This window comes from Henckelia pumila, unplaced genomic scaffold (genome assembly GCF_033568475.1).
Source record: "Henckelia pumila isolate YLH828 unplaced genomic scaffold, ASM3356847v2 CTG_525:::fragment_3, whole genome shotgun sequence".
NCBI classification, from domain to species: domain Eukaryota; kingdom Viridiplantae; phylum Streptophyta; class Magnoliopsida; order Lamiales; family Gesneriaceae; genus Henckelia; species Henckelia pumila.
In genome coordinates, this window is record NW_027331857.1 from 4440838 (window position 1) to 4511417 (window position 70580).

The window sequence follows — 70580 nt, forward strand, 5'->3', positions numbered from 1 at the left end:
TCCCATCATTAATTATGACTTTGACCATATTTGTCCCGTCATTAATTATGACTTTGACCCAATGTGTTGTCCGTGGTTACTCCTCACTAGTGCTAAATGCTAATTGCTAATTGAAGATGGGCTTATCGGGTCGAAATTGCCAATCTGGGCTCCAATTTTGCGACTGGCTAATTAAAAATTATTTTCAATTGGGCCTCAGTCCAGCCTCTATCTAATTATTATTACTAGTACTGACATATATAAATTTGTCGCATCGATTGAAAATAACTGACAAAACGTAAATGTAAATTATTAAAATTTGTGCATTATAATCCAATATTATAAAATTTAATTTAAAATGTTGAGAAAACTTAAATGTATTATGAATATAGGCAAATTAATTAAATTGAAAATTGTGAGGTTACATGTATTTGAAGCTTAGAGATTTTATATTCATGATAACGTATTCTTGACATTTCATATACTTTTTTTAAATCAAGATATCTCAATTCGAGACCGGGCTTGTAGTACTACTGGTCTCACTCGTCTTTCAATTGACGGAAATTGAGAGCCCGTTTGGGAACATTAGACATTTTGGAAAAATCACTTATTTTTTTAAAAAAATGTTTTTCTTAAAAAGTTATGTGTTTGGTTACAATAGACGTTTTAAAAAAAACACTTATTTAAGCCCAAATAAGTGCTTTTTTAAAAGCAAAAAATTTTGGTTTTTTGGCTTCTGCTTATGTTTTAAATTTAAAAAGCATTTTTTTAACATTTATCCAAACACTAAAACTACTTATGTTTTTTTTTAATAAAAGCACTTTAAAAAGCTGAATTTATTTAAGTGTTTTTTTAAGCCAATAACTTTTGTTTCCAAACGGCCTCTCAATTTCAAGTCCTCACCTCTCCAAATAAAAAAATTAAAAGAAAACTATGGGATCTTCTAGTTTAACAATCAACCCCTGGGGTTATTTTGGAAAAGTAAAAAAGATTTCACTGGCAGATCATCGGGAGGCTCTTGGCTTTATCAGTAGCCCAAGTTATGTCTTATCTTAATTTGAAGAAAGTCCAATTTACGATTGGATTGTCTACACATTTCAAAGTCGAGTATTTTTAATAATAATAATACAATATTTCATTTATTATTATTTCAAAATTTTCTACTAATTTCATTAATTTTATTTAACTCGCCTTTCAGAATACAACCACTAATTTTTCTATTTATGTTTTTTTATCAACCGATATCATAGCCGGAAATTCATCAAGAATTATAAAACTATGGACAAAATAATATTTTAATTTATCATGGAGATCCACGATATTACTTTTTTCATCATAAATCAACTTGAATATTATAAGGAAAACCACCCCCTAACCGTTTTGTACATGATGCCCACACGGTAGTGCTATGTGGGCAACGTGTACCCTCATGATAGGTTCAAATAAGTGGGTCTCACGTGAGGCCCACTGATTTGGACCAATCAGAATTTGTCACGCTACATTTTAGGAATTTTCGTTCTAAAAAATACTATTCAATTAAAAAATTTGTATCTTCCACGAAAAATAACGAATCAATTTCTTATTAGGGCATCCGCAATGCTATGTGTTAATAACACCCAATAACACCCTCCATATCATCAAAAAGTATGGTCTCACTATTAATAATGCATACATCTTTCACCCATAATCCTTTTAACATTAACATTCATTATTTATTGGTCTCACATTCAACTCAATAATTTAAAATTATTTTATATTAAATAAATACATTTTAAATATATTTTAAAATATTTAAATTATCATTTATTTTTGAAATAATATAAAAATATTAATTTTTTAGTTTGAATTTTATTAATTTAAAAAATAATAATAAAATTATTTTAAAAATGATTATTTAATTCAAATATAAAAAAATTTAAATTGCAATTAAATATGATCGAATTTTAATATATAAATTAAATATGTTTAAATCAATTTTTAAGAATCTACTTTTAAGATTGTCGACGCTTCCTCATTCGATTCAATTTTTTCAACGTGTAAATAAAAAACAAGAGTCGTTCATCTAACAAACGCGAAAATGATCCTATTTGTCATGTCAATCCGTGATTGGTTAAAATTATTGGGGTGACGTGGCAATCCGTGATTGGTTAAAATTAATGGGTCCCAAGTGGGATCCACTGATTTTAACCAATCATACTCTGTCATGTCACTCCAAGGGCAATGCCGTTGAGGTAGCATAGAATTTTCTTTTTTTTATAGCAAGTACTGCCAAGGACGTATCTATATTGGGGCTATGGTGGGCTATAGCCCACCCCAACTTTTTTTAAAAAAAAATATATATATATTATTTATAATGTTATAAAATTTTTACATTTATAATATAAACATTGTTTCTTTGAAATTTTTGGGTAAAAAACTTACTCTCATGATTTTAATTTGGTCTCTCAAGTCTTGAGTACACACAAAATCTATTTGTTTTAGATTAATTTTAAATATTGTAAGCTTGTGTGATACAAATGTATACAAAAAAAATAAAAATTTTCATGATTGAGCTAGAACTAAAAATCGTAATTCTTAAATAATGAAAATTTAAATTTTTTTTTTTAGTTTTGATCAATTATTCAATGCTTGATCAAAATAAATTATGTGGATTGAGAAAAAAAATTAAATCGTATTTATTGTCATTTGCCATATTACACTAAAGACTAAATTCATAAAATTATCAAATGAGTTTAAAAAATATTGTATATAAATTTTTTTATTTTATGGTTAACTCTAATTCTTGAATTCGTGCCTGAGTACTGCTATCTGGGTTCACGAGACGCACACGACACACCACCACCCAGTGGGTGACATGAGGGAGGGGTGCAGCATGTCAACAAATGTACCGACAACTCAGTAAAACCTAGTTTAGTACCTACTTGTGCTTGTGCCCTCAAAGGATACAACCCCGTCCTTATCCTCCTATGACATAGGAATACGAGAACCTAGGCTCTGTAATTTTGTTCACTCACCCATAAAATAAAATTCTATTCGTCCATTTAATCTAAAAAATAATATTGTTGATTATAGATTCATTGTAATTCTTAAAGACAAACGCAAATGTAAATCTTAAAGACAAACGCTGATAACTTGACTAAAATCAATATCCAAAATACAGATATGCCAGCATGATCATTAATTAATTAATTGTTGTTATGGCATAGAGCAACTATAATTTTATAATAATTTAACATAAACTCTTGGTTTCTTGGAGAAAGATATAAACAACAAACTAATGGTAACAAGCTGCATAATATTCTACTCCATGCCAAAAAAACAAAGTAACACGAAGGTTCAGAAAAAAGAAAAACTAGAATGGCTACACAAGATCATGATTTAACTGTGAATATTTTGTTCTTTACTTTCATCTCTCTTGAACAAAGGTCTTTGGTTCAAGATTTGTCATTCTCTTCTCAGTCAAATCTTTGCAGATGTGATCTGCATGCATGTTGGGTTAAAGGGTTGGTTCTGTGTTGATTGTCGATTTGGTTCGACTCCTGCAGCTTCACTGATTTGGCTTTAAAGTCCCAACAAGATGTAGTAAACTAGAGTGATTGGTAGAGCTATTAGCATCCCGAATATGACACTGCAAAAATTTCATTCAAAAACCACTAGCTATAAGTTGCCGATTCTTGGTTCTTCTTGTATGATATCTGCTAGAAACAAGTGTTTTTTTTGTCACTAACCCTGTGCTCAGTATATCAGGATGGACATTGTATTCCTTTGCGAAAACAAAAGGGACGATTCCCTGTGGAAGCGCCGCCTGAAAATCATCAAAATTAATCACAGAATTCATCAGCCAAGAATATTGGAACATATCACGATTTTGGAACTATATATGTCAAAGCCTCATTATAATTTGCCCCTCTGAAATTATGAAACCTGAACTATTGCGACGTGTAACAGCACTCCTCGTAGTCCAACAACGATTGAAGCAGCAGCCATTACTGCAGGTCCCATGAGGAATCGAATGAACATGGAAAAAGCAGCGACTGATTTCCCACAAGCAATCATTCTGGGCTGGAGAGCCATGAATAGTCCTGTAATCCCACGGCGAAATGAGCCTAATTGGTCATCAAACCCAACTTTTTATCAAGTGTTGGTTACAATACTATACCAAGGCTAAACATTGCCATTCCAAGACCAGCATCAGATAGAATTGATATCGACTTGGCTATTATAGCAGGCATCTCAACATGCCACCTGCAAGGATCACAATTTTTTTTATGAGATCCACAACTTCAAGAACCAGGCAAAAACGATGTGATATACGAGTAAATCGATCTTAGTACTTACTTGAATGAAACCAAAGACCATGTAAGTCCGAAGAGACTGGAGTAAGTATTCGGATTCCTAATTAGCTTTCGCCACACCATAATCAGTATGAGCCTGGTCATTACACTGGTTGGTGGCATAGTGACTTTCTTGTCTTCAACACTAGTTTTCGGGTAAAGCACCGAAGTGGAGCCAGAACCGAGCTTGGACGGAACCGGTCCTCTTTGGTCCATCCCACTCGGACCCTTCTCATTTCGGAACCTAAAATTTTCTCCTTCGTAGTCTACAACATCAAATACATGAAACCATAGATCATGCAAGACTATATAAGAGTTAGAACTGTTTCAAGGATGTTTTATGGGAATACGATGCAACAAACAATACACACTTAAAATGAGAAGGAAATAAAAGTATCCAAAATTCAGGAAATGGTCACATAAATGACAAACAAACAGTTACATCAACAGAGGATGATTTGACGAAACATGAGTCAGATATTCACATGAAATGAAACTAATCAATGAATCAGGATCCACAAGTTCTTCAATAAAGGCGTGAAATCTCATTTCTGGTCATATGTCATATGCTGAAAGAAAATATTCAATCACGAAAAAAGTGCCAAAAAATACCTTTGGAGTTAGCTCCAAGGTGAGGAGGCTCATTCCCACAGTCACCTCCTCTAAACACATGAATGCCACCTTCAGAAACTGGTGAAGCACTAGAACTCCACACAAACATGTGAAGGTCTCTACCACCGTCGCCGCCACTGATCTTCTTCTTCACCACTGGCCCTACAACAGGAGAGAATAATCCAGCACTTGCAGGTGCAGGGTAACCCGCATTAGTCCTGGATAAATTCCCATGCCCATTCTCTTCATCATATCCCAAATGCCCATAGTTTGACTGCCGTGGACTAACATTGCCAAAATTCTTCCCATTAACTACTGAATAAACATCACTATTGTTAAAGTTTGAGCCCCTGGGAGTTGGATTTCTTGATGACTGCACGGAATAAATCTCTGCATTGGTTAAGTTTGACGGTCTAGGAGTCAAAGAAGCACCAGAAATGTTGAACCCATTTGATTTTCTGGAAAAGATTTCGGACATAGAACTGATAGATTTTCTCACAGTCACGTGAAGCCTCCCATTCTCACCAACCTCAGCTTCAGTTTCTAAGGGCTCTTTCCCATCCAAAGAAAGCACATCAGAATCAACTCTAAACGAAACAATGGAGCCTGCAGTGTCTGGAAACTGCTCACTGATGAGTGTTCTTGCTCCTCTATACTCAAACAAGAAAAGCATCAAAGTGTACCAAATGATACACTGAAGCACCACAATCTGAACCATTAAACTACCCGAAAAATCACCATACATTCCTTTCAAGAGAGGGATCCCCATCACTAGAGTGTTTGGCAGTGTGGATATTGAGAAAAGAGTTATTGACCATTCAAGGGATCCCCTGGAGCTAATCCTGGACCAAAGGGCAAGAACAAAAAGTACAATGATTTTTTGAAGAGTGTCAGCAAAAATGAACCTGTAGTTCATGGCATAAGGATTGTTGGAGGAGATGAAGTGAAAAGAGAGGAGAGGCACTGCAAATAGCGCCACGAATCTGTTGATGCCTGAACATTGATCTGGGCTGAAGATTTTCCACCATTTCACTGAGCCATAGGCCAAGATCATGGCCACATAGAGTGGAACCACGGCTGTGAGAACATGGTATAAATCTGTGATTGTGATCATCTTTTTTCTTCGTACTCAAGAGGGTTTTTCTTGGGGGTTTTCAAGAACTACAAAGATGTGATTTTTTTTGCTCCAAAAAACAAGTTCCTTCACAAGAAAAATGTTGCTCGAAGCTACTTGAAACAGCTACAGTTTAAGCTGATTTTTCAGTTCATTTTAAAGGTTTTATGAATCATGATACCAGACAAAGCTAGAAGGAAAAATAAAGTAGTATTGGCCTGATTTCCTGGCTTACTTTGGGAGAGAGGGACAAACTTGGATTGATTTCGAAATATTGTTATCATGGGGATATTAAATGGCAGACAGAGAAATAAAAGTAGAGATCTTTTTGTATGTGTGTGTGTGTGTGTGTGTGTTTTGATGTGAAATGAAGGGGAGCAAGGGAAAAGAGAGAGACGATGCAGACAGTTATGCATGCTGGCTATGGCTATGGACTACGGGAGTACTTTTATTCATACTAATTAAGTTATTTATTAAAAGTAAAAAACAAAACATTTTTATTTGGGCCTAAAAAAAACCTTATTATATAGCTTCAAAAAAAAACAAGAAGGAAAATTATTATATTACTCTTTAAGTAAATTAATTTCAAGTGCAATATTGTTATTAAATTTATGTAGATAAAAAATGTATTTATGAATATAAATTTATATGATAATAAATATATCTATATGATAATAAATATATCATACTCACGGTGTAAATTAAATAATTTATAAATATAAATTTATATTATAATAAATATATATCATATTCACGGTATAAACGTATTACAGATTTCAATTAATACACAATATTTATTAAAAATAAGCTCATAAATATAAAGTAAAATGATGATTTTTCTCTTCTATCAATATTATCATATTTTATTTCACAAAAAAAAAATATTATAATATTAAATAATATATTAATAAAAATTATCGTTCATATATAAATAAATCAAAAATAAGTATTTATATGTAACTAAAAGTGCAAATAAAATATCATGAAATTATTTAAGTATTTAATCAGATATAAAAAATTTCGGTACTAAAAAAATCGTCTAAATTGAGATAATAAGCGAAATTCATGTGTTGTCGTGTCGGTTTTCGGCTTCCATATGCTATTAATTATTTTCCAAGCTGATTTTTTTTTTTTCATTCATGATATAAAGCTTTCATTTTGGACAAATTTTCCAGACGCATGATATGCAGCTTCTTTATTATTCATTAAAATATAATAAAAATGAATTTATCTTTAAAAATAAAATATGTATCTAGTATTCTAGTTGAATTTAATAAACAAACTGAAGTTAAATATTTTAATTAAAAGATAAAATTAATTTTCTAAATTGATAATATATCATTTTCAATAGGGATGTAATCGAAACTAACTCTTGAATGTTTGAGTTTGACTTGTTTATCATTGAGTCGAGTTCGAACTTTATTTAACGAATATAATTAAGATTCACGATCTTTTTTGAATTTTTATCGAGCCTAAATAAACTGGATAAATATAAGTTATAAAATTAAATATTCATTGAATTCATTTTGTTTTTAGAGAAAAATATATCACTATTATTAAATTTGGTAATGTTATTATAATAAATAAATTCAATCATTTTTTTTTGTCATGATTAAAAGTATAAAAACTACAAATTAAATATCAAAATTATATTTTTTTCCCTTTCAAAGTTGGCTCATAGCTGAACCTACTAACGATCTGCTCACGAGCTAATGCGTAGAATATCGTAAAAAATTGTTTGTTTATCCTAACGAGCCTTAGTGAGCTCAAATAAATTATTATTGAATCGAGTTTCGAATAGCTCACGAGCACTTAGTTCATTTTTATATCACTGATTTTCAATAATTATGTACTCATTTGACTAGGTTTTCTAATATATATTTGCTTGGTGGATACATGCTTTTTATATCTTTTGTGAAGTGTAACTAGAAACTAGGTTTCACGCAATGGAACTTAATTTGAGGAATTGGAAGTAGAAAATGGGGGAAAATGAGAGAGAATCAGCAGCTTTAATTTCATCACCATCCACGAAAAAGGAAGATAAATGCCAAACAGCATATCTGAGATATGAGAGGGCCAGCAAACAAACATTGACTCGCAAAGATTCTTTCCCACTCTCTCCCTTATTTCATCGTTTTAGGCCAACCTTAATAACCAATTTTCATTTCAAATATTTCCTTTTCTCTCGGACACAAGATTTTCTCTATTTTTTATGGTCCCCATTTTTTTGTTTGTCGCATTCGCTTTCCTAAATTCACGTGTCTCATGATGAATATACAGTTTGATTTGAGATATGATATAAGTAATATATCGATAAATAATATAACATAATAAAAAATAAATAAGAAATGATACTTAATATAGTATTGGATTTGATTGATAGATTATGGTTTATTTGATTTGATTGATTAAATTTTATATAAAAATGTTAAATGACTATTTTGTACTTTTAATAATAAATAAAATAAAAATTATATTATTTATAAAGGGTAATATAGTAATTTGAGTTCAATGATTTGATTGATGTGAGATAAATAATTAATTATTTGATTGATGTAAAATAAATAGTTAATATATGGATAAATAATATGATGAGAAGAACGTGAGATGAGATATGAAGATTTATACGTATATTATTAATATGGTGAACATAACGGTGCCTTAATTAATTAATTTATTTTATATCCATCACTCTATTTTTTTTAACAAAAACTTTGCTTTTATGTGTGAATTTATATAACACAGGACATGTACGTGAATTACTTTTGTGACATTTTCACTATTTTTGCTGTTACTTTAGGTGACAAAGAAAAGATATGAGAAGTCCACTGTCCATGAATGCAAAAATTAAATAAAACATTTTTTTAGACTAACTTGTCGCACGGAGTTTGCCCAGTATGGTTTATCTGACTAGCGTAGTTTGCAGGCTATTGCGTTAGTTCGGGGGTTTACCCAGAGCGCACCGAAAGGTAGCGTCTGCGGATTCTCACGTCACAACAAAAAAACTAATATTTCTTCATGTACTTTGTAAAAGTTTTTATACAAATATTTTTAAAAAAAATTATAAAATATTTTAAAAGTATTTTTTAATAATAAATATGTGTTTGAACAACTGTTCTATAAAAATATTTTAACATTGCAAAAGTGATGTTGTCATTTCTAACTTCCATAGTTTCATTCTAAAAACATCTCTCAATTGTTATTTAAAAACTACACTTAGATAACACTTTTTAAAAAATATTTTTCAAATATATTTTACAAAAATTGTATCCAAACACATATTTTAAGTTTTTTTCACTTATAAAACACAAAAAAAAATTTAAAGTATATGACCCAACAAAACCTAAAATACTTGAAAAGAGCAGCGGGTTTCGGTTTTGTATCGAGTTCGAAACACCAATTGTAATCCACGGTAACATACATATAAATTATAATCACATCAAGATTATTAATTTTAATATGCGTTTATATTGTATTTGGGCTTGTTTTACTGTTGTTACTGACCAAGATAAATTAATGAACACATTCAGCTGGTGAGAGCTTTCAATGCCACGAACCAAGGGGTGTTAATTCGAATGGGTCGGGTTGAAGAAAAAATATTGAAAAATTCCTCAACCCGAACCCGAACAAACCCGAAAATGTTCAACCCGAACACGAACCCGTATAACCTGAACCAACACGCTCAACCCAAACAACCCGATTTTTTATTTTTATTTTTTATTTGTTTAGCAAAATAATTAAATAATAATTCAAAACACAAAATAATAATAATAATATTATATTTAATTATATGATAACAAAATCTAAGCTTATATAATTTAAATTTGAAAGTTTAGTTGTAGAAAATTTAAAGTTTATTTACTACAAAAAATAAAATATATATTTTAAAAAATCAAAATTGTACATTATAAACATTAAATCAAGAAAATATATTCTATCAATATAAAATAAATGTTTTTCAAATAAAAAATAAATGAAATTATAACAAATCTTTCTTAATTATATATATAAAAAAGAAATAATAAAAATATTTGGGTCAACTCGGGTTGACCCGAACCCAATCCGACCCAACCCGAACCCGAATAATTTTTTCGGGTTGGCTTTCAGGTCAACCCGATTCAACCCGAACCCAAAAACTCCCAATCTGAACCTGATATTTTTCGGGTTGAATCGTGTCGGGTTGGCGGATTGGGTTGGTTTTTGACACTCCTACACGTACCCCGTGTTTAATTTGTAGATCTGGAAAAATATGGCTTCGTTGGGTTTATCCTTGGCCCAGTTTAAAATGAGAGGGGGTGATTTTCTGATTAAGGCCTAGGAATCTGGCGGAACTAAATTGGGCCAAGTCTACTGCTTTATCAAAATTCAGACCAACACTTTTGGGTTAGAGTTTGGACTATAGTTTGGGCTGGAGTCAGAGCTGTGTCCATTTTGTTTTAGTCTATAAAAATTGCTTATTTGACGAACGTGGATTCCAGAGGTATTCAAACTTTGGTTAAAAGTTAAAACCCAAAAAGAATAAACCAAAGAAGAAGAAATCAAAAAACATCAAACCGAATCGAAATGATAAATATAAATAAATTCAAGTTACGAGACTAAAAATATAAATTAATCGTTGAAATGATAAAATATGAAAAACAAATACAAATCATGAGATTAAAAATACAAATACATCGTTATTAAGCCGAAAAAAGAAAAAAAAAACATGTATCTTTAGGAAATAAAAATACAAAATTATTTTTACAAGGTCAAAAATAAAAATAAAAAAATCGCGTAAATTACATGCCAAAAAATATAATTATCCCATTTATATATACCAAACAACGATTGGTAGTTTGGTATTGATTCCAAAAAAAAATAATAATAATAAACAACGATTGGTACATTTCTCTTTCCAAAAACGATTTGTTTGATAGATTATTTTGTTTTGCAATTATATATATATTCACTGCTTTCCAAATTGGAATCTTTGTTTGTTCGTTTCTGCTGTCAGTCCCACAATCCCACAACTGTTCCCACAATACTGTTTCACATACACAAATGCAGAGCAATTGCGGAGACACGAGCACCTTGGAGCCATGGCTTCGGCTGGATAACAAGGTGGTGATGGTGACCGGGGCGTCGTCCGGGATAGGCCGCGAATTCTGCCTTGATTTGGGCAAAGCCGGCTGCAGAATCATTGCCGCGGCTCGGCGTGTCGATCGGCTACGATCACTGTGTACTGAGATCAACAACGGGCTCGGCTCCTCCGCCTCAGACGAGCCGGGCCGAGATCAACCCAGAGCCGTGGCGGTGGAGCTTGATATCAGCGCTACTGGGCCCGCGATTGAGGCGTCAGTGCAGAAGGCGTGGGATGCGTTTGGAAAAATCGACGTTTTGATCAACAATGCTGGAGTGAGAGGTAACATGAGCAACTATTGAAATTTGTTTTTTTTATTTTTTATTTTTATCGTTAATGAATCTAAATTCTCGGTTCCTTATTCCTTTCCTTTGAATCAACTTTGTGAATAATTAGATAGTTGGGGGTTAGTTTTGATTCCGTGGAAAAGTTTTGTTGTTGGGGAAGTCCATGCACCTTGAGGAGTTTTGAGCCAAATTTAGACAAAAATAGAAACAAAAAAAGGGAAAATTATAGCTTTTAAAAAAACACTTTTTAAGCCCGTCTTGATCTTACATTATATATATATGTTTTTTCGAGAGAAGCAATTTTTTTAAAGTTGGCTTCTCCAACCAGATGACTAGTAAGTTGCCTAGATGTTCAAATAAATTGAACTCAAACTCAATATTAAGTGCTAATTAGGTTTGGTATGTAATCTAACCTGCCGGCTGCGTTTAGGTTTGGTATGTTGAAAAGTTTGGTGTTCATTAAGTATCTGCCTAATTCTTGAAGTGGATGTTGTAGGTCGCCTCCACACCCCACTAGATTTGGCAGAGGAAGAATGGGACGATATAATTAAGACAAACTTAACTGGAACATGGTTGGTATCAAAGCATGTCTGTTCGCATATGCGTGATGCCAAGTGTGGTGGATCTGTGATTAATATATCTTCGATTGGTGGTCTGGATCGTGGCCATTTACCTGGTGGCATTGCATATTCTTGTTCCAAGACTGCCATCAACTCAATGACAAAGGTAATGTGAAACATTGTCAAAAGTTTATAGGATCATATATATATCTCCGATATCCGTTTGCGTTTTGCTGCACCGGGAACATTGAAACTGTAAAACATGGAATCTTATAGAAATTTCAAAATCGTTTTATGTATGAAGCTCATTATCACATTTATGAATCCAAGCTCGCAAAACAAGCTCTCGAGTCTTGATGGCAAGCATGTGAAATTTCACAATTAGCTCAACTTGAGAGTACGGGTGTAGCTAGCGGTGTTTCTTTTCAAAGGTAGGATCAGATTTTATCTGGGATTGTGGATCACCTTCTTCGTGTTTTCCGACAACTCATTTTCAGGTCATGGCCCTGGAACTTGGAGCATACAAAATAAGAGTGAACTCCATATCTCCTGGACTTTTCAAATCAGAGATAACGCAAGGTCTTGTTCAAAAGGAATGGCTCAAAAGAGTGGAATGGAGGATAATCCCGCTTAGAACTTCTGGGACGACGGATCCGGCGTTGACATCGCTGCTACGGTATTTAATCCATGATTCTTCCGAGTATGTCACTGGCAATCTGTTTATTGTTGACTCGGGTGTCACTCTACCGGGAGTCCCCATATTTTCATCACTTTGACTTCCCAAAATTTAATGTCTTCTTTCCGTTATACTACTTATAGCTTATTAGTTATTACCGTGTGAGAAATAAGAATCATAATGCCAGGCTGGTCCCAAAGCTAACTTGGCGTTTTGTTTTGTTGTTCTAAATAAAAACATTGTTTTTGTTTCATCCAAGATTTGGATCAAGTTCTGTAATTAACTAGAGTCGTGCGTTTTTTGATATTAATGTATATTGATGTATCATTCTTATCTGCACACTTCATCATCTCGTTGTATGAACCAAATTATGTCATTTAGTCTTAGAGCAAGTGTGTTTATTTTCTACTGTAAGTACTTGGTTCTTGAAATGAATTCTTCAGACTCCATTGGCAATGTCGGCTTTTCAAATCGTCTTGAGACTAATTTGTTGATTTGCGCTTCAGAGTTTTGTCTATGCTACCCCATGCCTGAATGGGGATCCAACGACGCAAATTTTTTTGCATTTGAGATATTTACGCGAACATCTCAAATGCAAGCACTTCATATGATTAATTTAACCTTTTTTTTGCATTAAAAAAACAAAAAAAAAGTTGACATTTTGGGTTAAATTCAGTAAGACTAAAATTATTTCAAAGAATTATTTTTAACAATTTTATTTGAGGTTGGTCATAAATCAGCGTAGCTACCTCAAGTGATGGTAATAGAGGTGGTGGGTCCATAAAATTAATAGCATGCATGTGTGCTTCTGCTGATCCATTATCAGTGTAGCAAAACACTAGGCCACATATATATGCCACCACGCAAGCGCAACGAATAAATACTATGTAAAATTTCAAATAATTATTTCAACAATTTTATTTGAATCTTATAAACAAAATCAATTTACTCATAAATTTGTTTTGAAGTTTCAAAATTAAGTATAATTATTATGAGGCGTTGTGTAATAAACACTACTAGGGTACGTCCCTCGACTCATGAATTATGTGTAACTTCTAATAAATAATTAAATGTTAATTATGTGTTGGATTGTATTGTTATATTTTTTAAAAATAATAATTACCAAATTTTCATATATATCTTGAGTCCAATGCTGAAATTGGACAATGGAATTTGGCTAAATGGGAGCATGACTTGAAAAGGCCTTTTCGCAAGACATTCCTTCTTTATGCTTTAAGAGGAAATGCAGACCAGAATATTAAACAACTACCAAAACTTTTAGAGGCAGATATGCATCATTCATTACACCACCAACCACATTAAATGGCATTGGTACCATCAAATTTTGGACTTCAAAATTTTCAAATGATTTCTTCATATACAAACCTAAATTAATCAATCAAGTTCAGAAAAAAGAATAAATGGTGAAAGGAAATGCAACAAAACCCTCATGCAGAAGCATTAATATATTACATTTGGTAGGGAATTAGTTAAGGATCATATTGAAAATTTAAGCTAAAACTCTATGAGATTAATAATATATATAATATTGAGAATTAATTAATAGTTCTTCAATAAGAAAATCCATCAAGGATCAAGATTAATCTTGGTTTTTTAATTAATCTCACAAACTCACTAGCTACTTACTTATCTGTTGTGTAGAGGATTTGGACCTGTGCGAACTCTCCTCCTCTCGGCGCCGAAAACTGCGTCTCCGTTCTCTTTCGGTGCATTATCTCCTAATCTGTCCGAGCCATTAATTCTATGTATTTGAACAGAATTCATGGAAGAAACAGAACCATTTTTATCTCTGGATAATTTGCTATTTCCATGTGCAAAACAAGGGTTCTCCAACATGAGCAGAAGAAGAATTGTGCACAAGCCAGCCACTTCTTTCCCCATTAAACCTATGAATTTTTCTCTGGCCAAGAAGCTCAATATATATATATTAAGATATGGAATTGGATCCAAAAATACAGCTTCTTTCTCTCACCTTGTACTCTATCTTGAAGCAGCAGAATTATTTAAGATTAATGCTTTATATATATAGATTTGAAGTGGGAGTTTTACAGGGATTTTAATGTAGACAGTACTAGAGCTTTTTGTTTGGTTTTCTTTGCTACTTTCGAGGGACTATATATATTGCATGGATTTTGTTGCTTTTTTTTTTTCAAAAAAAAAAAAATATCGACTCATGTAAAATCCAGGAAAGATAATTATTAACATTTCAACTTGATATACGCCATTAATTAAGAAAACCCATATTTTTATATGGCTCGAAAAATATATAAATGATTTTTAATCATATATCAATTGTGTCACAAAAATCTCGGGTCCTAATTGCCTTCAAATTTCAGAGTCAATTTGCAACACCCACGCGCACACGCACACACACACGTACGCTCGTTTGGGCAGAAAAGGGTGTGTGCCGACCTAATTATCACATATTATATACGTAACTTCATACATTTGTTTAACTTGACAGAAGTATTTTAGAGGATCATTTTTCTTATAAATTTCATTAAAAGATTTAGTACAACTCACGAACATATATAAATGAGAATTTACAATATAGTCTTTTTTTAAAAAAAACATTTAAGTTGAGCATAATGCACCCGATTAAATAAACATTAATGAGATCTCTTATAATATAAATACTCGAGCTTTGTGGTGCCAAAATTTCTTAATGGTCGTATTCATCATTTGACAAAAGACTATGACCAATAATGGAACACTAATATTTTCTTTGGTACAAATTAATGATGTTGTCTTTACTTATTTTTTTCCTTTGGAAATGACTCGAGAATTCTGACTCTTTAAGATAGATGATTAAAATCAGTATAAACCATGAAAATTTAGAAGCAAATTAAATATTGCAAAATAGAAAAATGGTTTCTTTGTCGGCCATCCTTAATTAATTTACATGTACGAATATAAAAATGTAAAATTGATGCGTGTGACCCACCATGCATATATCTGAAAAAGTGTAGGTGTTGAGGTGCAAACATCAATGGATAGCAACTAGGAAGCTTATGACTTTTATTTTTAATGGGAAAACAACATCATTCTCCTCGAGACAATTCAATAAAACCATTAACTTGTTCCTTTTCCTAAAACTTTTTGTTTTTTCACATTTTAGTCATACTAATACTACCATGGGGCAGCCAATTCTATTCTATATTTCACTTTTATTTAATTTTAACCTATATTTGCTGAAAACAAAAAGGAAAAGACCATTCATAGAACTATGGAGTGGGATGTATATTAAAATTAATTACGCTTGGATAAACAAGTTGATTTAATTTTGATTAGTTTTATTGTTTAGTACTATATATCAAATTTTAAATATAATCTTATTTATTTACCCTTTTGTTATATAAAGTAAAATAAATTTCAAATAAAATTATTATTTGGTAAACTTGAAATTCATTTTACTTACCTAATCAAAAAATCTATACGATCATATAAAGGTTGTGTGCCTTATAGTTACTTTTTTTTTGTGTGTATAATGTGACACACCAAAAATCATCTTCCAATTTTATTTTATTTTTTGTCCACCTTTTTTCTCAACTTCTTTTTTCCACTAACATCTTTCACATTTTCTTCAACCAATCTGTATCATGTTTGCTTCTATGATTAATTTCACACGTATATATCTAAAATATCAATTTGATTATATATATTAGAATATTAAATTTATATTATCTTCTCAATAACTAATTTTCAACTCTACTAAATAATAGATTATTTCAAAAAAAAAAACTCATAAAATATTCATATATTATATCACATACGCAACTGTGTGTGCTTCTGTCGCTAGTATATATTAAAAATTAATGGATTTAAAATATTTTGATATAAATATAAAATAAACAAAATTAATTATTATTTTTTTGAAAAAAGGACCCCCCTGTTTAAAGCTTTAAAGGGCCGGGTTTTGAAATCCCACCACGGTAGGAAGCGGGTTTCTTAATTGGATATTTTAATCGAAGCAAATGGCCTTTTGGTAATTTCGCGAAATAGTTCCAGAAATTTCTTCTCCAAAACCCAAAACCCTAGGGCTGTGTTTTTCCTCACCATTTGTTTCGATTCCTGTTCCTCGAGTAAAAACAATGGCGAAGCGCCTGTTACCACTCCTGAACCGTGTTCTAGTTGAAAAAATTACCCCACCTTCCAAAACCAGTTCGGGCATTCTTCTTCCTGAGAGGACAGCTAAGGTAATTTCTTTCTTCTTTTTTTTTTTTTTCCTTTGATCATAGCTAAGGTGATTTCTTTGGTTTCTGAGTTTTTTCTGAATTAGATAAATGGGTTATAAATGTTTATAAAATCAGATCAAAATGTTTGGTAATGACCAATGTAGACCAGAGTGATTGAGGAAATGGTAAGACAACCAAGGAGACGGGAGAAAAAAACAGAATAAGAGGCTACTTTTGCTTGTTTGGCTCTTAAAAAATTTGTTTGATGCTTTGGTGTAGCGCTTTTTTCCTCTTTTCCCCAAAGGAACCGAAACGAATCTTTTTGTAGATATCGATAACTATAAAATTATTGTATTTGCTGATATGATCTGTTTGATGATTCAGCTGAACTCTGGTAAAGTTGTGGCTGTTGGGCCTGGATGCCGTGATGTGGAAGGAAAGCTGATTCCTGTGAGTGTCAAGGAAGGAGATACTGTTTTGCTGCCGGAATATGGAGGAACTGAGGTGAAGCTCAGTGAAAAAGAGTAAGTCTTTCGTCTTGGTTTGTTCTTGTTTAATGTGGATTCCGCATTGTATTTTCTTGTCTTGTGTTGTTATTCTTGTTTTTGAACCGAGTGATTTGCTTGTTTGTGCCATGGCTATTCGGCAAATGAAACTAACTTGCTTGGGATACACTTGTTAACATTTAACTGGAAAAACAGGCTAAGCATTATGTTTTGAACTGTCATACAACATGAAATATGCACAATTTTTTATCCCTCGATGGTGTCTATCTCAATTGTTGCACCAACTCATTATTTGTAGGAATCAAAACGCCACATTTGTTTTTTGTTTTTTCATCCTTTTCACCAACTCATCATTTGTAGGACTCAACATGTGACATTGGTTTTTATCCTAACTGTAAGATGGGGATCGTAAGCTTGCCATTTACATAATGCCAGCTTTGTCAAATTGGACAGATTAGTTTTTATGTTTCCTGGAACGGAAGAACTTTTGGCACAGATATCAGCATTTTTTTTTTCTCGGAAGCAATAGTCATGTTCTTTGCCTGTTTTGATTGGTATTATAGATCCCATTCGAACTTGTTATCCATTGTGCTAGGCTGGTTGTGTGGAATGATTTTGGTCTTTTTTGTCAGGTATCATCTGTATCGAGATGATGACATTCTGGGAACTCTGCACGAGTGATTCAGTGCCACCCTTACCATGTTAAAGGTTTCAGTGCATTAGTTACCATTTTGTCTAATGCTGATTTTGATGGAGATTGGTGGATTTTTTTGTCGGACAATTTTCCATGAATTATATACTATAGAACTGAGTCTCAAGATTTCGTGTCTATGTTTTTGAGCGCTGTATGAATTATTGAATTGATCTTCGCAACAAAATTGTAAGGTAATGATTGGTAAATTTAGTTTGTAACACATGGAAATTTGAATGTAAGCTGAAATCCGGAAAACCATTCATTCAAATGCATTTCCTCTCCCGAACAAAGCCAATTATTGTCAAATTCTTCGGCTGCCAAGTAGATATCTCTATGGGCCATTGTTAGCAATATTATTAACTTGAGGAAGCGGCTGGCCTCGAACAAAGGAACCGAACAGAACCAGCGATCTCTTGGGTTGGGAAAATGGGGCTTCATGAGAAGCTCCTCTTATGGTAGCAAATGATAAGAAGTCTCCATATACTTGCGACCAACCACCTACCTGCAAAATAACCCATAGTTCCCATTAAGTTTTACATGTGAGATATCTATGTTCTTGATGTGTCATTTAAGGTTTTAAATATCTGTGTTGTGTATTCAAGAATTGTAGAGAAGTGGGAGGGAATGGACGAACATGGATAAAGATTTAGGGGAAAATTCGCAGTTTTGAGACAAATAACACAAGCTGAACTCGCATGTGGTTGTATCCATATTCTTTATTTGATGTAATGTCATGCGTAAATTGAATCAACCTGTCTTCCCTCAAACCAGGGGCTGTACGAGACCGTTGTATTCAATCCCATTTCTTTTGCCAACTTGTTAACCAGAGTCCGAGTTCCGATTAGTGGGAGAACCGAGTCTTGGTCGCCGCTGAGAAATTTCAGACAAAATTAATCATTAGACAACTGAAAGAATGAGGTTGGAGCGATTGTAACTAACATTCAAAGTTCACCTGTAAACTAATACACGAATCTTGGACTTGACAAGAGAACCCAGAATACCGATAGTTGGCGTCTCGAGATTCTTGAAATCATAATGCAGCACACTGCAATCAAGATATTGCATTGAAACCCAAATATTGAACAAAAATCGTGGTTCTTTAGTCAATTCCGAAATGTAATTAGGGTTTAGTATCTGGGTTTTGTGCAATTTGAGAGAAGATGGGATTTACTCGCTACAAATGCTCCACTTGTTGACTCCAATGAGGTTCGCATGGAAAGCTTTCTGCACATCTTTTCTGTTCAAGTACACGTCTGTTTCATCCTCTACACACACATCAATCTTGGGTTCATCTTGCTGCTAACAACAATCCCAAATAAATATACCTTTTTTTCCCCAAAAAATTTGATTTTCTATGCGAAGTACTTGTCTCACAACAATTTGTCCAAGAACACACTTTCAAAAGTAAGCGATAGATAAAAGAATACAAGGAGCAACTTAACAGCAGCACTCACCAGTTGATTTAGAACCTTGGATTGCCCAAGAACCGACGACAAACAAACGTCGAGTGTGATATCATAAGAATCGATGAATTTTCCGATCTCTGCAGTAACCAGTTTTATAACCCGAGAGCAAACCGGTGTAACTTCGCCGTTCTGATACTGCCTTCTGATTTGTGAATAGTTGCAAACAAATGTGAATTCATGATATGCAGCATCAGATATCAGTCCATGTGACCACAGGTATTCGGCCCTCGAGTTGAAATCCGTATTGAATTCAAGAAGTGGATTTCCTATCTGAGAGTAATACAGCAAGAAGATCATCAAGAAGTCAGCTTAAATACAATAGTTCACCATTAAAATTTTTCATGATGACAATGAATTATTTGATGTATTTATTGCTATTACTCACGGCGATTCCCTTAAGATTGATCTTTGCTTTGGATTGTACAATGAGTTCCGCTAGTTGTGGAACATAATGCCCTGGAGAGAAACAACTTCATTATTTCAACGTACACTCACAAAAAGCAGCTTCGTTTTCCATAATTATCCCTATCAAGAGAAATAACACATACCACCATAACTTTCCCCGGAGATGTAAAAATCTCTGTGCTTGTATTCCGGGAATTTATCGAACCAGTTTTCGAGGAAAACAAGGTTGTCTTTGGCTACACAAGAGTAAACATCTATCTTAGAAGGCTCGTATACACACATTGCAAAATAAATGTCATCTGTTTTCTAGCAAACTGAACCTGTCATTTCGTCGTCCACGGATTCATAGTACGATTTATTTGCAGAATAAGAGAAGCCAACTCCGGCAGGCGATTCCAAGTATATCATGTTTGCCTCTGTAAGTATACACAAAAGAAATTTCATTACAATGGCTAAGGGGTGTCAAAAATTTTGTTAACGAATCTGCAAAACACATTTTTACATGAAAAGAATTGAAGAAAAAGTGTCACCCTTATTCCAGCTATAGTCATTTTTCACTAAAATGTTGCCACTTGGCTTAAAGGGTCCATGCTCACTGAAAGCCCCCGCTCCTACAGATGAGCAACCAGGCCCTGAAATGTCAAAAAAATCGCATCTTGTCAAATCCAAGAATGCCAATTAACGGCTTCTGTAATTTGGTTTAATCATTTTCGTTAACAGTGACATGTACCAAATTTTCAATTTTTCTGGCAACATATGATATCCATAAATAACTAAAATAGCAGTAACCAACCAAATCAATGACACATCGAATCTGTGAACTGGGAAACATTCATACCATGTAATTCACCTCATTTAACCAAAGAACAAGAGGCTTTGATTCTGTTTTTCAAGAAACAAACAAAATGAACATATCAAAACACACACAGAGAGTGTAATTTACCTCCATTTAACCAAAGAACAAGAGGCTTCGAATCTGGCTCAGTTTCAGCCTCCACAAAGTAGTAAAAGAATGACCTTTTCTGCGATTCATCGATGGTAATATAACCTGAATATTGCTGAAAACTAACCTTTGGTTGACCGGGTAGACTTACTATTTTATCAGATTTAACTGCTGACATATACATCTGCATTACACAGATTATTACCAAGATTGGCCATGGCAGCTGAGACAGTACCATAGCTGTCACTGTGTGTGTTAGTGTGTGAACAGAAAGATGAGAGAAACAGGAAAAGGGAAACTAAATCTGTAGTCTTACATATACTGTGCAGTAGTATTTAAATAGTTTTAATCGATAATCAATTGTTTAAGTTTACACTTTTTGTACTGTTGCAGATGGTGATATTGTATTGAAGATAGATACTATGATCCACTGACCAGTGACCACTGTCATCGCCATTGAAGTTTTGTGATATTTGAAAAACAAAAAGTTTTAATTAAAATTTAAATGTAACATGATTTAATATTATTTAAATTACTAATATTGTTTTTTTTTAAATCCATTACTAATATTGTCTTCTAATTTGTAAATAAAATTAGCAATATTGTATATTCAGAACGATGTACATTTGTAGCATGTAAAAAAAAAACATTACATAAATATGAACCTATTTTATTATTTCGGGAAAATTGACCTGGTCAAAATAAATAAATAAGAATTCCACTTTTTTTTAAAAAAAATCTTTGTTTTTAAGATTGTATGCATATAATTCCTTCAAAAAAAAAAAAGATTGTATGCACATAATTAAAGAATTTCATACATATTAATGTCTAGAATCTGAAATTTTCTAAAATATTTTGGAAAATGATTTAAATATATATCTATACTATACTATATTATAAAGCATTAGAGAGTAACTATTTTTAGTGTTTTGATATAACATTATCCACCTTTAAAAAAAATTTAAATTATTTAAGTATTTTTTTAATCTATATATATGCTTCTAAATTTTTAAATAGTTATATCACTCTTAATTAAAAAAAATAATGTTAAAATTTTTTAATTTGAAAATAACAAAAGTTATTATATTTAAATAATTATTCTAACTATACAAGAAGTTAACACGTGCAAAAGCCATTAGTATAATTATTAACATCTTGCACCTCTTTTTTATTATTATTATTATTATTATTATTATTTTCCCGAAAAAACTCAATTTCATCTGAAAAAAAAAAAAAAGGGCCTACGTGAGGCGCCCCTGCTTGGAACTTTATACACAGTTTTGAATCTGAATTTGGGAATGGGAGCCAGGAAAACAATAGAAAATGGTAATACGAGATTAAAAATCAAAACAATATAACGTGTGCCCACACATATCCATAAAAATTTATCATACTTTATTCGAACGATATGATATTATATACATACATATTATGAGATTTGATCCCCGCACCCTAGGGTGCGGGGAATCCGTGCACATTCGTGCCCAAAAAAATTTCGATTTACTTGAAATTTTCACGGTAGGATCGTTTAAAAAATACGAATCCAACGGTATATCATATGCTATAAATTTCAATTTCGATGGCCGGAATCGTGAAGATGGCCGGAAATGGGGTTAAATATGCAGTTTTTTGTCATCTTCACGATTTCGGCCATTGAGATTGAAATTTGTAGCATATGATATATCGTTGGATTCGTATTTTTTAAACGATTCTACCTTGAAAATTTCAAATGAATCAAAATTTTTTTGAGCACGGGTGTGCACGGATTCCCCGCACCCTAGGGTGCGGATATCAAATCTCTACATATTATCTCCCCTAATCTTTGTCTATTTAGAGTAGCTTAATTTTATTTTTGCTTTATCATTACAAATTATATATATATATATATATATATTTCTTTGAAATTTGTTAGGCCCCTCAGATTGGATGTCGTAACACATGACGTAAACATTTTGGACCTTAATTTTGTTGGGAGATTTTAATATCATGGATGGTTATGATTATTGTGCAACTTTTTCCACTTTCAAATGTGGTCTACACTACATCATGTTGATGTTGTCCCCACGCTAGCTAATTGGTTATTGACAATTACATTTCTTGAATTGGATTGATAGTATCATATCATCCACAAATTATTATTACTAAATGCGCATGCGATAAAAAATATTAACGAAAGCAATAGAAAGAAAGAAAAAAAAATGATAGTACTTGCTAGAATTTAAAAAAAATGAGTATAATTTTTGTGTTGGGTTGAAAAATATATTTTACTTAGACCTAACTATGTTCGTATTCATATTGTGTCCCGTGATAGAAAATGTAGTGTGGTTGCTATATGGGGACAAATTAAATTAGCCTACCCGTAAGGGGAATGGGTTTTGCTTGCAAGTTTTGTATTTGTATATTATTATTGCGCTATCGATATATGTGTAAGAAAATTACAAAACCATTATCACGAGTGGAGGTTTGAGTGTTGTGCCGATGATGATATCTACAACCTCGCCAATAATATTATGCTTGAATTAACAACATATCGAAAATTATGATGTACGTGAGGATTTATGATCAGGAGTCGTCTCTGTTGGGTCGATCAATTTAAGGATGTAATTATTGATTTTATGCTTCAGTAATTTTAATTAAATTAAGAGTGCAATCTTGTTCTTTAGTGGAGTAGAATAAGATTAATAAATTATTTTGATTAATCATGAGTTGATTAGATCAAATTAATTTATTGGAGCTTATTTTAATTGGGTCCGATCAGGTCCCTTTGGTGGCTCAAATATAAACTCAAATAAATTATATGAGTTATAATTTATGGAACTCGTAGGAATAAATTAATATGATTATAGTATCTTTATCTATGGAAAGTTTGAATTAAAACTTTACCGATACGATAAGATTTGATACGATTGATAATCTTTTAATTTATGAAAAAAAGATAATTTCATTCTTGAGATTATCTTATCTTTCTAGATTACTTGATATAACGTAGTCTGGCAGAAAGTTGTATACCACGTACAATTTTCCTACGATTGAGTTTGAGAGAACACCGGAGAAGGCATGGAGGTTTGAAGCGTTGAGTTGCAGTTCTGTTGCAGACAAGACAACGTAAAGCACGCTTCAAGGGTAATCTCAATTCCTTTGTGTGTGAATTAATTAATTCGTGTTTAATACGTGAAACAATCATGATCCTGTTTTATGAGATTATTGGAATCACATAAAATTAATTTTTGTGATTCGATTTTCTCAGTCTTGGCTAACATATGGTATCAGAGCCACGGGTTTTGATAGTGTTTTGCGTATTTCGAATTAATTAATTTTGTATGCATGTTTTAGTTTAAAGCGGTGTTAGATTTATGTGATTATGGTTTGGTTGAATGAATATTTTTTTTTGAACAATTTATGGCCCTAGATTTTGGTGAAATTGTATTTCGTAATTATCGAGTCTGTAACCAAGGGGGTGGATTACGACTCCATGTTTCCCCTTGTTTGTTTATTTTATTGCAATTTTTATTGTAATTTTTCGGATTGGAGCTCTCTGAAATTTTTGGATCAATCGGAGGGGCAATCTGCAATTTTCGTCCAAAGCAACTAGGGACCAGAGTGCATCTTCTTCAACAGTTCGAGGGCCTCTTCTACAATTTTTGAAATCACCATGGAAGCTCCAGATTTGAAGGCAGAAGCAAGCCAGCCGTTACTCTAACTCGGGAACCCTTCGCACGGCCGCATAAGATCGACGGCTTGGGCTGAAACATGGCGGCGTGACCATCAATTTTGCTGGATCGAAGATATTTTTTGGCTGTTGTTTCGGTTTCGAATCGGCAGAGAAGTCATGGTGATTTCTCCGTATATGGCGCAGCGACGAGCTGTGTGATGTGCACGACTGTTTCCGGCGAATTCCCAAGGTCACGGCGGCGGCTAGGAGGACATGGCGGCGGCGTGGTTACGGCTGAAGGAGAGATCCGGGTCGGGTTGCGGGTGTGGTTCATGGACTATCGGGTCGTGGGCTATAACTGGGTCGTAACTCATGGATTTTTACTTTGAGCCTTGGATTATTGTTTTGGACCAAGATCTGGGCTGGATACAAAAGCATTTAAATTGGAGAATTGGACCATTTTATGGTTCAATTAATTTATTTGTATTTATTGTATTTTTGTGTCTAGGATGAGCCATAAATTTGTTCTTGTTTAATTATTGCTTATTGCTTGAATTATTATGTGCATTATATGTCATTCATGTATCATGCCATGTAGATTGCATAAACACCGCTTTAGGTACTACATTGTCATGCATAAAGTAAGATTTTATTTATTTTCAATTTATATAGAAAATAAATTTTGATTAATAATTGAACTATTTTATGAGTTAAAATAGTTATGATATTATTAATCGTACAAAACTCAAAATTTTATTTATTTTCTATTTTTATGTATAGAAAATAAATTTTTGATTAATAATTGAACTATTTTATGAGTTAAAATAGTTAGGATATTATTAATCGGATAAAACCCAAAATTATTTTTCAAAAATATTAAGTGTGAGGGGTATATTTTATATGAGCCCATGGTCTCCCTTATTAGTCCATTAGTAAGAATTTGTGTATGCCTCGTGCCAATTTTCATTGGTCTCCCTATAGAAGGGCTGCACTATTTCGGTTACTTGATTGGACCCGACATGGTGATAATTTTTTAAAAGTAAAATTAATTTTGATCACCCTATAGGTGACATAATTAATTAAGTACTTGAAAAATAATCAATATAAGGGTATACACTTAAGTCAATAACATTGTGAGATATTCCTATAGAATAGTCAAACAATGTATTTTTGATGGCCAAAAATCAAGCAATACAAAATTAATATTGCATGAGATGCTAGATATATTGAATTTAGTGGGAGGGTCCCAGCCTATCTATAAATCGTGTTTACTTTTCCTAAAGAAGAGTATAATTTGATTTTGGAGTTTTAGGTCATTGCTGTGTTGTAAGTAGTTTTTGGGTCTACTAATGCATTTTGTTTTTTGCATAACACATGTCATTTTATTTATTGTATGTGTTGCTCATTTAATTTATTTTAATTTCAGAAAAATGTCTTCAAACTCACTATCACTGTCCATGCTTTTAACAAGCAACCAACTAGTTGGGGAAAATTACATTGATTGGAAACGCAATTTGATGATTGTCTTAACTGCGGAGAAACATAAATATGTGCTTACTGAACAATGTCCCTCGGTGCCTACGGCGGAGTCCACTGCTGCACAAATGCAGGCTTATGATAAGTGGGTCCGTTCTGATGAGATGGCTCGTTGCTACATTTTGGGATCCATCTCAAATGTGTTGCAACAAAAACATCAGAATATGGAAACCGCGATAAAAATCATGAAAAGCCTTCAGGAAATGTTTAAGCATCAAGGACGTCAGGCACGTCAAGCAGCCATTAGGAGCATTATGAACATGCGCATGAAACCTGGGATGCCCGTGAGAGATCATATGCTTGCATTGATCGGTCAATTCAATGTGGCTGAGGTTTTAGGGGCTGAAATCAAATCAGAGACTCAGGTTGACATGGCACTTGAGACTCTCCCTGAGATGTTCTCACAATTCAAGGGTAGCTATAATATGAACAAGCTAAACATGTCCCTGACTGAGTTGATGAAGGAACTCCAAAATGCTGAAAGTGTTCTTAAAACTCAAAGTGGTGATGCACTTGCTGTTGCTTCTGTTGGACCATCATATTCCAAACCGAAAAGTAAATTTGGAAATAATAAGAGGAAGAAGCCCAACAAGAAGGGTCCACAGCAAAAAGCAAAGAAAGTCAAAATAGATGGCAAACCCAAAGGAAAATGTTTCCATTGTGGAGAGAAGGGTCATTGGAAGAGGAACTGCCAAGGATACCTAGCTTCCAAAAAGCAAGGTGGTGGTGAGTTATCATTTATTGAGTCTTGTTTAGTGATTGATTCTACTGATACTTGGATTGTAGATTCTGGAGCCACTAATCATATATGCAATTCATTGCAGGGGTTCCAAGTAACCAAGGAGCTCAATGAAGGGGAACATACTCTTAGAGTTGGCACGGGAGCTGTGGTATCTGCAAGAGCTGTTGGAGTCGTTTATCTTTATTTTCAAAATAATAAATATTTGGTATTGAGAAATTGTTATTATGTTCCTGACATTACTAGAAATTTGATTTCTGTTGCTTTATTGTTTAGACAAGGATATTTTGTCCATTTTTCACAAATGGTGGTTGCTATTTCCTTGAATAAAACTCCTATATGCAAAAGACATTTGAATAATGATTTGTATGTCTTAAAACCCGTTGACAGCTCTTTGTATCACACGCAATCTGTTACGCCTTAAACGCATACAAATCTCGTGTTATGAGATTAATGTTTTTAATGCATTAACAAGTCTCATAATAATATGTTTTGATGATTACAAAACTCAGTTAATTGTTACTAATCATTTAAAGTGAGATTTTGCAGATTAGATTTATTGAAAAATAAATTATTGGAAGTTATTTTGAAGCTATACATGTATTTATAAAGTCTTGTATTGCTCATTGAATGGATGGAACATTGTTTAGAGATATGAAGAAAAAGACAAGAAGAAGCCAAAGTATGGATCAGCAACTTCCGAAAATTACTGGAAATTTTCTATGACACCAAATCGGATCTCCACCGGTCATAATATAGATAAAGAAGTGTTACATGTACTGTCCAAATTTGAGAGCAATCCAACGGCTAGAATGAGAGAAAGAAATTTTTCCATATATGCTGCACAGTACCCACTTCTGCAAGGAATGAAACCATGAAGATTCAACTTCAGAAAATAACTGGGAATGTTTGAGAATTCTAAATCAACTCTCCACCGATCAGATTCAGTATTATGATGTTATAAAGCTTCGGTCCAAATTTCAGGTCAATCCAACGGATGGATTAAGAGATATGAATTTTTCAAATTTGTTGCACAGAACAGGTTCGAAAACATGATGAAGTGACTTCAAAAAATTACTGGAAATGTTTGTCTCGTTCAAATTAAATCTCCACCGTTCAGAATAAAGATCTGGATGTTTTAAAGCTTCAGTTCAAATTTCAGATCAATCCAACAGTTAGATTAGAAGATATGATTTTTCCACAAAATCCGCTCAGTGCTGGGAAAAAGATGGCAGCGGCGCCAAACACTTTTTTGTCTCTCCTTGACTTCTTAACATACGCTCCAAGCACTCGAATCAGATTCAAATCTTTGCCAACTATAAATAGAGGCCATCCAAATTCATTTGGAGACATCCCAACTCATCTCTTCTCTCCTTTGCAAGCAATTTCTCACTATCAAAGTGTTTGTGTGATATATTTGAGAGTGTTTGTAAAAATAGTTTGTGAGTTGGTTGTGCTATTGTTGTAAACACTTGAGTGTGAAGCCAAGTGTGTTGTGCTATCGTTGTAAGCACTTGAGTGTGAAGCCAAGTGTTGTGTTGAGGCTATCCTTGGAGCCCTTAAGGCCAAGAGTGTTGAGTTGTATCGGCGCGGTGATCGTGTCAAGTTGTAAGACTATCATTGGAGCCATCAAGGCCAAGAGTTGAAGTGCTAGTGGATCTTTGGTTAATCAATCTTAACCAAGAAGGGGAGACGTAGACGATTTATCGTCGAACTTCCATAAACATATCCTATCTCTTTATCGCTTTATTTCTTTTACGCATTTATTTACCGCATTTATTTTTGATTGCTTTAAGTCTTCCGCTTGCATACTTGCATAATCGCTTTAAATTGCTAAAGTTGCCAATAGAACCTAAATCCCCCCCCCCCCATTAGGTTCTAGCAAGTGGTATCAGAGCCACCTTTTTACAAAAAAAAATTTCAAAAAGGCTCTATGGCAAATCTAGCGAGCGACTATGCTCAAGGGCAATCAACAAATCGTCCTCCTCTTTTCAATGGCATAAACTACGGATATTGAAAAAACCGAATGTCCCTGTATATCCAATCCGTAGATTATGATCTTTGGAAAGTTACTGTGAAAGGTCCCTACATACCTACTAAAGAGGTTGAGGGTGTCAAAATTCCCAAGGGAATGGACGACTTTTCCAAGGAGGACATGCGATTAATTTCTCAAAATGCTAAAGCCATGAATATTCTTCATTGTTCCTTAGATATGAATGAGTACAACCGGATCTCAATGTGCTCATCAGCTAAAGAGATATGGGAAAAATTGGAGATATGCCATTTAGGGACTAATCAAGTCAAAGAGACGAAGATCGATCTACTCCAACTCAAATATGAAACATTCGAGATGGAATCAAACGAAGATGTAGATACTATGTTCCGAAGGCTTACTCAAATTATCAATGAGCTAGCCCAACTCGGGGAACAATATCCAACCAAACAAGTGTGGAGGAGAGCTCTACGTGCCTTACCCAAGGAGTGGGATGCCAAGAGGACGGCCATCATCGAGTCAAACAAAGGCGACACCGCATCCTACGATCTTGATCAACTACATGGGACTCTAAAAACCCATGAGCTGGAATTATCAACAAGGAAGGAATTAAAGAAAGAAGATACCAAGGCAAAAGGGATTGCTCTATCTAGCCAATCCAAAGAAGATGATGATGATGATGATATGGCACTCTTCGCAAGAAAGTTCAAACGATTCATGCGAGGAAACAAATTCCAAAACAAGCCGGATAAGGAAGTTACTTGCTACAACTGTCAACAACAAGGCCACTATGCAAATGAGTGTCCTTTCAAGAAAAAAGTTGACAAGGGAAAGAAGAAAGCACTTCTAGCCACTTGGAGCGATAGCGACGATGACGAGGAGGAAGCCAATATCTGCCTCATGGCTAAAAGTGATGACATCGTCACCGACGAAGATGATGAGGGAAATAGAAAAATTGTTCTCCCTAGCATATGATATCTAGACAGTGGATGTTCTAGACATATGACGGGGAACAAGGAGCTACTTCAATCAATCAAACCAAAGGAGAAAGGAACTGTAACCTTTGGAGACAACAGCAAAGGAATCATTGAAGGAATCTGCTCAATAGGTATATCTGAATCTTGCTTGATTGATGATGTACTCCTAGTGAAAGGGCTTAAGCATACTCTACTAAGCATAAGTCAATTGTGCGATAGAGGTTATGAAGTCAAATTCACTCCCCAACACTGCACTATATCACTCACGACTGACAAATCCATAAATTTCAAAGGGTATAGAAGTGAAAATGTTTACAAGGTTTCTTTAAACAATTTATCTTTATCAAATATTAAAAGCCTTGTATCCTTGAATGTTGATGACAACATTCTTTGGCATAGATGACTAGGTCATGTTGGTCCTAGTACCATAGAAAAACTTTTTAAACTTGATTTAGTTGTTGGTATGCCAAAACTCAATTTAAAATTAGATTCTATTTGTGATGCATGTCAACTTGGCAAACATACAAGGGAATCTTTTAAAAGCAAAAATTTTATATCAACTTCTATGCCCCTTGAACTTCTTCACCTAGATCTATGTGGTCCCTCGAGGAACGCTAACCTAGGAGGGAAGCTTTATGCATTTGTCATTGTGGATGATTTCTCACGATTCACGTGGACATTATTTTTAGCCCACAAAAATGATGCCTTTGATTATTTTAAAACTTTTGTGAAACGTGTTGAGAATGAGAAAAATCTTTCAATAAAGCAGATCCATAGTGACCACGGAACTGAATTTCAAAATGAGAGTTTTTCAAACTTTTGTGAAGAGAAAGGCATCGGTAATAATTTTTTTTGTCCTAGGACTCCTCAACAAAACGGGGTCGTTGAGAGGAAAAATAGGACACTTGTGGAGATTGCGAGGACCATGATATGTGAGCATTCTCTACCAAAATATTTTTGGGCTGAAGCAATGAACACTGCCTGTTACATTATCAATCGCGTATCAATAAGGCCAATTCTCAAGAAAACTCCATATGAATTATGGAGAGGGAGAAAGCCTAACATTTCTTACTTTCGAGCTTTCGGTTCCAAATGCTACATACATAACAATGGTAAGGACAACCTTGGCAAATTTGATGCCAAATCCGACAAAGGTATCTTTCTCGGATATTCTACCTCAAGTAAGGCCTTTAGAGTTTTTAATAAACGCACTTTACTTGTTGAAGAATCTATGCATGTTATTTTTGATGAATCTATGTCTACTATTGTTCGCACTAACATTGATGATGTAGAATTACTCGAAGAAAAGTTGGATTCCTCAAGCCTAAAAGATATAGATGTTTCCATTGAGAAAACACCACTTTCGAAGGATTGGACGCTTCACAAAGATCACCCAATGGATCTTATCATCGGAAGTCCTTCGAAGGGAGTAGCCACTCGTTCTTCTCTTAATAATATTTGTAATCATCTTGCCTTTGTTTTGCATGTTGAACCTAAATGCATAGATGATGCTTTGTTAGATGATGCATGGATAATTGCGATGCAAGATGAGTTGAATGAGTTTAAACGCAATGATGTTTGGTTTCTTGTTCCTAGGCCGCATTATAGATCTATCATTGGTACTAAATGGGTGTTTAAGAATAAACTTGACGAGCATGGCACTATCACTAGAAATAAAGCTAGACTTGTTGCTAAAGAATATAGTCAAGAAGAAGGCATAGATTATGATGAAACTTATGCGCCTGTTGCTAGACTAGAATCTATTCGCATGCTACTTGCTTTTGCTTGTTCTAGAAATTTCAAGTTATTTCAAATGGATGTCAAGAGTGCATTTCTTAATGGTGAATTGAAAGAAGAGGTTTATATTGAGCAACCTGATGGCTTTGTTGATCTTTCTTTGCCTGATCATGTGTTTAGACTAAACAAAGCTTTGTATGGTTTGAAACAAGCTCCTCGAGCTTGGTATGATAAACTGTCTACTTTCTTGCTTTCAAATGGTTTTTCAAGAGGAAAGATCGACATTACCTTATTTACCAAGAATGTCAAAAATGATCTTTTGATTGTGCAAATTTATGTTGATGATATAATTTTTGGTTCTACTGACGAAACTCTTTGTCAAGATTTCTCTAAGTTGATGCAGGAACACTTCGAGATGAGTATGATGGGGGAACTTAACTATTTCCTCGGATTACAAATCAAACAGTGCAAGGATGGGTTCTTTGTGAACCAAAGCAAATACATCAAGAAGATTCTAAAGAAGTTTGGAATGGAGAACACAAAATCATCATCCACACCGATGAGCACAGCAATCAGACTCGACAAGGATGAAAATGGTAAAACTGTAGATCAATCTTCCTTTCGTAGTATGATTGGCTCCTTACTTTATGCTACTGCTAGTAGACCGGACATTATGCTTAGTGTTTGCTTGTGTGCACGATTTCAATCATGTCCAAAGGAATCACATTTGTTCGCCTTAAAACGCATTTTCAAATATTTTTCAAATACTCTAAATCTCGGCTTGTGGTATTCGAAAAATTCTTTTTTTGATTTAAAAGCTTACTGTGATGCCGACTTTGGTGGATATAAGGTGGACCGTAAAAGCACTAGTGGAACTTGTTTCTTTTTAGGAAACTGTTTAGTTTCTTGGTGGTCAAAGAAACAAAATTGTGTTGCGTTGTCAACGACCGAAGCCGAATATATGGCTGCCGGTAGTTGTTGTGCGCAAATTCTTTGGATGAAGCATCAATTGCTCGACTATGGCGTCTCTTTTTCAAAAATCCCTATTTTCTGTGACAACACTAGTGTCATATGTCTAACAAAGAATCCGATTCAACATTTGCGCACCAAACATATTGACATTCGTCATCATTTTATTCGTGACCACATCGAACGAAATGAAGTTGAACTTCAATATGTTGACACGACAAATCAAATTGCCGATATTTTTACAAAACCACTAGATGAAAATACTTTATTCGTTTGCGTGGTGAACTTGGCATGATTGAGTTGTAATCACTTGTTGACATATTCTAAAGATAATGACATATTAAGGGGGAGCTATATAAAATTCGAGCAACTTAATTTTGGATAATACAAATTAATTGTATTTATTCAATATTATACGCTCATATTTTGTTATTTATGTGAAATTTAGGTGTTGCATTTTAGAAATCATATTTCAATTCTCATGTTTTTGCATACTTTTCCAGTCTTTTTGATTATCACAAAAAGGAGGAGAATTAGTTTGGTTAAATACTTTAACTAAAGGGGAGAGTTAGTATGGTTAAATGCATGAAGAATAAAATCGGTTATTTGATAAACAAACTCTTCTTCACTAATTGTTTAATTTAGGGGGAGTTTTATTCATGCAATTATATTGTGCAAATTTAAATTATTTATTTAATATTGTACATTTATTTCTCCTATTTAACCAAGTTTTGTGATCATCAAAAAGGGGGAGATTGTTACGCCTTAAACGCATACAAATCTCGTGTTATGAGATTAATGTTTTTAATGCATTAACAAGTCTCATAATAATATGTTTTGATGATTACAAAACTCGGTTAATTGTTACTAATCTTTTAAAGTGAGATTTTGCAGATTAGATTTATTGAAAAATAAATTATTGGAAGTTATTTTGAAGCTATACATGTATTTATAAAGTCTTGTATTGCTCATTGAATGGATGGAACATTGTTAAGAGATATGAAGAAAAAGACAAGAAGAAGCCAAAGTATGGAGCAGCAACTTCCGAAAATTACTGGAAATTTTCTATGACTCCAAATCGGATCTCCACCGGTCATAATATAGATAAAGAAGTGTTACAAGTACTGTCTAAATTTGAGAGCAATCCAACGGCTAGAATGAGAGATATGAATTTTTCCATATATGCTGCACAGTACCCACTTCTGCAAAGAATGAAACCATGAAGATTCGACTTCAGAAAATAACTGGGAATGTTTGAGAAATCTAAATCAAATCTTCACCGATCAGATTCAGTATTATGATGTTATAAAGCTTCGGTCCAAATTTCAGGTTAATCCAACAGATGGATTAAGAGATATGAATTTTTCAAATTTGTTGCACAGAACAGGTTCGAAAACATGATGAAGTGACTTCAAAAAATTACTGGAAATGTTTGTCTTGTTCAAATTAAATCTTCACTGTTCAGAATAAAGATCTGGATGTTTTAAAGCTTCAGTTCAAATTTTAGATCAATCCAACAGTTAGATTAGAAGATATGATTTTTCCACAAAATCCGCTCAGTGCTGGGAAAAAGATGGCAGCGGCGCCGAACACTTTTTTGTCTCTCCTTGACTTCTTAACACACGCTCCAAGCACTCGAATCAGATTCAAATCTTTGCCAACTATAAATAGAGGCCATCCAAATTTATTTGGAGACATCCCAACTCATCTCTTCTCTCCTTTGCAAGCAATTTCTCACTATCAAAGTGTTTGTGTGATATATTTGAGAGTGTTTGTAAAAATAGTTTGTGAGTTGGTTGTGCTATTGTTGTAAACACTTGAGTGTGAAGCCAAGTGTGTTGTGCTATCGTTGTAAGCACTTGAGTGTGAAGCCAAGTGTTGTGTTGAGGCTATTCTTGGAGCCCTTAAGGCCAAGAGTGTTGAGTTGTATCGGCGCGGTGATCGTGTCAAGTTGTAAGGCTATCATTGGAGCCATCAAGGCCAAGAGTTGAAGTGCTAGTGGATCCTTGGTTAATCAATCTTAACCAAGAAGGGGAGACGTAGACGATTTATCGTCGAACTTCCATAAACATATCCTATCTCTTTATCGCTTTATTTCTTTTACGCATTTATTTACCGCATTTATTTTTGATTGCTTTAAGTCTTCCGCTTGCATACTTGCATAATCGCTTTAAATTGCTAAAGTTGCCAATAGAACCTAAATCCCCCCCCCCCCCCCCCATTAGGTTCTAACACAATCCAACAAACGAATAAAATTATCTCCCACTAATGAAACTTATTTGTGGCATTTGAGGCTTGGCCATATCAGCCTTAATAGGATTCAAAAGTTGGTAAAGGATGGTACTTTAAGTGATTTAAAGGTGGAATCCTTGCCTGTATGCGAATCTTGTTTGGAGGGTAAAATGACTAAGAGGTCCTTTAAATCTAAAGGACATAGAGCCTATGAAGTTTTGTAATTAGTGCACACTGATGTATGTGGACCAATTAGTGTTCAAGCTAGAGGCAGATTTCAGTACTTCATCACCTTCACTGATGACTACTCTAGATATGGTTATGTTTACCTAATGTCCCACAAATCTGAAGCTTTTGAAAAGTTCAAAAAATTCAGAAATGAAGTGGAAAAACAATTAGGTAAGAGCATAAAAACACTTCGATCAGATCGAGGTGGTGAGTATCTATCCAGTGGCTTTAGAGCATACTTATCAGATAATGGGATTTTATCCCAATTGAGTGCATGATATACTCCTCAACAAAATGGTGTCTCGGAAAGGAGAAATAGGACTTTGTTGGACATGGTTAGATCCATGTTAGGTTTCTCTACGCTCAGTACATCTTTTGGGGATATGCTATTCAAACTGCAATATACTTATTGAACATGGTTCCTTCTAAGTCTGTCTCTAAGACACCCCTAGAAATGTGGAATGGGCGTATACCCAATCTAAGACATATTCGGATATGGGGATGTCCTGCGTATGTGCTCAAGAGAAAGATGGATAAAATGGAATCTAGATCAGAAGCATGTGTGTTTGTTGGATATCCTAAGGAAACGAGAGGATACTACTTCTATAGTCCTCAGGATAAGAAGGTATTTGTGAGTACAAATGCAACTTTCTTAGAGGACAGATACATAGAAGATCGTGAATCAAAGAGTAAGGTTCTTTTGGAAGAGATTGTTGAAACATCATCTACTCCAGAGATCCGCACTGAACCTACTCAGTTTGATTTCACATCTATACCACCATTAATCACTGTTTTTCGAACAACTGATATGGTGGAAGATAATGTTCCTAATGTTAATTCACCTCACCGTACCGACATAGAGAATGAGGCACATGGTGAAGAAGCAAACTCAAGGAACCAACAATCAAATCCAATCAACCAAAAACCTCCACGACTTAGACGTAGTGAGAGGGTCATCCGACCACCTTCTAGATACTTGCTCTATGGAGAGTCCTTAGAGGCAGTCTCTATAGAACAAGAGGAAGATCCCATTACGTACAAAGAAGCTATGGAGGATATAGACGCTGACCAATGAAGGAGTGCTATGGACTCAGAAATGCGATCCATGTACACTAACTCTGTTTGGGATCTTGTAGATATGCCTGAAGGGGTAAAACCTATTGGGTGTAAGTGGGTCTACAAGAGAAAGAGAGGAATAGATGGAAAAGTAGAAACCTTTAAGGCTAGATTAGTAGCTAAAGGTTTTAGCCAACGAGAAGGAATCGATTATGAAGAAACCTTCTCACCTGTGGCTATGGTAAAATCTATTCGGATTCTCTTATCCATTGCAGCTCATTTTGATTATGAGGTGTGACAAATGGACGTCAAGACAACATTTCTAAATGGAAATCTTGAGGAAAACATTTATATGATGCAACCAGATGGTTTTATCCAAAACGGTCAAGAGCATAAAGTATGCAAACTTAAAAGGTCTATTTATGGACTTAAAGCGTCTAGATCTTGGAATATCAGATTTGATCAAACTGTGAAGGATTATGGTTTCGATCAAAATCTTGATGAGCCTTGTGTCTATAAGAAAGTTTTAGATGACAAGGTGATTTTTCTCGTGTTATATGTGGATGACATCCTGCTGATTGGAAATGATGTGGGGGTGATGACATCTGTTAAGAGATGGTTGGCTCAACATTTTGATATGAAGGACTTGGGAGAAGCAAATTTTGTTCTAGGTATCCAGATCCTTCGGGATAGTAAGAACAGACGGATTGCCTTATCTCAAGCTTCATACATTGATAAAATATTGGTGAGATATGCAATGGAAAATTCCAAGAAAGGTCAAACACCTTTTAGACATGGAATTCACTTGTCCAAGGACCACAATCCTAAGACTCAAAGTGAAATAGAATACATGAAAAGAGTTCCATATGCTTCGGTTGTAGGAAGTCTTATGTATGCTATGTTATGCACTCGACCAGATATTTGTTATGTTGTTGGGATTGTTAGTAGATATCAGTCAAACCCAGGACCAGAGCATTGGACTGCTGTAAATCATATTCTCAAGTATCTTCGTTGAACTAGAGGAAATATGCTTGTTTATACAGCTTCTGAGTTGGCACCTGTGGGATATACTGATTCTGACTTTCAAGCTGACAGAGACTCTCGTAAGTCTACATCAGGATCTGTGTTCACATTGGGTGGTGGTGCCGTTATTTGAAGGAGTATCAAGCAATCTTGCATTGCTGATTCCACTATGGAAGCGGAGTATGTGGCGGCTTGTGAAGCAGAAAAAGAAGCCGTTTGGTTGAAAAAGTTTTTGCTCAGCCTCGAGGTTGTTCCTTCTGCATCAAATGCCATTACTTTATACTGTGATAACAGTGGTGCAGTGGCAAATGCAAAAGAACGCAGAAACCATCAACGTGAAAAACACATTGAACGAAAGTATCACTTAGTGAGAGATATCGTTCAACGAGGGGATGTGACAGTGTGCAAGATAGCATCTGCTGAAAATCTTGCTGATCCGTTTACTAAAAGCTTACCTGCTAGAGCTTTTGAGGAACATATTCGAAATATGGGAGTGTTGGACATGTCTCATTTACTCTAGGGCAAGTGGGAGAAGAATGTTTAACAGTATTTGCCCATCGAGTAATTTCTCATGTATTATGACATTTTGAAATTAGAATAATGTTTTATTTATTTATTCTTAAATAAATTATTTTGAGCAATGCATATGTCCATTGAATTGTTGTATTATTATAAATTGAGTGTTTATGTTGTTAAACACAGAAAGATTCAATTTATAATTCAATTCATATTTTTAATGTCCACGATCGGAAAATAAATAGGGAAAAATTATTTTGACAAGATCGTTTCAATTTTATTGAAGTCTATCTTTGGCTTGGTAATAAAATTGGAGATACATTTTGATGTATTGGACTGGACCACGTGAGATTTGAATTTGAATTTACCATACTAATTCAAATCCACTAGGTTATCGTACATAGAACCTTAATCCTGAGCGGGTAATAAACTTTGATTACTAACTTGAAGTTTTTTGAGACATCAATGAGTGAGATCAGACCATTGATCAATATCTCGATGTTTTGGGAACCAAAGTAAAATAACAAAGAACATATATTCGCAAGATGGAATCCGTCACCTACATGATCATGAACTCACAAGTTTTTTCTAAAAGACAGTAAAATCTGAGCTCAGTAATTCAATATTATTTGTTGAATTAATTATGTGATGCGATCACATGTGACTGTCAAATAGAAGATGAGGGTGAGTGATTATGAATATCTAATATAGGCAACATGGTCATGGTATCCTATTTTAGATGTTCTAGTTGATCGACGGGGGTGATATGTTGGTCGATCAATCTAAGGATGTAATTATTGATTTTATGCTTCAGTAATTTCAATTAAATTAAGAGTGCAATCTTGTTCTTTTAGTGGAGTAGAATAAGATTAATAAATTATCTTGATTAATCATGAGTTGATTAGATCAAATTAATTTATTGGAGCTTATTTTAATTGGATCCGATCAGGTTCCTTTGGTGGCTTAAATATAAACTTAAATAGATTATATGAGTTATAATTTATGGAACTCGTAGGAATAAATTAATATGATTATAGTATCTTTATCTATGGAAAGTTTGAATTAAAACTTTACCGATACGATAAAATTTGATACGATTGATAATCTTTTAATTTATGAAAAAAGATAATTTCATTCTTGAGATTATCTTATCTTTCTAGACTACTTGATATAACGTAATCTGGCAGAAAGTTGTATACCACGTACAATTTTCCTACGATTGAGTTTGAGAGAACACCGGAGAAGGCCTGGAGGTTTGAAGCGTTGAGTTGCAGTTCTGTTGCAGACAAGACAACGTAAAGCACGCTTCAAAGGTAATCTCAATTTCTTTGTGTGTAAATTAATTAATTCGTGTTTAATACGTGAAACAATCATGATCCTGTTTTATGAGATTATTGGAATCACATAAAATTAATTTTTGTGATTCGATTTTCTCAGTCTTGGCTAACAGTCTCGACTTCGATACTATTGCATCTAAAAGAATTGTTCATGGATAACAAATAGCTAGACGATATTGAATAATGAATATCACTTAATACGACTACCAGGGGCGGATCTTCACAAGGGTTGTGGTAGGTTGTAACCCAACCCAAAAAAAATAATTAGTTACTGTATATATTTTATATATTACACAAAAAGCCCACCAAAAATCATACTTCGTTTAGCAGCCCACGGCCCATCACACCACTTAATTCTCATTATACAATTTGCTTCCCATTGTTCCAAATTTTCTGTTGAGTGTTGACCTAAATCTCTCGCTTTCGTCAGACGGGCTTCCCCTCCAACCAAAGCAATTTTATAATACGAATCCAAGTAATGTTGTTGGTTCTTTTATTTTTTTTTAATTCAATATTATTTTGATTCAAACAAGGATTTATTGTCTATTTTCTTTAATATTGTTTTAGTTTTTCTTGTTGTAGTAACACTTTAATAGTCTAATTCACATCCTTATTCTGTTTATTTTGTCCAATATTATAAAGACTTGTGTTTATCATAATTAATATTGAATTGATTACCGGTATGCTCAATTAGTGAAAAATGGGTAAAAAAAAAAACCGAATGGTATATGCCGTATGTGTATAGAAAAGTCAGTGTAGTCTTGTAGATTTGTAGGATTTAGTTTATTTGCAACATACTTGAAGAAATTACAGTGACTGGAAATGTTCTTTTTTTTTTTCATAAAACTGCCCACGTAATGGTTAAAGGTACAATTCTTAGGGTGGACCAATCAATGTTATAAAGCTATTAGGATTTAGGAGACTTTCAATTTTATAAAGCAATTGGGATTTACGAGATTCAATTTTATCAGTTAGTTATGAGTACTATGCTATCCTATTCCTTGTAAAAATGGAAAAACAAAAAAAATCGTGTAACTTTTGTCTTGTTTAAATTTTTTGTTATATTCTGTTTTTTTTTCTTTAGAGAATAAAAATTAAACTTATTTATTGTATTTCATATTTGGTGTATTTGAATTTGGAGTGTAAGTGTGTAACACTCAACATTAATGGTATACAGATTCTGAAAAAATGGAATATCAACCAACTGCAAAGAAAGGAAAGACATCCATATACTTAGCTAGCTTGTGCTTGCTGATCAAAATTCTAACTTGGCACCCTTATGGTAACTATGATCGAAGGTACATTAGTGGATGATAACATTTATAATAACATGCACTTGTTTGATTTAAAACAAATTTGTCTAACAATGGCTAATATTTACCGTGCATATGGACCATGGTGAGGGTGAGCAAAATTTCGATTTAAACAAACAGATGAAAGGAACTGAGTTAAAATTTTGGTTTGGTTAATTTGGAAGTTCGATTTATTTTTTAAAAAAAATTATTGGTTATTTCAGTTACATCGATTTGATTTTGCTTTTGGACTTCAAAAATCGTTAAACCGAATTATTTTATTTTTTTTCAAAAACAAATTTAAAATTGTTAGGGCTAAATTATATGGGCCTTGCCTATATATTTTGGTATCACCCAAATTTGATTAAGGAAAAACTTTCATATCGATATGTTTTTTGTCCAAAAAATATTATATAAAAAAATTTGAAAACCTTGATTTTAAAACTATTGAAAAACCTGAATATTTTGTTAGTTTTTCTCTAATGTCTGCCCAATCTAAAAATCACTAAAATAATAAATAATGCTTCCATTATGACCAAGCATATAACCTTGATAAGCAGGGGCGAACCCATATAGGGTTCAAGGGGCCATAAAATATTTTTATTATATATTTGTATTATATATTTAATAAAATAAAATATAATACATATAAATTTTAATTCATATTTGTGTTATATATTGAAAAATAAAATTATTTAGGAATTTAATCAAATAATATAATAAATTATTAGGTATTGATGACACTATTTTAAATTTTTTTGTTTATCATTTAATGATATAAATTATGCATTCGTGATTTTTTTTATGAATTGTATCGTTTAGCATAGTTAGATTTTTATTTTTGTTTGAATTGCATTTTTGTGATATCTCAATTTTTTTAATGTGTTTAGTTTGTATTTTTTTATTTTTAAAATTTTTAACACATATATTGACAAAATGAACTAAATTTAATGTATTCAAAATAAAAAAAATAAAGTGATCACCTAAGCTACCACCCGACGGAGCAACACGCGGCTCCACTCTTAATTACGCCCCAGAAAAAAATTTCTAGGTCCGCCCCTGTTGATAAGTGGTGAAAGATATAATTGTATCCAATATATTGAGTTAAAAGGAAAATTTTAATCTTTGATATTCTGTATTTGATCATTTGCAATTTTAGTTCTCATTCAATTTCAATCTTAATCTAATATTTTTAATTTTAGAACAAATTATTGTCATATTTAATCGGATTGCTGATATATCAAGGTATCTATAAATGTCGTATTAGCATAGTATCGATGTTAAATTAAAAATCGATGTTGAAAAAAAACTAAATTAATGTTTGGAAGATCTTTCATGAATCATTTCTCAATTTTTTCTTACAAAATAATTTTAAAAATTTTATTAAGAAAAAACTTTTTTATTTTTTAGAACACTACCTAAACTTGAAAAACAAAAAAACAAAAAAACAAAAAAATAGTAGATGAAACAGAAATTTATATATTCATTTTATTTAATATTTAATATTTGAAGATGGGTTAAGAGGGTTTAATATATATATTTTTTTATTTTTATAGTGTGTCCGCCATCGTTCTCACTTCTCAGTTCTCCGACTCTCTCCTCTGTTGCCCTAACCCTAACTCTCGAATTCTAAACGGAAAATCTGCACCAACAACTAAAAATTCGTACTTGTGAGAGGTAATTATCTTTTTTCATTTTTTTAAGTTGTGATTTTTCGGTGGATTTTGATTGATGTTGAAATGTCGATTTTAAGTCTGTATTCTTGAGCTAGAGACTTCGTTTATAATATTTTAATTTGCTTGTTCGGATGATTATACGATGCATTGATGATATCTGTGTTTAATATTCCGGTTTAATTCATAAAACGGTTGTGAGGATATCAATTTTTTTTATTTTCGCGTTATTTTTTTTATTACAATTTCACATTTAGCCAAACAACCCATATAGATTGGCTGGCTAATTTGGGGATTAGGGTTCGTCAATTTCTTTTCACCAGCCCAGTGAGCTTCATCAGCTGGTATTAAGAAATGACAGCTACACAGAAATAGTCTTGAGTGTGGGCCAAGAAAATGCATAGCTTAGACTTATCATCACTATCCACGGGTGAGTCAAATTTATTTTGAATTCTTGCTTACCTTACTGAAAATGTTTAACATCTAAAGGAAATTCTGTTTCTAAATACTTGATTTACCTGTAATTAATGTCTCTAAAGTTAGGGATTTCGATTTGTATGTTGTCCATACGCAATTGCTATGAAGTTATTCCGGGTTGGAAAAGGGAGAGCGTTTTTGAATGCGAAGTATTCAAATTAAAGCTGCACCACCTTTAGTCAATTATAGCTACATCTTTCTTTCAGTGATAATTTGTTTCATGTTCCAAGTTGCGAAGTGAATCAGCAATCGAATTTTCACCTTGTTATTCTTGGCATTTGATGAAAGCATTGGCTCTCTGGGCTTGGCTGAACTGTTGCTGCTTTGTGTTTTCCCACTCTTTCCTTGGAGATGATATGTATGAGATACAAGTATCCATCCAGTACCAAATAAACCTTCCTTCTGGGTGCTATTTCTTTCCCCCTATTGACAATCATATTTTTAGTCAGAAAATGGATCCAGAAGCTGCACGAACTGCACGAGAGTTGCTGGACTTAGTGTTCCACATGTCGAACATTCTTGAAACTGGGCTCGATCGCCACACACTGTCGATTTTGATAGCGCTATGTGAGATGGGTCTCAATCCAGAGTCACTCGCTGCCGTGCTCAAGGAGCTTCAGAAAGAACCACAAGCTTCCTCTTCCTCTACATCACCTCCTTAACCTTGTATTGTATCTGAACAAAATATTTGTTTCTGGTAGTTCATCCAGGCACAAGAACGTTAGTCTCATCAACCTTAAACTGGTGACTGATGTTCTTGCATTGTTTCGAACTTTTGATGCAGATATTGTTAAGTTGTTGAGTAATTTGCAAACTCGTGTATTTCAAACCAAAAACCCTTACATTTGATACGATCCGAATCGAATCAAACCGAAATCTTTGTAAATATCAAGTTATCTAGTGATTTCTACTTTTGAAGTGAAATCTTTCAATCCCTAATTCTGCCATCTGAAGTTGTTTTAGTGTTTTTCCACACGATTACTGTTCATCGTCATCATCACAACGGCCCTTTTCTTCATTCTATACATTATTATTATTATTGTTATTTTCAAATATAATCAGATAAGTCCCAATCCAGATTAATAAATAACCAATTGCCACGCAGATAAATGCAGACCTGAACTGTAGGATACATTTTGGCTACGGAAAAAAATAGATATATTTTGGGAAATTTCGTTTTCAGCTGCCCGCGGATACAGAATTCAATGAAAGTGGTCAAAATTTTAAATCGTGCTATTCTATTCTATTCTATTATTATCATCCTTTATCTTAAAATTACTAATAGTTTATACTGCACGTGGCATGCTTTCTTTTCTTCTTAGAGCGATAAAAGAAAAAGGTTCATTTACTTTGACAATACAATCTTCAAAATAAAAAGATATTGGTTGCGAATCTAAAGATCATTTGCAGTTGTTTTGTTCACAATAATGACTACTACACATTTGATTTGATTTGATCCTATTTCCTCTTGGCGTGTATGACTGATCCTCTGTTTTCTTTTCCATTTTGTGAATTCATTCATTCATTTATAGTTTATAATAATCTATATCTATAATATATGTAAACAATCTATCCATTAAACAAAAGAGGACATCATCTTTTTTTGTCTAAATTGACCTTATTTGATATATATATGTGTATTACATTTTTGTTCTTTTTTTTTTTCACATTTCAAATTACAGTTTAATCACTCAATAATTTTTACAACTGTGATATTACTTATATTTAAATATAAATCAAATTAATTTAAAAAAATTTACAACCACGCAACGTGTGCGTTGATATAATGGTGATAATAATAATCGGACTGAAATTTATTATTTTTTCTTTTTAGAGAAAAAAGGATCGCACTTGAATTTTTTTTTTCAAATGTTGAATGTTGGCCTGGTTTGACTTTGAAGCCCAGCTAGAACTACGCTAGGTTCAACAAAAGCAAAGAAAATCCAAATATAGATGCGATGACTTCTCATTCTTTCTTCATTTTACTTCGGTTTTCATATGCAACGATTACTTTATGCTTATAATTTTTTCTTTCTCTTCGTCTGCCCTATTTTTTTATATATAGAAATGAAATGATATAAAAAAAATACAAGAATCGTAACTAATCCTGTATTTGATAACGCGTTTTCGAAGGATAACACATATTTTAATTTAAATAAATTTGCTGGCTTTTGCTCTTTGACTTGACTTTGAACTACTCTATCCAATTCAATGAATTTGTGTTCCCTTTGTTTTATATATATCTAAATAATAATAGCAACTATATAGCTATTTATTATTATTATTATTATTATTATTATTATTATTATTATTATTGGTTAAAAAGGCAACAGTGCAGCTTCACCAAGACAGCTGACCATATTTCTAACAAATTTCTGAAAAGCGTATACGTATGTTATTTTTGGAATCAACGAAATTCAAGGGTCTCGACTAAAATTGGATTAATTAGAACCAGTCGTTAATTTAAAATAAATGCAGCTTATTAAAAGATTAAACATGACATAATCAAGATGATTAGTTGTGAGCTAGCAAAGAAATTGAGGTTTGATTCAGAAGTTAAACGTGAACTATTCTTTGCATGTTTATCATGTTCTAGTTTGTAAAAAATTGAAGAGTCAATTCTTGAATAATATTAATACTATTACACAAAAAAATTTGTATTTGATACGATCTCACATATTTGTAAGACGGCTTTTCGATTTGATCCGATACATGAAAAATTATTGTTTTTATATAAAAAATATTACTTATTAATATAAACATAAGTTGTTTCAACCTATTTTATATAGTTTCAAATTTAAATATTGCAACTATTTTTGAAAACTGCCAACATACTATATGTGGAAGGCACGTGATATAAATGCATCAATCCAGTTTTCGTGCTTGAGCTGGTACAATTTTGATTCTAATTCATTATGATTTTGATTTATGTCGACTCGAATTGATTTGAACCAAAATTTATTTTTACGGCAAAACAATTTTAATTAGTGAATAATATGATGAATGTTTATTTTTTTATTACAAAACAAATACAGAGTTTAATTTAATTTATACCTAACAATTATTTTATATTGTATAAATTCAATTGTCTATGTGTGCTCTACAAAACTTTATAATTAATTTATATATTTGGTTAGGACTCAACTCCATCTACAGGAACCAAATAAAATTTTTGGTACTTATCGAGATTATGATTTTGAAATGAAAGTTCAAATCCAAATCCAAATCCAAATCTAAATCTAATGTCAGTTTCAGTTTTTAGACTCACAGTTTAAAAGGAACTCAATTATAATCGGAATGGGTCAACATTATACTATGTTTAAAATATTATAATATTTCTTAAATATTGTAAAAAAAAAAATAATAAATAAGTTGTTTTTTATAAGTTTCAAAATATAATGTGAGTGGATCATAGCTTGCCAGTTGCCACAATAGGCGTCTAATTTATAGTAAGTCGATTTTATAAAATAAATTAAATAAAGGAATGTAACTTATCTTATACTTTTTTTTAATAAATTTATCGTATGATAAAATATTAGCTGGAAAAAATTAAAGGAATTAGAATTGGGATATTGGAATTTGGAATACATGTGTTTCCATACAATTGCCAAAAAAACAAAGAAAAAAAAAAGGAAAAAAGATACGATTAGGATGAGACCGAGTCGCCCATTGCCTTTGTGTTTGTGTTAGATTTCTTTGTGAAAAAACGTGTCCCTTGTTTTATGGCCAATTCCGCCTTTTGGATGCTTTCACAATAATAATAATATAATAATAATAATAATAATAATAATAATAATAATTTCTATTTTGTTGCTTTTATGTCACATTCATCACCAACCATTTGCTGCAAATTCCATTGTTTTTTTTAATTATTAACATTATTATTTCTTTGTGCTTTTGCTTATAGCCGAACAAATAAGATTTTGTTTCGTCCCAAATCTACAAAATGGGATTTCCAATCTCAAAAAGAAAAAATAAAAACTTTGAAAATGGGAGAAACATACGGAGTCTCATCTATCTTTTGTTTTGTTTTTTTAACGTGTCAAGTATCTATTATAATTGAATCGAACTAGAACTTAAATGCAAATTTGAACACCAAAAATATTGGTAGGAGTTACATTTGATTACACTACCAGTAGAAACATACTCTCTACTCACAAATCAATCAATTGAATAGTAATGCTAAATTAAATTGCTATTTTGTCCTAGTCGTGATTGCAAATCCTATCCTATCCCTAAAATCAAGATTAGGATCATTTGTATCTAATTTAGGTAATGAATGGATAAAGATTGATGCAGCTAGAAGAGTGGGTCCCACGATAGTGGTGGATGTCTATTAGCTTTGTTTCGATTCGGATCGATATTGGCTTCAAAGTATTATCCTGAAGCTAAAATCAACGGCCCGGATCAATTTTATAGGTCAAATCATTTGATCTGCAATGAAATCCGGACCGTTGATACCACCACCCGAGTGGGGTAGCATCGACCGACTCCTTTGTTTCGCTTCCAAAAAATTCAGGCCTCCAACTAATCAATGGCGTTCTACTATAAACATGACTTTACTTGCCATTTTGGTGTTCTTACACGTGAAATGCGACTGATTCCAGCATTATATCAAATATCAACCACATTTTAAGCGCAGTATGTGTGTCGTTTAACTAACTTAGGCAGTGTTTGGTATGAGTAATATATAGATAAGTAATATAATGTAATAAAAAATAAATAAATAATGATAGTTAAAATAGTATAGTTTATTTGATTTGATAGATTAAATTTTATATAAAAATGTTAAATGACTATTTTGTCCTTTTAACAATAAATAATATAAAACTTATATTATTTATAAGGGGTAATATAGTAATTTGAGTTCAATGATTTGATTGATTTAAGATAAATAATTAATGATTTGATTGATGTAAAAAAATAGTTAATGTATGAATAAATAATATGATAAGAAAAACGTAGGATGAGATGAGATTAGTTATACGTATACTAGTAATACGGTGAACAGATCGGTGCCGTAATGAAAAAATAATTCACATTGAAATCCGTGATTTATAATGTACGGATTTCTAAGGTGTTTTCATTGTTTAGGTGACTTGAGTGATGAAGAATCGAATCATTCATATACTTATTACTTATATTTCCAGATTCATGGAATATTGAAATAATATGAAAGCTACGGTGATTAATACATTTATGATGTAATAAATAAGTAGAAGATTTACATGTGCTTTCTTTAGTTAAGTTACCTTAACTATAAAAACATATTTCAATTGACTAAATCCAAATATAAACTATACTAAAACATAAAAGCAAAAGTTTTCTATCTTCAAACTCATCATATTTTCATGCCAAAAAAATTAATAAGGTCGGGTTGACATGTAGCTGTGGGGTGATTTGTGGCACGAAAAATAGTGGAATTTAATTATGAGAGGAAAAGAGATATATCTCATAGAGATATTAAAAAAAAAGTTTTTTTGCTACAAAATAAATTTAATATACAAATACCCCTTGGTACTAAAAAATGAAACGGCATGCCATTTTAGAAACAGAGATTTGAAGTACTTCCATGCGCGAATCGACTCAATAATTATCTATTCCAAAATTATGTTTCATTTTTCAAATAATCATTCCTGCCTCAATTTTAATATTGTATATCATGTATTCCAATTTCATTGATTCCTAAATATACGAGTATTTATCTTGTTAAACGTATCTATACAATGAATCAATCTAATCTATATTTATAATAAAAAATATGTTTCTAACATAAAAATTAATATTTCTCAACTAGTCGGAGTAGCTTCACTGCTACGATTTTTTTTTTTAAGGATAGGTCAAAACCCGGATCTAAGATATAGTTTATTTTTATTTATTTTTTACCAATTAATGATTACTTATATATGCAAATTTTTTATATTTATTTATTGAACTCTGTTTCGTCTATAAAACATAAAAGTCACATAGGTGTCAATTTATCATCCCTTGTAACATAAATTTATTGGTAGATTTTTGACACCGCGTCTTCTTCGACACATTTAATTTTATAATATATAGCTGAAAAATGTCCACAACAAGTGTCATCAAACTAAAAATGTTGATAAAACTTTTTTCACGCACTTTACTTCGTTAAAAATCAGAAATAAACCAAAAAATGTCATCGAGATATCGTTAACCTAAAGATTCAACGTTTTTTCAATATAATATTTTAGTAAAATTATTTAGAAAATTCGAAAACATGTCGGGACACAATAACTGTCTCTACGATAAAGCGATCAATATGTGCGGTATGATTTAAAATATATGAAAAATTAGTTAAACAAAGAAGGTGAAAATATATGTGAGAAATATTTTGAAGAAAATGGAACGTGCTAAATAAATGAACATGTTCAAGTGAACGAAACATTACCCAAAAAAAATCATTCATTTGGTAGGTAATGAGTTAGTGCGCTCTAAGAAGTTCCCAATAATGTGAGTATAAATTTTATCTTCCCAATCTGCCCTATATATCCACACAATATTATTGAAGAACAACCCCTTAATAATCAATTTGACACTTTTAAAGCATTCAGATAAAAATATCCTTCATTTTTCTTTCATATGTATAATGACAAATTTCTACATTTCTTGCTTTGATTACCTCATCCCACAGAATTTATTCCTAATCACTTTAATTTTATCTCTAAATCATTTAAATTTAATCTCATATATTATCTCGTACGTACATTATAAGCTACTTATTTTATTATTCATTATTAAAATCATATATACAATATTGTGCCGTAAGTAGTTAGTTATAGAGGGAATGTTTGAGTCGACGAAGTAGGTAAATATTTGACTAATAGATTACAAATTTATTTAACATAATTTACTTGGTTAACATCTTTTACACTGAACCAGGATCCTTTGCAGTGGCCTAAACACAACATTCGGTGCTGTGGCTTCAAAACGATATCGTTGGACTAAGTGCTATTATTATATTTTGCGTTATATTTCCTGTTTTGACTCCATTTGTCTTCATTCAATTTTTTTTATTATCTTTAAAAAATCATTTTAAATTTTCTTTTATCCGCTTTTCTATTTTTCTCATTCATTCAAAGATTATTTAAAAAAATCATTTTAAATCATTTTTGTCTTGTATTTAATTATTTCCTCAAAAACTTATTTTCTAGTTATAGGAAATACTCGAGTACACAATGTTCGATTATTTTATTATTTACATATCTATTTTTTTAATTTTTTTCTAAAGTAATTAATTACAAGTCAATGGAAATAATAATTAATATTATTTTTAAAGCAATCAATTAATTCATGCAAAGTGTATTACAATTAAATATTAGAAAAACATATAGAGAAATTAAATTAAACCAAAATCTCTGGATAGAATAATTCAATGATAAATCTTAACTTAAAAAATTAAATCTAAACAAAAATAATATTTAAAGAATAAATATTTTTAGGTGTGATTGTTCCAGTAGCATGATAGTTATTAAAACTAAAAAAAAAAAATATTATAAGCATCCTTTGATTGTGGACTTATCACGTCACTTAGCAAAAGGGTACCATTTTTAGGCCACATCACCGAATGCTGTGTATAGACCACTGCAGAGGATCTTAGTCCTTTTACACTTACTATGAGGAGCGAGCGATTTAGGTTCCAATATATATATGTATGTATATAACTCATTCGAAAAAGTAATATCCATTCTTTGGAGTGTGTCAAAAATTTCTCTATTAAATAATAGACTGATAATTATGTGAAGATAAATTGTTAAGGGTATTTACTTATATAATACAGTTTATTTCTAAGTTTTATTTCGCTTTAGAATTATAATCGATTACAAATTATTCGTAGCTTGCAAGCTATGCCATAATTATATCAATACGTTAACAAGGTCAAGATTTTACAATTTCCCTATAATAGAAATTCAAATATTTTAACAGTTCATTATTTTGAAAAGCCATATTTTGATTTCTACAATATGATATCTTTAAAATCTATTTACGGGTACTATAGATAAGCCGATAGCAAAAAACTATAACTATGGGCCTATGGCTTTTATAAAATATATAATCCACTTTTTATATTTAACAAACTCTTTTATAAACATATCTACTGTTTATCATTTGTTTTCCCCAATAACAATGATAATTATAGGGAAAATTGATTTTTTGATCATGTTTTCATTTTATCATTTTGGTCAAGACCCAATTTGGTTTAAGTGATACGATAGATAATATATAGCTTAGTAATGTAATGTAAATACAAATAAATAAAAATGATAATTAATTTAGTATTTGATTTGATTGATAGATTATATTTTATTTATTTGATTGATTAAATTTATATAAAAATTATAAATTATCATTATGTCTTTTTAATAATAAATAAAATATGAATAATATTATTTATAAGGGATAATATAGTAATTTTAATTCAATTATTTGATTTATGTAAGATAAATAATTAATGATTTGATTGATATAAAATAAATAATTAATATATAGATAAATAATACGTCAAGAAAAACGCAGGATTTGATAAGATAAATTAAACTGAGATTAATAATAATTGTACCAAACAGTGCCTTCAGTTTTAGTCTCTTAGCTTTATTTTTTTTGACAATTTTTATCATTTTTCTGATGTGACGATGATGTGACACTAATGCAATGTTGTTATGGAGCTGACTTGTATAGTGTCACGTAAGCATTTTCGAAAAAAAATGACTTAAATTTCTAAAAATCAAAATATACAGTACTAAAAATTAAATATAAAAATATAAAACACTAAAATCGCAAAATAACAAACCGACTAAATTACAATTTTCCCTTAGTGATATACAATTGAGATGAATTTAATATTAATTTCTATATGTCGTAACTTTTTTTTTCGACAAGTTATTAATTGACCTATTTTTTTAATAGTAATAAAAATATAAAATGTGTCCTAATCCACCCACCAAAAAAAAATCGGGTAAATAAATAAAACATATTTTAATATTATCATTCTTTCCTCCTCTCTCTGTGAGCATCTCCTGTATCGTATTCTATAGAGAGAGAGAGAGAGGACGAAACCGAGACGGAGAGAATTTATCTCATTACTTTTTTGACAATTATAATCTCCTCAATCCTCACATAAACTTTTCTCCGAATTTCTCCATTTTTTTTTTCGATTGAATGCATTGAATTCTTTCACCATCACACTTCGCAATAACGTTTTTGGATTATTTACTTTTTTTTCTTCGCCTGTTTGGAGAATCTCCCTGGATAGCTTACAGATTTATTCACAATTTTTTTCCACTTATTTTTCGATTTTTGTTCGCGTTGTACTCGATTGCTGTTTGTAAATCCGATCATCGGCCGAGGGTCGGATTTTTTTGCCTTTTCCCTTTTCTCAATCGGATGTAAGAGGTGCCCATAAAAATTCTTGGGCCAGAGCCGATGAAAAAGGAACACAACTTTTCAGATATTGCGTAAAAAAATCCGAATCTTTTGATATCTGGGTGTCATCAAGATTAAATTTTCATCCCTCGTCTGTGATAAAAAAGAAAAAAAAAATTGTTTCTTTTAATCTGGGCACTGATTGAAGTTCCCATCAACAAGGCCTTGGGAATTGGATTTTTATCATGGCCACCATTTCGGTGATTCTTGATAAGTGGAGGGAGTATTTCAGGAGTGCTAATTGTGATATCTTCAGTATAATCGAGCAAGCAATCATGGTTGCGGCCTCTGATTGCCCCTACGACTTCAAATTAAACAGGGATCGAATTGCTGAGATGCTATTCACATGTAAAGTTACTAAATGTTTTGGCTGCGATAAAATTGAATTGGCTGTGCCGAATGTAAAAGGTGCTGAAAACAGTGGGGATAAGCGTAAAAGTGGGAGTGGGATTGAGGCTGGAGGGAGTAAAGATACAAAAGAAAGCAAGGTGAATAGCTGTGTTGATGATGATCACAGGGAGATACTGGAGATGAATGCGAATCAAGTCAGTAATTACAGCTATGGGGAAGCTGAGGCTTTGACTGATGAGATTGAAGAGGAGTCTCAGTTATATGAGGAGGTCACGAGGATTAAGGAAATTCTTGATGATAGTGAAGAAGAGGTTTGATTTTTCTTTCCAAAGTATTGTTTTACATCAAGATGTTATTTTTTTGAATGATTCACTTAATTTAGCTGTAATCTTTTGGTTGTTCTTGGATTGGCCAAGATTTCTGGTTTGTGAGATTTATGGTAAAATTTGGACCCAAGTGAATCGATACATTGATGATTAATGCCTTTGTTGTGGTAGAATTTAGAAGTGTGTTTGCTTCCATATTGATTGTTTTGTTAGATTATTTAGTTTGATCGTTCCTCTTTTGTTTCTTGACAGTCTGATGTGATATTGTTTGATTACCTAAGGCGGCTTCAGCTTCTACCTTTGTCTGTGGAGATTCTTAAGGTTTGACTGGAATATTGCCGGCTATATAGATTGCCTTTCGAGTTGTTTGTTTCCGAAACATTTATGCTTCTCGATTCCGTGTTTCACATTTTACGATTGTTGTCTTAGCTTTCTTGTTTCTACTTCAGGCTACAGAGGTTGGAAAGTCTGTTAATGCTCTACGGAAGCATAGATCAAAGGAAATTCGGAATCTTGCTAGGACTTTAGTTGGGTAGGTGCTCTTTGCTCTACTGTTATTGGTGTTTGATGCTCAACTTGGTTAGATTAATCTAACACCAGACTGCTTTGACATTCATGTATTTATTTAATTTATCCGTGTTACATGCTTGTGGATTGCGCTGATTTGTCCCAACTCCCAAACGTTTCAGATTGCATTTTATTTCCTATTCATGTTTTGGAAATTTTAACTTGGAACTGCGATTTGGGTATATGGAAAAGTTTGAATGGTTCCTTTTGTGCCCTTTTGACCATTAATAATTTGAAATTTCATCTTGTGCTTTATATCATAAAATCTCCTGTTCTCACTGCCTATTCTTGTTGTTTTGAAATCAGGGATTGGACGGTCATGGTGGACGCCTGGGTTAGTTCTACAGAAGCCATTGCAGGTAGCGATTTCAAGATGTTTCTACTGTACATTGCGAATATAGTTTCTTTTTTACGTCTTGTTTTAGATTAGTAAATTATTTTTGTCTCAAAGGTACAGAAGTAGCGACTGAGTCTGTGAAAACTTCTGTCGTTGAAGAAGAGGAGGAAGGACTTCCATCTCCTCCACTAGATGAAGGAGCTTTCTTTGCTACTCCTTCTTCGATGGAGCTTTCACAGGTGTCGTGTCTTCTCTTTTGTAAATAGAAAATGTTCCGAGGTATGGACTTTTCGTTGTGGGCTGACTGATCTTTGTTTGTGCTACAATGTTCCTCGGTTGCGACTGGTACAGTTTTTTGATGGCATGGATGATGATGGAAGTGAGTTTCTTTGTTTGATTTTGCTATTCAGTTCTTATTTGCATTACCAGCGACAAAGTTAACTTAAGAGGTTCATGATTTTTAACGGGAATGTTATTTCCAGATCCAAGAAACAGTGGGGCATTCAAGGAAAACCGAGAGAATGGCAGAAGGTCTAGACCTGAGAAGCCCGAAATTCCAAAGTTTCAGCTTCCAAATCTTGATGATTCGAGGACTCCTGCAAAAGACAGGAAAGATGAAAAAACGAGAAATCAAGATCCTAAGTTGATTAAACAACCAAACAGGCCTCACAGTACTGAATCGGGACCGGGCAGAACAAAACCGGACAAAGGGGCAGTTCAAAAGAAACCAATGCAGCCTCAACAAAAGATGGTATTTCAGGACGCTTACATTATGTTATTATTGTGCCCTGGCCGTACCGATCTTCATCTTACTGCATTAATATTTTTGTTATTCACCAGAAGTCGAGTAACAATGAGGATTCAGTTCAGATGAAGCTGGAGGCCGCAAAGCGGAAACTTCACGAGCGTTATCAAGAAGCAGAAAATGGTTAGTTTCCCCTACATTGAGCCATACGATTTCATAATTTTCATCACTGACTCAATCATCTTGTGCTTGTCAACAGCCAAGAAACAGAGAACGATACAAGTCATGGAGATACACGAGCTCCCGAAGCAGAATCTTGCACAGAGGACCCAGAACACCAGGCCTGGCAGCCACAACAGGCAGCATTGGGCAAACGGGCGGCGTTGAATCACTGAATCTTTTCCTAAATTCATCAACTTTCGTACACCTTCACCTATAACACGCTGAAGGGTACGTCTAACTCTCGGATCATATGGTTTGGAGTTGCTTTAGAACTGTATATTTCGAGTGGTCGACCGGAAGAGTGGGCTTTTGCTGTGCTCTGATAAAACTAATTAAGCCAACACAGCAGAAACCTTATGGTCGAACTTTTAAAGAGAATAACGACTAGTTGGAGTTAGTTCTGCCATTTTTCTCCACTGACTTTATTTGCACGTAGTCTCTCAGGTGCACTTTATATGGCTGTAATGCTAATTTTAACATTAAAACATTTGAAATCGCCAAAATAATGGAATAATGATTTAATACTTATTTTTGTTGTTGAGATTACGCAGACTTGTTATTTTTTGTCTTGCTTTTTAACAGCCATAGCATGTTTTATTATTTTATATGATCGAAGGACCGAGTTATAGATTATTTTGGAAAAAAAAAATACAAATATTATATATGACAATTACTTTCTTGAAATTAAACAGTCGCTAGCACTAATTATAACAATCTCTCTCCCAATTTAAAACAAATTAAAAATGAAAAACTTTGGTGATATAGGTGGAAGTTGGGGTTAGGTCAACTTCACTATTGTTTGACAATTGACCCCCTCCCATCTTTAATACTTCAAATAAAATAATAAATGAACAATTGATTAATTAAATCCTTTAAAATTTATGTCCTAACTCCCATATTTTGATTGTAGTCAAATGTCACGAATAAATAAATACATTTACCAAAGTGATGAAGGCGTTTTCCCCCTTTTAATAATAATTTATATATATATATGAGGTGAACATTCAAATGGAATTATTATATTATTAGTATTATTACCTTCCAAAAGGGCTACTCCATTATTTTTTTGTCGTTCACGTTAAATTTTTCGCTTAAAATTCAGTATCTAATTTGGTCAATCTTGATCACTAATCATGATAAAAACAAATACAAAGGGTGGTGAAATAATACACAATTAATATAAATTATATCAAAATTTTACATGAGGTCCCCTACTTTCTCAATTCTATTCTACGCGTATAATGTTGACCACTTCCACCCCCAGTTTTGAATCAATTCACTGGACCCGCCAACATATATGGATTCCGCGGTAAGTATTTGATCGTTATTTTAGTGTTCTAAAAAAACTTGATTAAATCTCGTTTAATCTCGTTTAAACTTGAAACTTTTCCAAAACCACTCGTTTCGCTAAAAGCGATAAAAAACAAGTTTTGGTAAAAACGGTCTAACACATGTTGATCATATTAAGTGTCATTAAATACGCTTAAGTGCAATTTTTAAAATACCAAAATTAATTAATAACACGTATGAATATATGCAGTACATATTGAAGAATATTAATATTAATATTTTAAAGTAGTCTAGTTAAATTGAGTTTGTATTTGATGATAACTGATATAAAATGAATAATATAATAAATTGAATTAGATTTTGGCAAAAAATTAATGCATTCTAGTTAAAATTATTATATTTAGGCATTATTTACTCCATTAATTTGTGTTAGATATTTAAAATTTTACATTTAAACTCGTATTAATACCACATACGCTTGCTTACTTCACGCTTCGATGCGTTTCACGCTTTTTAAAACGTATTATTAATTGATAATAAGCTTATTTTTATTATATTATTTTTTAGATAAGTAGGAAACTATTAATTAATATAATTTTAATACTTTTATATTTTTAAGAACTTGAAATTTATTCGTTTAATATTAAGTTTATGGTAATTTTATCATTTTATTTATTATTTGAATTAATATAATTAAAATTTTAATAAAATTTGAAAACTTTTTTTTGCTTTTAAACTCGTAGTAATCTCGTTTAAACTTGAAAAACTTGAAACTTGACCTTCACGTTTCGACGCGTTTTGCGTTTTTTAGAACCTTGATTTTATCTCATGAATCAAACGATTTTTTTACAATATCTCTTTTAATTTAATTAATAAAAAATAATGAATTTTTCTAAATTTCTGATTTTATGTTGATATTTTATTTTTTTCACCCTCCAAAACTAAAAATTTGCAAACTTGCAATTATGTTTAATGTGATGAACGAATTTAAATTATGATAATTAAGCTAAATTGTGGATAAATCATATATATTTCCTGAAAATTAAAATGTTGTTGGAAGCATAACTGAAGATAGAAAAAAGTTTGGTGGAAATAATAGGAAGGAAGAAACAAACACGTTGCCTTGAATATTTTCCTATCTCAATTAAAACTTAAAAGTGACACCACAAAGAAATTTGGTGGACCATTCCCTTTATGACAAGAAATGAAGAAGGTCCCATCATTTGATGCTTTATAAATACTTGTTTTAATTTAATAATCACATTCTAATACGATTTATCTAGTATATTAAACCAATTAAATAATCGTGAAATAAATCATATTTAAAAATTTTGAAAATAAAATGGAATTTTAGTCTTTGTTGTTAGAATGGAATTTTGCAATTGGCATTGAATAATTTGATTCTTGCATATGAATGAGATTCCAAATGATAAGATTGCATTCCTATGCTCTTATCCTTCTCGCCCAATCAACTACTTGCCCCAGTCTCTAAATAGTGATTCCATATTCTCTCTCTCTGTGTGTGTGTGTTTATTTTTTGGGGTTGAAAAATATATAAATTAGTTTTAATGAATTCGTGAGATTGGCAATATCAAGTGATTCTTAAAACCATTTATTTTTAATGAAATTGAGCCAAGTGTGCGTTCTAGAAAATTCAACAAAAAAGATTAGGAATCGTGTGAATTTATTAATTATTCAATGATTTATCCTCTCCCATCCGGAATTAGTACCTGTTTGAAATTTTGCACTCACGACTTTGATTAATTTTTGCACTATGGCCAAGAATAAAAAAATAAAATTTATCATACAAATATCGAAAAAAAAAATGAGAAAAAACAGGCGCCACTCCTTGTTTCCTTTTATTTTATTTTATTTTATTTTATTTTATTTAGTTCTTATTTTTTTGTCGAATCAGATCCCATTTTATTTTCAACAAATTCACAAGTTGGTGTAGCTTGTTTTCTTTGTAAACATTACCCAATCATTAGGTAACCATAGTTTGAATTTTGAAATAAGAGTAGTTCTCTTCTATAAAAAGTTGTTTTGCTCGTGAAAAATATTATTATTGACATAAAACAAATTTCAAATTTCGGATCAAACTGAAAATTTGTCTCATAAAAAATTGAACAATGAGACATTTTCATAAAAAAATTTGTGTTAAAATAATCAGAATTCTCAATCTGGATCCAACCAACTGATCTCACGAATTCCCTTTCCTGCGTAATTTGTATTTAAAAAAAATGCATTATGTATGTATAACGTTGATTAAAAAAGCATGATAATAAATTTTTATATAAAATATAGTTATATCAGATTAATTCTGTTTTTTGACGAAAGATTAATTCTGTTTTACTTCTTCATTTTTTATGACTTTGCATAAAATAATTAGAGCTAGCATATCGGATCAAAATACCGAGTTTTCGGCATATCGTACCGAAATATTTTCGATATACAAATATTTTTTCGATATGCCGAATTTTTTTTCAGTATCTATATGGTATCAATATGGATTTTTTCCGTACCAAAATTTTAAAATTTGGTATCAGTATCGGTATGAATTTTTTTCATACCCATATTTTTTATACAATATATGAAAAACCACGACTAAAAATAATAGTGTAAGCAGGGGTATTTTTTAGCTATTAAAATTAGTTACGATAATTATCTCATAATAATATAGGATAGTGCACATTGTATTAGTAACTTTTAATTTGAAAAAAAATGTAAGTATAACATCCCTGATTTTAAAAGTCAATATTATATTAAATACAAGAAAAAAAAAACTATGGATAAGTGTACTTGTTAATATATGTCTCACTTGCGAAAGTATTAACACAAAACTATTAGGAGATCGTTTTACGCATATTAAATATTTTTATATAGGTTTTTAACTTATAAAAATATTTTTTTTTATGTTCAAAGTATTATTTTTCATCTTTGATAGATAGATCGAGTTGACTAAATTATTGAGATCATCTCACAAGAGACATTTCTACTCAATATATATAATATGTAATATGTAGAATGTCGACAGATGATTAAAAGTGGTTTAACTTCAAAGTACCTAATTAATTTGTTGACTTAATGCATTTGGTGTGGGCCTAAGTCTGTCTCCATTGGGTCTTGCCGACATCAATTGCCATTTTCAGATTAATAATCCTATGCTATTATTGTGCTAGAGGATTAACTCGTGTTTTGGTCAGTCTTATTATTATTATTATTATTATTATTATTTTTTATTTTTATTTTTTTTTTCGACCGAGTGATGAGTTCAATCACACGTCTGGTAATATTGAAAAATGTTTATATCAATGTGTAACAAAGACATTGTGACCCATCGGCCATTCAATTTTAATAGTTGGTAAGATAAAATCTCTAATGCAGTTCGAATAATTCCATATCATTGAAATTTTGTGCCCAAATTAAAATAATAAAATCATTAATCATATGTTGAAATAGTAAGTTGATAATTACTGAAAATAGTCAAAAAAAAAAAAAAAAAACTGGAACGAGTGAGTATGATAATGATGGTGTCAATATTCTATTAAAAAAAACGAAAAGATAATGATGGTACCAAAAACAAAAAAAAAAAAGAAAATGAGAAACACGCGAGGAATTTGTAGGTGACGAACAAGTTGAATGAAGTTGACACGCTACTTAGGGGTGTCCAGAAAATGAATCAAAATGAACCAAACGATTAAGGCGATGTTTGTAACTTTTAAATTTGTTAAAGAAATAATTTATAATCACTTATATTTAGTGTTGAAATACTACATAAATCGCATGGTTTAGATCGATTTTCAATGAATAGTTCTTTGAATTAATTAACTTACGTAAGTATTTTTGTTTATCGTATTTTACTCTATAATCTGATAATCATTCCATTTCATAAACTCTGCTTCTATTAAATCTCAATTGCTAATTTTTTTTGTATTACAATATCTCGTGTATTAATTCACTGCGAAACTTAAAATTTAAAATGCATAATCCAAACCAAACCCAACCGAAATTCATGGTTTTGTTTGATTCTATTATTTTTTTTAAAAAAAATACTTTGTTTTTAGTTTTATGAAATCGATATGATATTGGTTCAATGGTTCGAATTTTGATAAAAATAAAAAAAAATCAAATGAAACAAAATCGTAATTGAACACCTCGGAAGTGGTAGCTAGTGCACGCAGATGATATGGTAAATGATCTAATTTTAAAATGTTAATTTGTTTATTTATATAATAAATAAATAAATTTATACTATAATATAATGATGGGCTTGGGCCGCATGGCGGTGTGATTTGGGTTGAGCTAGGATCTTATCTAAAATGCTGGGACAGCTTAGTAGGCCAGAATCTCAAAAGTAGATATAAGTAATTGGGCTAGACCTTTAAAAGAAATATTATTTCTTTACAAGTTCCACTAAATTAAAGTCAGCCAAAATCCTATAGCACCACCGCTTTGGCCCAATCACTTATTACTAATTTTGAATAATAATAATAACGGTTAATTTGATCAAATCAGAGCTCATTATTTCCACTTCACAGGAACATGAGATTTATTTGGGACTGCTTGCTTGAGGTTATATGAAAAGGCATCGGGTCAGCTCATTAATTTTCAGAAATCTTCTTTATCATTTAGCCCAAACACTGATGTTAAAACGGTTAATTTGATCAAATTAGAGCTCACTATTTCCACTTCACAGGAACATGAGATTTATTTGGGACTGCCAACATTCTCTCTACGGAGTAAGACACTTCAATTCCGTTATCTTATTGAGCGTGTGGTTAAAAGAATAAAAGGATGGGAGAATAAAACCTTTTCGGCCGGAGGAAAAGAAACTTTAATCAAGTCAGTTATCCAATCCATCCCTACTTATGCTATGTCATGTTTCCATATTCCGAAAGCTGTTTGTGAGGCTATCGAGAAAGAGTGTGCAAATTATTTTTGGTGGGGAATACATGATGGGAGGAGACATCTTCATTGGAAATCTTGGAAGTCTATGGGAGGTCTTGGTTTTAGACACCTAGAAGTTTTTAATAAGGCTCTCCTGGCGAAACAACTTTGGGGGATTATCAAAAATCCAAACTCTCTTGTAGCTCGGGTCCTCAAGGCAAGATACTTCAAACATCAAGATATAATGCAAGCTTCTTTGGGGTGCAATCCATCGTATATATGGTGTTCTTTATTATGGAGCAGAAAACTCTTGCACAAAGGGCTTCGATGGCGAGCCTGTAATGGGAAAAAAATCCAAACATTTCAAGATCACTGGATTCCGGGCATTCATTCTTTGAATCGGCCACAAGGTATTCAGCAAGGCTTTGATACTGTTAACTTTTTTATTTTAGATGGATCTTGGAATGCAAATTTGTTAAATTCTATACTGCCAAATTACATTGTTCAAAATATCTTGGCAATCCCTATCTCTTTGTCGTTGAATGAGGACTCGAGATATTGGTATCTTGATCCAAAGGGACATTATCCGGTTAAAGATGGGTATAAACTAGAAATTGAATTCTACGATTCTTCTGAAAACAGCTCACATTTACATTCGAAAGGTTGGTGGAAGTTCTTATGGTCTATGTCGGTGCCTCCAAAAGTCCGTATATTTTGGTGGCGAGCTATATTGAATATTCTTCCGACGCAAGCTAACTTGATGGCGCATCATGTACCAGTAACAGGATTATGTCCTTTATGTCAATATGGTTTTGATTCCACCTGTCATGCCCTGTTCTTCTGTCACATGGTTAAGCAGTGCTGGAAGAACTCGTTGTTCAAATCAATTCTGAAGCAGGCCACTTCATTGGACCTTATTGATATTTTTCTGTGGATGAAGGCAGCTTTATTAAATTCAGAGCTGGAAAGCTTTGTGAAGCTAGTGTGGGCCGTATGGCAAGAAAGACTCAGAATTATCCATGTTAAAGATAAGCTTCCTGCTCGATTTGATATAGAATGGAGTGACATATTGCTACATGAATTCAATGAGGCAAGAGCAGCTTTAAATTCGAGTGCCGTGCAAAAAGGCAGAGTTCCAAGTCCAAAATGGAAACAACCAGGTCTTAACAAATTGAAATTAGATGTGAATGCCCTGATTAATGATGCTACTGGTGATTTTTCTATTGGTGGGCTTGTGAGAAACCATGAAGGACAAGCCTTGTTAGCCTTTGCCAACAGAATCTTGAAACCTCCATCAAGAGTCTTTGGGGATTTAGTAGCTGTCCGTGAAGGAATCCGATTGGTACAAGAACGAGGAATGGATATTCATGAAATCGTGACTGATTTTCTTCTGGCGGTGCAAGCAGTCGCCAACCCAGCAGTGGATGTTAGCTACACTGGAAATATTGCATTGAATATTCTTTGTTGTCTGGATGGTCTTTCGGGCCTTAATCTAAGTCATGTTACACAAACAGCGAATTTAGCTGCACATGGACTTGCTTTATTTGCTCTTGTTTTCCCTTCCCATTGTATTTGGGAACATGGGAATTTTTCTCTTTGGTTAGTTAATCTTGTATTGAATGACATCTCATAATTTTAATAATATTGCAAGATTTCTTTAAAAAAATAATAATAATAATAATAATAATAATAATAATAATAATAAATCACTTCTTACCATCTTCGTCGCTGTCGTCGTCACCATTATTAAAAATGATTACATGATTCCTTATCTCATAAAAAATTTTAACCTTTTGAGGAAGAATTACATTTTTGGTTTTGTAATTTTCACATTTTTTATTTTTGATCTCGTTAAAAGTAAATTTGTATGTTTAGTCATGTAACTTGCATTATTTTTTTCATTTTTAGTCCTGTTAAACTCGATTCATATTTTTAGTCTTGTAATTTACATTTTTTTTTTCATTTTAAGTCCTGCTAACACTCAATTCACATTTTTAGTCCTGTAACTTGTATTTTTTTTTTAATTTTAAGTCCTGTTAACACTCAATTCACATATTTTAAATATGACCAAAAGTGAAAAGACATGCAAGTTAAAGGACTAAAAATAAAAATTCATCTTTAAAAGGACCAAAAATAAAAAAAATTTATGTAAGTTAAAGGACTATAAATGCGAATTCAATTTAATATGATCAAAAATAAAAAAAGAATGCAAATTACAGGACAATAAAAATTTACTGTTAACAGAATCACAAATAGAAAATGTACAAAGTATAAGACCAAAATTGTAATTCTCCCTAAATTTATTGATTACTTAACCGATTTATTAGTTTTGAATTTAAAATTAGTAAATTACTTCCACAGCCCCATTCAATTTTGTTGTTTGTTCATCTAAAAATTTTCTGTGTTATTTGTTCCAAGGCTGCTTGAACGTGGTAGATTTTTATTTTTTCTTTTTTTAGTGAAGAACGTGGTAGATTCTTGCGGATCATAATTTGTTACATGTCACGTTTTCAAATATAAAATTTAAGTCTAATATTATATTTATTCACAAACATCTTAACCAAATCGACTACATGTCGGTACCTCGTACACATCTCACATGGCATTCCCATCTGTTGCCACTTTTCGACATTTTATATTTATCTTTTTTTCAAAAAAAAAGTCAAAAAGTAATAATACTAATAAACAGCGGAATTACAATCTTATCTGGAGGTGATGTCCAGTTTGAAAGACTAGCATGAAAACAAGATATTCTAGCTAACTTATGAACGACGTTGTTTCTTGTCTACGAGTGAAACGAACTCTGAATGATGGTCTTTCGAGATCTAATTTTTCTAGTTATTTGGTCTAGAGAAAAAAATGCAAAATCTTCATTTAAATCTATCACATTTGCTGATTTAAAAATTAAAATTAACGGGTAATTTTAATATTATTATATTAACAATATCGAAATAAAAAGAAATTTGGAATTATTGAGATTGAATGTCTTAATTTAAATATAATTAAAATTTTTAAGATAAAATACAGAAGATAAACTTATCAATGAATCATTGTCAAAAATAAAACTATAGTATGATATCCATGTATATGGTTCTTCGTTGCACATGAAAACTCTATCCTTAAGCACGTGGATTGGTACATACAATGCTAAATAAATCACCGGCAAAATCCATTATCCTACAACCCAACAGCCACATTCCCATTATTTCAACTTAAAAGTAGCGATGTCTGGTAGAGACGCGAGAATTGATTGAGTAGGTGGACGTTTGATGAATGATCACGGGTTTTATTTTTTTTATTAACAATTTTTTGAACAAACTAGTGATATAATATTTGTTTAATGTGGTTTACTTTGTTAATGAAGTTAGCAATCTGAGTATATTAGCTTGACTATTTACCAAGTAAATATCGATAGATAATGGTTACAGATTCTCCCAACATTTCTTTTTAAAAAAACTTAAGATTAGTGAGTAAATTTCATATATATAATTCAACATGTTACATAAGATATTTTACTTTCTTAGCCGTGTATTGTATTTCAAAATCATAAAACACGATGCAAGATATTTCTATCTCTATACTATATTAAATTTTGGTATAAACCTTTTTATTTTCCACCTTTTGATGGCTATTTAGTCTTTAAAAAATTGATGTACATTTATTGTCCATGACTATTTATTTATGAAAATACGGCTTTTCAAACTGTTCCGCATCTTCTACTTCTAAATTAAGGCTTTTGCATCTTTTTGGGTTTCCGTAAAAACGTAAAAAACAAATCGTACAAATACGTAACACATATATCAAAATACTAGTTGTATATCATATATCAGCAATCTTTGGCCAGTGTTTATGCAAATACATTAAATTTAAATATAAAATATAAACAGATGTACAATAAATCTTTGTGTCCAATATAATTATGATGCATTCTCTACCTAATTATATGCTAAAAGTTCACTTTGTTTTACATTTTTCCTAACCAAAATAATAATATTTCCGGGAAATAGGTATTTTAGGAAAATACAATTTATTTTATGCCAGATCTGTTACTTGATAATGTAATGGAGAAACAAAAATCGTCTTCAAATAAAGCATTTGTAGGGATCGACAAAGAATTTAAATAAAGAATATTGGAAGTTACTCTGAAATAAATATATATATATATTTATAAAAGATGAAATATTACGTAAGAATTTTGAGTTTAAATTATTATTTACAGAAGTGGAATAAAACTCGAGAACGACAGAATGACACTACAGAAGGTCTGTATATTTTTTAAATTATCCAAAATGACTAATGAGATATAACATTCGGATAATAATTTGCAATTGGAAGAAAGATTTGAATAGCCAAGTTTAATATCCATGTAGTTCAACACAAATAGCACAACCAGTAGTAGTATTGTCTACAGCATATTATTAAACATTCAAAACAATAATACTCCAAAACCAAACATTCAACAAAAACTACAAGTCCCAATAGGGATTCACGATCTTCCTCTCATTTTCTTGTAGCTACTAATAACAACATATATGGAAAATCGAAAACCAGTCAGTTTTCGAATCTTCCAACACAGAAATGCACAGAACACAGAAGACAGATTAAGATACTTGATTTTCCAAACAGATATGACATGGAAAATTTGCAGAGGACAGTTCTCAACTCACATGTGTGCCTCTTCCTCTTCTTCCTCATCGTAACCCTCTTCATCATCAGCCGTAGCATCTTGGTACTGCTGGTACTCAGAAACAAGGTCGTTCATATTGCTCTCAGCCTCAGTGAACTCCATCTCGTCCATGCCTTCACCGGTATACCAGTGCAAGAAAGCTTTCCTCCTGAACATAGCTGTGAACTGCTCACTCACTCGTCTGAACATTTCCTGGATAGAGGTTGAGTTGCCAATGAAGGTGGATGCCATTGAAAGTCCTTTAGGTGGGATGTCACAAACACTTGATTTCACGTTGTTCGGAATCCACTCCACGAAGTAGGAAGAGTTCTTGTTTTGAACATTGATCATTTGTTCATCTACTTCCTTTGTGCTCATTTTTCCCCGGAACATGGCCGAGGCAGTGAGGTAACGTCCATGGCGTGGGTCAGCAGCACACATCATGTTCTTGGAATCCCACATTTGTTGAGTGAGCTCTGGAACAGTAAGTGCACGGTATTGTTGGGAACCGCGAGAGGTTAAAGGAGCAAAGCCCACCATGAAAAAGTGCAGACGGGGGAACGGGATCAGGTTGACAGCTAGTTTTCTTAGATCAGAGTTGAGTTGACCAGGGAAACGCAGGCAGCAGGTAACACCGCTCATAGTTGCAGATATCAAGTGGTTAAGATCACCGACTAGATTAACAAAAGGAAAGATTAAAGATGAAAGAATGATCTTTTGTCATTTGCAAGAATACAGAGCCAGTTAGTTGACACAAACACAATTCATGCTCTTCAAAAGACACGAGATGTTACTAATTAACTGGCTATTAAAATCAAACAAAGGCAAACATACTCAGCACTAAGCAGAATAATTTTGCATTTGAAATTCCGCGTGTGATTAACAGCGGCCAAAGGGAAGAATGTAGGTAATGCAACAGAAAAAAAAAAAAAATCAAACAGAATAATGCCAAACTGATGCTTCGGTTGCGTGAAAACAGAACAAGAAGCACTGAAACAGTGTCAAGAAGGCATCTACCACTAGGGGTGTAAACGAATCGAGCCCGTTCACGAGCTTTTCCAGCCGACTCGATAAAAATTTGATTCGTACTCGAACTTATCGAACTCGAGCCGAATCCGACCATGTTCAAATTTTTTTCGAGCCGAGCTCGAGTCAAAATTATTTTGTTCGATAGTTCGCGAATAGTTCGCGAGCCTTAATATTTTATTAATATAATAATATAATGATACAATAAATATATATATACATTTCGAACCTTTTTGGACATTTCGAACTTTTCGAACCATAATATCCGAGCAATAGTTCAAATAGTTCACGAATAAGTTCGAATATTTCGAGTCGAACTCGAACTTCATTTCAAGCTGAGCTAGAGCCAAAATATTTGAAATTTTCGAGATTCGAATCGAGCTCGAACTCAATTATACTTAATTTGAGCCGAATTCAAGCTTTGAATTTTTACCATTATTCGGCTCGATTCGGTTCATTTGAACCTCTATCTAGTACCAATGGAACAACCAATAATGTTGTTCCGGTGTGGTGGGGCTCATTCAGTAATCAGTCATTCTACAGAAAATTTAATGAATCTCACGTTTGACACACTCATCACTTGTGATAGTGTTGTCAGAACAGTAATTGTATCAGATGGGGAAATATGAAGAATGTCCAGACACTGAAGTCCCACCGCATATCACTTCTTTTGAATGCAAAGATAACGACAGAGCAGATATTGTTTCTCCGAATAAAAACAGTGATAGGAGGAAAAAATGCATCATGGAATGTAGTTTCGGTAAAATATACTCACAGCTAGGAGTGGTAAGTTTGAGTGTCCTAAAACAAATATCATATAAAGCTTCATTGTCAAGCACCATGCATTCATCTGCGTTTTCGACAAGTTGATGCACCGAAAGAGTCGCGTTATATGGCTCGACCACTGTATCTGAAACTTTTGGTGAAGGGAACACGGAGAATGTTAGCATCATCCTATCAGGGTATTCTTCCCGGATCTTTGAGATCAGCAAGGTACCCATTCCCGAACCAGTTCCCCCACCGAGTGAATGGCAGACTTGGAAACCTAGAAGCAAGATTTAAACATTCAGGCAACCGGCGCATCAAAGTTCAATAACATGACAATTTTTCCAAAACAAGAAACCCAAAAAGAAAAAGAAAGCTCAGCAATTTATCAATCCCGATCGTAACCAAACAAATAAATCCAGACAGATTAATAATTTACCTTGAAGGCAATCACAATTCTCAGCTTCCTTCCTCACAACATCAAGAACCGAGTCAATCAGCTCAGCACCCTCAGTATAATGCCCTTTGGCCCAGTTGTTCCCAGCACCGGATTGTCCGAAAACAAAATTATCAGGACGGAAGATCTGACCGTACGGACCAGTGCGGACACTGTCCATGGTTCCAGGTTCGAGATCCATGAGCACAGCACGAGGCACAAACCTCCCACAAGACGCCTCATTATAGTACACGTTGACACGCTCCAATTGCAAATCAGATGTCCCAACATATCGTCCAGTTGGATCTATGCCATGCTCATCACAGACAACTTCCCAGAACTTTGATCCAATCTGGTTGCCACATTGGCCTCCTTGGACGTGTAGGATTTCTCTCATTGTTCCTATAATTCATAAAAATTTACAGACACGAACACATGATCACTAATCGCATCACAAAGTTTTCATGGATGCATCAACTCATCAAGTTGTCTGTCCGAGATCTACCGTGGAGAAACAAAAAGCAAACCTTGATCAGCAAAATCTTGAAGATCATAACATACATAAACGCGCATATCCATCATACCGGAAGTAACACTAAACTATATGATACTTCACAGATCTAACCATAGAGCAAAACTACCGATGCCATTGTACCATAAAATTCTCAAATACAAGTCGGATCTACAAACAGTGGGATGTCAAAGTCAAAAGTATCGATTAAAAACAACTTGAAACTATGGAATGCTCACAACCGTCTCGATCAACCCGCATTTCGACGCCCGAACACACAAATTTTCAAAATCGAGTTAACATATATATCTAAGCCTAAAATCAGGGAAATCAGTCTCTAGCAACAGCAATTAACGTTAATAAACAGAAAATGGTGAGAAATTCTTCTGGAAAACACAAGCATCGAGAGCAGATCTAGATCTTACAGAAAGTACCTTCGGAATCGAGCTCGGAAACTGTAGAGGCGATCGAGTGAGTAATCTGTACTCGATCGATGAGAGTGAGTGAGAGAGCGTGTGAGGAGAAATGGCCATCCAATCGAGGGATTTTATGTGTGTGGCAAGAGCCATCAACGGTACAGGTTGTTTCCCTCCTAACGCTATTGATTATTTAGACGCCGTACGATTGTACCAATCGACGGACGAGATGAAATCGGGGCGTGGAGTAAAGCGAATTTGATTTTTTTTGAAAAAGCGAGATTTTTTATTTTTATTTTTGAATCTAAAAAGCGAGATTTTTTAATTGAAATCTGAACAAAATATTTTCTAGCTGGTGGTTGCAGTCCACGCTAAGATTTTATTGGAACAAGCAACTACGTGGGATCATTTGATTTGTTAAAGGTTGCGCGTGAATCGGAAACACGATCTAGGGGCGTGAATGAGGCTGATACTGTTGGAGAGAAACGGACAACTGTGGTCGCAGGCGGAGTAGCGGGGTCACATGATAGACAATTGTCGCCATGTGCCATGTCCGCCCACAATAAATAAATAATATTTATTATTAGTTGTGTACTTGTATACGCTAAATTTTGTTCAAAAAAATTTAAAATTACAACCTATAATTGCTTGAAATTAATTAACTAATAAATACTAACCAAAAGTTTTGACATAAAAGTTGAACCAAATTCGAAAAGTTACGGTGTGCTTTCAATTCGGAAAATGGCAAGTGAAAACCTTACATAAATATAACCGAATTTGTACATTTTTAAAGTTCCGAGTGATTTAAATTACTATATGGAAATAATTTCCAATTTACTTCGAGGCTTTTTTTATTTGTAATCAAAAGCAAAAATTTACAATATTTTCGATCATAATTATCAAGCAATTTAATTTCATCAGTTAATTACTTGGGCATGGTAATGTTTTAACACAAAATCTTATGATATCGTCTCAAGTCAATTCTGTGATATGAATATCTTATTAGCTTTTTAAGAAAAATGCACATTTTTATGCCAAAAGTATTTTTTTATCATAAATATGAATATAGATGAATCGTCTCACAGATAAAAACCATTTCACCAAAGATCTATTTTTTAATCAACTATAAACTATGCACTAAATTTGGTAATTTATACATACACATATAGACGGACAAGCACATACATATGTTGTCGCTTGAACCTACCAACTTTCAAAAAATAACATTTAAAAGAAAATGGTAGTGTGATTTGAAACGTAGCCTTCCCTAATTTAAAATGTTGATTCGGTGCCTGGTGGTGATTTACTTTATATTTAATGAGGTTGCGTAGTTTGGATTTTAAGCATCATTATTATCATTCATCATCGTCATTGAACTTAAATTAAATGAAACACAAAGATGCAGTGTCTTCTGATACAAGCGAAAGGTTTCAAAGACCTTAAAATAAACTCCAAATAAAGCAACAAAAGAAAATTACAATACCAAAAGTTCAACTGTCTTTGTCCCTTGCTCCAAACCAACGGGAAAGTTTATGCTACCCAAGGCCCTTGGGATGACGTAGCATAGTATGATTGGTTAAAATTAGTGGGCCCCACGATCACGGAGTGCCACGCCACTCCAAGGGTAGTGCCCTTGGGGTAGCATAGACTTCCCCCCAAACGAAGATACCAGGAGTAACGCAGACATCACACACCAACTGTTATCTATTCTGGGAGTAATCAAAACTAAGAGGCTCCTGACTGAAGGGTTCCTATGACAAATCAAGGAAATGCATTAGCTGCATAAATTCAGCGTAAAAATGGATAAGCATTGTCAATAAGATCATACTGCATTGTTGTACACAACCTAATGTCTAATGACAAAAAGACGTGCAGAATATCGAGTTTGAACGACTTAACATAACTAACATCATTCCTGAAATGGAATTGCAACACTACAAATTGATATTTATACAATCCCAAGACAATTATTTGGCATAGTTTCACGCTTTGAGGAAGTGTCCAGATAATTGGCAATTCACGATTCAGGGAGCCAATTCATGCCAAAAAGAGGCACTCAAATCAGTTGTTCAAATACCCAAAACCCCAATCCAATTTGACCGCGTGGATTGAACGGAAGAACACCACCACTCACCTAACCTTCTGGGACATGTCAAAATCTGGAGATCGGTGTTCCATGCAATTTGGAGTAAAATCATTGCACATGCTAAAACGAACTAATACAATGATAAAAGCAAAACGCAACTGACATAACCAACTATAA

General features: G+C 32.8%; 9 protein-coding genes across 17 annotated transcripts in view; 5 read left to right on the forward strand and 4 right to left on the reverse strand.

Moving 5' to 3' along the window:
- Positions 1-3224: 3224 nt before the first annotated feature.
- LOC140873168 (probable auxin efflux carrier component 1b) lies at positions 3225-6406 on the reverse strand. Its single transcript, XM_073276172.1, has 6 exons — positions 4926-6406; positions 4318-4579; positions 4139-4224; positions 3904-4061; positions 3708-3784; positions 3225-3607 (listed from the first exon to the last, which is right to left on the reverse strand). The coding sequence occupies exons 1-6, from the start codon at positions 6037-6039 to the stop codon at positions 3541-3543; spliced, it is 1764 nt and encodes a 587-aa protein (XP_073132273.1). The 5' UTR covers positions 6040-6406; the 3' UTR covers positions 3225-3540.
- Positions 6407-10990: 4584 nt separating this feature from the next.
- LOC140873070 (uncharacterized) lies at positions 10991-13305 on the forward strand. The gene is made up of 3 exons (XM_073276056.1): positions 10991-11440; positions 11942-12171; positions 12503-13305. The coding sequence occupies exons 1-3, from the start codon at positions 11080-11082 to the stop codon at positions 12779-12781; spliced, it is 870 nt and encodes a 289-aa protein (XP_073132157.1). The 5' UTR covers positions 10991-11079; the 3' UTR covers positions 12782-13305.
- Positions 13306-16708: 3403 nt separating this feature from the next.
- On the forward strand, positions 16709-18201 carry LOC140873058 (10 kDa chaperonin, mitochondrial-like). The gene is made up of 3 exons (XM_073276042.1): positions 16709-16898; positions 17262-17401; positions 18016-18201. The coding sequence occupies exons 1-3, from the start codon at positions 16794-16796 to the stop codon at positions 18062-18064; spliced, it is 294 nt and encodes a 97-aa protein (XP_073132143.1). The 5' UTR covers positions 16709-16793; the 3' UTR covers positions 18065-18201.
- A 128-nt stretch (positions 18202-18329) lies between these two features.
- Positions 18330-21265, reverse strand: LOC140873057 (serine carboxypeptidase-like 45). Of its 2 annotated transcripts, none has more exons than XM_073276040.1 (10): positions 20892-21265; positions 20479-20580; positions 20269-20364; positions 20092-20184; positions 19929-19999; positions 19532-19813; positions 19249-19376; positions 19030-19122; positions 18830-18947; positions 18330-18579 (listed from the first exon to the last, which is right to left on the reverse strand). In XM_073276040.1, exons 1-10 carry the CDS (start codon positions 21127-21129, stop codon positions 18409-18411), a joined length of 1392 nt encoding a protein of 463 aa, XP_073132141.1. In that variant the 5' UTR covers positions 21130-21265; the 3' UTR covers positions 18330-18408. The 2 variants fall into 2 exon arrangements, with proteins under 2 accessions (XP_073132141.1, XP_073132142.1); XM_073276041.1 differs by having other exon boundaries at positions 19249-19373; positions 20892-21259.
- Positions 21266-35369: 14104 nt separating this feature from the next.
- LOC140873128 (uncharacterized) lies at positions 35370-36029 on the forward strand. The gene has a single exon (XM_073276107.1). The coding sequence runs from the start codon at positions 35370-35372 to the stop codon at positions 36027-36029; it is 660 nt and encodes a 219-aa protein (XP_073132208.1).
- A 5710-nt stretch (positions 36030-41739) lies between these two features.
- Positions 41740-43260, forward strand: LOC140873257 (mitotic-spindle organizing protein 1B-like). Of its 5 annotated transcripts, none has more exons than XM_073276322.1 (3): positions 41748-41855; positions 42126-42281; positions 42617-43260. In XM_073276322.1, the coding sequence occupies exons 2-3, from the start codon at positions 42248-42250 to the stop codon at positions 42988-42990; spliced, it is 408 nt and encodes a 135-aa protein (XP_073132423.1). In that variant the 5' UTR covers positions 41748-41855; positions 42126-42247; the 3' UTR covers positions 42991-43260. The 5 variants fall into 5 exon arrangements, with proteins under 5 accessions (XP_073132425.1, XP_073132427.1, XP_073132423.1 ...); XM_073276325.1 differs by lacking the exon at positions 41748-41855 and having other exon boundaries at positions 41869-42281; positions 42617-42686; positions 42774-43260; XM_073276324.1 differs by lacking the exon at positions 42126-42281 and having other exon boundaries at positions 41740-41855; positions 42535-43260.
- An 8085-nt stretch (positions 43261-51345) lies between these two features.
- On the forward strand, positions 51346-54848 carry LOC140873045 (probable mediator of RNA polymerase II transcription subunit 26b). 2 transcript variants are annotated; one of them, XM_073276020.1, is made up of 9 exons: positions 51346-52434; positions 52702-52770; positions 52899-52981; positions 53323-53375; positions 53468-53592; positions 53705-53732; positions 53836-54104; positions 54194-54281; positions 54358-54848. In XM_073276020.1, exons 1-9 carry the CDS (start codon positions 51958-51960, stop codon positions 54483-54485), a joined length of 1320 nt encoding a protein of 439 aa, XP_073132121.1. In that variant the 5' UTR covers positions 51346-51957; the 3' UTR covers positions 54486-54848. The 2 variants fall into 2 exon arrangements, with proteins under 2 accessions (XP_073132121.1, XP_073132122.1); XM_073276021.1 differs by having other exon boundaries at positions 53474-53592.
- Positions 54849-64833: 9985 nt separating this feature from the next.
- LOC140873054 (tubulin beta-5 chain) lies at positions 64834-68458 on the reverse strand. 2 transcript variants are annotated; one of them, XM_073276036.1, is made up of 4 exons: positions 68336-68458; positions 67394-67792; positions 66965-67234; positions 64834-65837 (listed from the first exon to the last, which is right to left on the reverse strand). In XM_073276036.1, exons 2-4 carry the CDS (start codon positions 67785-67787, stop codon positions 65161-65163), a joined length of 1341 nt encoding a protein of 446 aa, XP_073132137.1. In that variant the 5' UTR covers positions 67788-67792; positions 68336-68458; the 3' UTR covers positions 64834-65160. The 2 variants fall into 2 exon arrangements, with proteins under 2 accessions (XP_073132137.1, XP_073132138.1); XM_073276037.1 differs by having other exon boundaries at positions 68327-68409.
- A 1208-nt stretch (positions 68459-69666) lies between these two features.
- LOC140873230 (uncharacterized) overlaps positions 69667-70580 on the reverse strand; it is a 3274-nt gene continuing 2360 nt past the window's right edge. Inside the window, exons 4-5 of one of the 2 annotated variants that reach the window (XM_073276278.1) lie at positions 70003-70068; positions 69667-69933 (exon numbers count right to left, since the gene is read on the reverse strand). The gene's annotated coding sequence lies outside the window, so the exon portion shown is untranslated. Of the gene's footprint in view, positions 70069-70580 lie in introns of both variants that reach the window. The other variant, XM_073276276.1, reaches the window with a different exon arrangement.

Excerpts from the sequence above, each read along its gene's own strand:
- LOC140873054 (XM_073276036.1), bottom strand. The coding sequence starts at position 67,787 with ATGAGAGAAATCCTACACGTCCAAGGAGGCCAATGTGGCAACCAGATT. Across the intron at positions 67,235-67,393 it reads GAATTGTGATTGCCTTCAAG|GTTTCCAAGTCTGCCATTCA; the intron begins GTAAATTATTAA and ends TCTTGCTTCTAG. Across the intron at positions 65,838-66,964 it reads CAAACTTACCACTCCTAGCT|TCGGTGATCTTAACCACTTG; the intron begins GTGAGTATATTT and ends TTGTTAATCTAG.
- LOC140873070 (XM_073276056.1), top strand. The coding sequence starts at position 11,080 with ATGCAGAGCAATTGCGGAGACACGAGCACCTTGGAGCCATGGCTTCGG. Across the intron at positions 11,441-11,941 it reads CAACAATGCTGGAGTGAGAG|GTCGCCTCCACACCCCACTA; the intron begins GTAACATGAGCA and ends TGGATGTTGTAG. Across the intron at positions 12,172-12,502 it reads CCATCAACTCAATGACAAAG|GTCATGGCCCTGGAACTTGG; the intron begins GTAATGTGAAAC and ends ACTCATTTTCAG.
- LOC140873168 (XM_073276172.1), bottom strand. The coding sequence starts at position 6,039 with ATGATCACAATCACAGATTTATACCATGTTCTCACAGCCGTGGTTCCA. Across the intron at positions 3,785-3,903 it reads TACACGTCGCAATAGTTCAG|GCGGCGCTTCCACAGGGAAT; the intron begins GTTTCATAATTT and ends GATGATTTTCAG. Across the intron at positions 3,608-3,707 it reads CCTGATATACTGAGCACAGG|TGTCATATTCGGGATGCTAA; the intron begins GTTAGTGACAAA and ends AAATTTTTGCAG.
- LOC140873128 (XM_073276107.1), top strand. The coding sequence starts at position 35,370 with ATGGTTCCTTCTAAGTCTGTCTCTAAGACACCCCTAGAAATGTGGAAT.
- LOC140873045 (XM_073276020.1), top strand. The coding sequence starts at position 51,958 with ATGGCCACCATTTCGGTGATTCTTGATAAGTGGAGGGAGTATTTCAGG. Across the intron at positions 53,593-53,704 it reads CTTCGATGGAGCTTTCACAG|TTTTTTGATGGCATGGATGA; the intron begins GTGTCGTGTCTT and ends CGACTGGTACAG. Across the intron at positions 53,733-53,835 it reads TGGCATGGATGATGATGGAA|ATCCAAGAAACAGTGGGGCA; the intron begins GTGAGTTTCTTT and ends TGTTATTTCCAG.
- LOC140873257 (XM_073276322.1), top strand. The coding sequence starts at position 42,248 with ATGCATAGCTTAGACTTATCATCACTATCCACGG. Across the intron at positions 42,282-42,616 it reads CTTATCATCACTATCCACGG|CATTGGCTCTCTGGGCTTGG; the intron begins GTGAGTCAAATT and ends ATTTGATGAAAG.
- LOC140873057 (XM_073276040.1), bottom strand. The coding sequence starts at position 21,129 with ATGGTACTGTCTCAGCTGCCATGGCCAATCTTGGTAATAATCTGTGTA. Across the intron at positions 20,581-20,891 it reads TGTTCTTTGGTTAAATGGAG|GGCCTGGTTGCTCATCTGTA; the intron begins GTAAATTACACT and ends TTGACATTTCAG. Across the intron at positions 19,123-19,248 it reads AAGTGGAGCATTTGTAGCGA|TGTGCTGCATTATGATTTCA; the intron begins GTAAATCCCATC and ends TCTTGATTGCAG.
- LOC140873058 (XM_073276042.1), top strand. The coding sequence starts at position 16,794 with ATGGCGAAGCGCCTGTTACCACTCCTGAACCGTGTTCTAGTTGAAAAA. Across the intron at positions 16,899-17,261 it reads TTCCTGAGAGGACAGCTAAG|CTGAACTCTGGTAAAGTTGT; the intron begins GTAATTTCTTTC and ends TTGATGATTCAG. Across the intron at positions 17,402-18,015 it reads GTGAAGCTCAGTGAAAAAGA|GTATCATCTGTATCGAGATG; the intron begins GTAAGTCTTTCG and ends CTTTTTTGTCAG.